General features: G+C 46.2%; 2 protein-coding genes and 1 long non-coding RNA gene across 5 annotated transcripts in view; 1 reads left to right on the forward strand and 2 right to left on the reverse strand.

Moving 5' to 3' along the window:
- Positions 1 to 5,988: 5,988 nt before the first annotated feature.
- Positions 5,989 to 39,997, reverse strand: LOC132240224 (uncharacterized). The gene is made up of 3 exons (XR_009454229.1): positions 39,879 to 39,997; positions 8,266 to 8,508; positions 5,989 to 6,437 (listed from the first exon to the last, which is right to left on the reverse strand). It is a non-coding gene; the product is annotated as an uncharacterized LOC132240224 (long non-coding RNA).
- A 2,181-nt stretch (positions 39,998 to 42,178) lies between these two features.
- Positions 42,179 to 50,101, reverse strand: PFDN4 (prefoldin subunit 4). 3 transcript variants are annotated; one of them, XM_059705259.1, is made up of 5 exons: positions 49,926 to 50,101; positions 45,684 to 45,791; positions 44,608 to 44,748; positions 42,856 to 42,971; positions 42,385 to 42,574 (listed from the first exon to the last, which is right to left on the reverse strand). In XM_059705259.1, coding segments are annotated over exons 1-5 (390 nt in total). In that variant the 5' UTR covers positions 49,950 to 50,101; the 3' UTR covers positions 42,385 to 42,573. The 3 variants fall into 3 exon arrangements, with proteins under 3 accessions (XP_059561240.1, XP_059561241.1, XP_059561242.1); XM_059705257.1 differs by lacking the exon at positions 42,856 to 42,971 and having other exon boundaries at positions 42,179 to 42,574; positions 49,926 to 50,099; XM_059705258.1 differs by lacking the exons at positions 42,856 to 42,971; positions 49,926 to 50,101 and adding an exon at positions 45,920 to 45,958 and having other exon boundaries at positions 42,179 to 42,574.
- A 17,706-nt stretch (positions 50,102 to 67,807) lies between these two features.
- Positions 67,808 to 71,695, forward strand: part of LOC132239226 (1,25-dihydroxyvitamin D(3) 24-hydroxylase, mitochondrial) — a 17,617-nt gene continuing 13,729 nt past the window's right edge. The window contains exons 1-3 of the mRNA XM_059705261.1: positions 67,808 to 68,684; positions 68,889 to 69,079; positions 70,280 to 70,373. Of these exons, the coding sequence (XP_059561244.1) occupies positions 68,427 to 68,684; positions 68,889 to 69,079; positions 70,280 to 70,373 (543 nt within the window). The 5' untranslated portion in view covers positions 67,808 to 68,426. The remainder of the gene's footprint in view (positions 68,685 to 68,888; positions 69,080 to 70,279; positions 70,374 to 71,695) is intronic.

The following is a 71,695-nucleotide window of genomic DNA, read 5'->3' on the forward strand; positions in this document are numbered from 1 at the left end:
GAGAGCAGTTAGGAGCGATCAGGCTGGTAGGGGAGCAGTTGGGAGTGATCAGGCAGGCAGGCAGAGGTGGTTAGGGGCGATCAGGCAGGCAGGCAAACGGTTAGGAGCCAGCGGTCCCAGATTATGAGAGGCAATCAAACATCCCTTGAGGGGTCCTGGATTGGAGATGGTGCAGGCCGGGCTTAGGGACTGCCCCCCCCCCCATGCATGAAATTTGTGCACCAGGCTTCTAGTAACTGTAATAAAAACAAGCAGCAAAATAAAATTCCCACAATTCATACAAATATAATATATAAGTATATATGTATAAACACACACACACACACACACATATATATATATATATATATATCAACACTAATAAAAGAGAAAAATGGTAATTGGCGTACGACGATACCCTTTTCATTGGCTAATCAGGGCTATATGCAAATTAACTGCCAAGATTGGCAGTTAACTGCCAACTAAGATTGGCAGTTAACTGTCAACAAGATGGCGGTTAATTTGCATATGTAGGCACAATGCAGGGAGGCGAAAGGGAAAGCAGGAAGAAGCCCCCTGCCACTGACAGTGATCGGAAACCCAGGGGGGAGCTAAGAGCTGGGGGGCAGGGCAAAGGCGGCCCTGGGGCCGCCTTTGCCCTGCCCCCCAGCCATGATCGGAGAATCAGGTGCCTTTTCCGCCCTGGCCAGTGATAGCAGAAAGTAGGGGTGGAGCCAGCGATGGGAGCTGGGCACGGTCGAAGCTGGCAGTCCCAGGAGCTAGGGGCCCCTTGCCTGGGCCTAAAGCGAAGCCCACGATCGCGGGGCCACTGCAGCTGTGGGTCCCCGCTGCCCGGGCCGGACGCCTCAGCCAGAGGCATCCTGCAGGGGCAGGGGCGGAGCCCGTGCGATCACGGCGCCCCCCACTGCCACTGCAGGTCCCCGCTGCCCGGGCCGGACGCCTAGGCCAGAGGCGTCAGGCCTGGGCAAGGGGCCGATCCTGTGATTGGAGGGTGATGGGGGGTCAACGCCTGAGGGCTCCCAGTATGTGAGAGGGGGCAGGCTGGGCTGAGGGACACTCCCCCCCACACACACCCAGTGCACAAATTTCGTGCACCGGGCCCCTAGTATATATATAATCAGCAAAAACTCAAGGAGGTGAATCAAGATATTAGAATTCCCTAGAAATGTTAAAACTCCTCCAATAGTAATTTCCAATTAAAAAGGCTCAAGCTAAAAAGAATCAATCTCGTAATTCATTGTGAAAGAAGAGATATGAAACCTCGTGGCCTTTTTAAAGAACACTTTTTGGGCAACAAGTAAAATTCTAAGGATCTTATCAATGGTCAATTATTCTTGTTGAGGGTTAAACCTGCCTTTCTAAGCAGTGGGCTGGGCACGGTGCCCACATCAGGTAATTGATTTGATTGTGAAATTGATCTGGACGCCATGTGGCAAGAAGGCACATAAAATGGGCACAAGCATGGAGACATCTTATTTCTAGTCTTTCCTGATACCTCTCCATAAGTCCCTCTCAGCTCCGCTCAGTTCCACCATCTCTGACTCATGAGAGAACCAATCACTGAGAGATGAATCATTTTCTTAACACAACACCCATTGTACATTCGATGTTGATGCAACAAAGGCTGCAAATAAATGAGCAGTTTCAAGCTCAGGAAGCAACTTTTTCTTTAAATCATTTTTTAGAAGTTACCAATTAAAGATCCAAGTCCTGTCCATGCAAAGACAGCAAGAGAGCCCTGGATGCACCAGGAAGGCGGTGCCAGGAGCCACATGTCTCTGGACATCACTGATGTCACAGCCCTTGCCCTGACCCTGTGAGACACTGAGACGTGGGCGGTGAAATTAGGGTGGTGTAAGCCTGTTGCCTGAGAGAGCTGGCTTCAATTCCGGTCCAGCCATTTACTAGCTGTGAGCAGCTTCAGTAAATGACTACAGTTCTCTTTGATTTGGTGTCTTTAGATGTAAAACAGTATCAATATAAACTACCTTACGGGCTATTTGTGAGGATTAGAAAAAAGAGAAAAAGACAGACAGACCATAGAATATGCTCCATGAAGGCAGTCATGGTCATGGTCCCATAACCATCAGCATCTCACATTTGGATACTCATCATACCAGTATATCGCTCAGTGTACCAAGCCTGGGCCAGGCAACAAGCTAGATGGTGGGGACAGTGAACAAGGCAGATAACAACTTATGTTCCAGGTGGAATGAAGCTGATAGACGAGTAAGAGAGCCTTTCCGTCCTGGAACAGATTTATCAACTGGAGTCCCTTGTCCTCAGCCACCTAAGCTAGTAAAACTGCTTTTTTAAAATCAAAAGAATAACAAGCCCCCAAAATCCGGATGGCAAATAAAGTAGGCAAAGGAAAAGAGAACAAAAGAGAAACCTACAAGGAGTTTCATGATACAGGCTGTACTATACTTCTTAAGTGGGATGGCAAGGTCAAGGTTGTCCATTTTATTATTATGCTTCATAATTCAAGTATACTTTGCATATATGTTATCTTGTGTATTGTGAGGGCTGACTGGCAGACCCTGAGTGAGGGATGAATAGATTACTCTGACACATGTTTCTGTGAAAGAGAGGCTAAGGGGCTGTTTTGCTTTAGGATCTAAAAGCCCTGTTTGCCTGCCTCCTTAGGCTTTTATTGTCACAACAAGTTGAACTAAAATTAACCTCTAGATACAATCAGCAGGGTAAGCATCCTTGAGAAAGCACCTGCGTCTGTGGTGTCTTTCAAACAAGGACGTTTTGAAGTCTAAACATAAAGATTCTAGTAAAACACCCGGGGAGGGGGGGTCAGACTTGTTTGGAAAAGTCAAGGCAAGGACTGCCACCTTCAGTGAGGTCCCCCAGAGGCCTCTGACCTTTCAGAGATTCCTCCTTACAGACCTTCCAACCAAGTCCCGTGCTTCCCCACAGTGTACTGGATCAAAGAGACACTTGGCAGACTTCCTGGCACATATTGACAGCCAATTAATGACACCCCACGGTGGAGAGGTAAACAGTCTTTACATATGTACAGCATTTTACGATTTATGGTGGAATCAACTCTTTAAAGGGGCTATAAACAGGAAACTATTTTCTCCCACAATCGCTCTTTTCCTCTGAATCACTGAAACCATCCTTCTGAGTCTCTTAACACTTTTTCAAAGATTCAAAAACTCTTGGTCACTTTGGCTACTAAAATATAGTCCATTACAATTTAAAACCTCAATCTCATATTCAATTCCATGTTCACTTTTCTGAGTACATGCTAAACTTATGAATAGTAGTGCAATCTCATTTACTACATGTCAGTGTTCACGTTGAACTTGGGAAGTGGAAGCAGAACTAGATAAAATGAAAAAGGAGAATAACAATAAAAAAGAAGGTAAATAAAAGCTGAGGTAAACATAGTAGAAGGAAAGGAAAAAGAGGTTTGTTGGGATGATCTTGCCATTCGTTGGGTTGGAGACCTCACTTCTAAGCATGCCTGAAGTGTTCTACCACATAATACTAGTGAATTCATTTCAATTGATTGAAAACAAGGAGAGAAAACACTTTGTGAACCTCTACTTAAGATGCCCACGTGCAGGGATTGTTCGGCAACTGGTTAAATAAATTAAATGAGGTGAAATGAAAACCCATGTGTCACTTTTTATCCTAAAAGCAATCTTTCCCTTTTAGCAAAACAGCATATTCAATTACCTCACTCAATAGACAAAAATGATTTCCACCTTGAAAATAAATATTTGCTTCTTAAGATCCTATTACTGAAAATCAAATTACACGCCCGTTTTTATTATTAACAAGAAGTTCCAAAGCCCTTTATGCATTGCACCTGTCACTCTCCATATCCAACAATCAAATTTCCCCTTAAATCTCATCCCATAACTCTCAAAGTCATTGAAGAGGCAATAAACGAGGTTATGACACAGTGTCCACAGAAAGCTAAATGTCTTTCATATATCTTTAAGTGGTTATTAATTTCAGAATTCGTTTAGAATACATTAACCTTCAAGGTAAATTAGATCAATCAGGAAAATGACTCACAGGGACAGGACTGTCTTTTTTGATGTTGTTTTCCCATCCAGCTTCTGGGCCATGAAGCTGAGGCCATGGTCCCATCAGCCACCATCAACTACAGAGGCTCCAGTCCTGGTGGGGAGGATTGTTTCTCCCTGGAAGGCCGTCTCCCAGACAAGCAGACAAAATGAGCAGACATGAACGTAACTCATCGCCTTAGTCTAGGCAAGATGGCCTGACCACTGCCAGGGGGGACAGCTTGTCTAGTCCCCTGGGACCTTTGCTACTGCCATTTTAGAGTCCTCTGCCCAATAAGTATAGGAGGAAAGGAACCAAGAAGTGATACCTTTACAAAACCTCAAAGTAATTGCTCTTTATAAGTCCTGAAGCAAGTGAACCTGAAATCTTCACTCCTCTGGGAGGGAGGGAGGGAGGGAGGGAGGGAGGGAGGGAGAGAGAGAGAGAGAGAGAGAGAGAGAGAGAGAGAGAGAGATTCTCCAGAAAGTAATCAGGTTGGTGGAAAATAGTAGAAATGTGTGACAATTACTTTCTCTACAATAGGAGCCTAATGACAGTGATAATCATGTTAATAATCACTCAGTCTTGAGTTGATAGGGTTGGTGCTTTGGCTCATCCAGAATTCTCAATTGCATTGTTCAGTGAATAAAAACTATATAGAAAGCGGAACCAGGGCAGGTTTGCAGCTGCCTAAATGATACATTTTGGAGCCCAGGAGCCCAGTACTGGGGATCTTGCCTGACATCTTGCTGGCGGTGGGCCCCTCCAGGGGTCCTGGAGCCACATAGCATTTTGATTCAGAGTAGATTTAGCCTGAACAAATACTGCCAGGTGGATTTAGCTATTGTATCAGCACCAAACATCTTTTCAAATATATATTGAAAAGAAAACCACAATGTACTTTCCAAAGACCTTTTTTCTCTGAAATCCCCATAGAGAAAAATAAAATATCAAAGAGAAAAAAAAAGCTGCTGGAAAACTATTTGTGGATGATATTCAGGACAGAAAAAAACCCTCTTTGGTCCATGCTTCAAAGGATCCTATGCAGCAATCCACTAATCCTTCCAAAAGATACAGAATGCTAGCAACATAAGCTTAAGGTTTGTTAAGTTGCATACATTTTTGAAAACTTAAATTTTTGCAAAGGTGACTATGACGATATATGCGATGGACCGACCAATAAGCACTGTTACTGAAATTAATTTACAGCCATGCAAAGAAAGACATTTTTAAAAGAAAACAAGAGAATCACAGTTCCATGAAAGAAGTTCTAGAGATATTTGGGAGACCTGGTGCTCCCTTCACGCTACACTGATCAGTCTGAAAGCCCGTATAATTACAACATCCAATACAGAAAGAGGCGTGAGATAAATCTTACGTGGGAAGATCGTGAAGCGGGGCCTTTTAGTAATCTTTTCATGAAATGCTTCTTTTTCTTTTGTAAAAATGAAACAGTAGTTCACAAAAATGAGAGAGCAATTCGAGTCGCCATATTTTAGATAAACCTCCACTTTTTAGAAGATTAAAATACCCTGTATTCATTCTTTTATTTTCTTCTACTTCCTCTAAAATTAGAGGGAATTGTGAGTTGGGGGCCTGGCCTTGTTTAACAATGTATAAGACAAATAATCTTTTCATAGACTTGTTTCCAATACAAATACAGTGACTAACAGAGTATACTGTAATTAAAAGCAAATAGGACATTTACTTGAAGTAAATCATATTTTAATTTGCGTTTTAATGGAAGGAATGCTAAAGATAATGACAGGATATTATTCCAGATCATATCTTTAAGCAACATTTCATGCTACTCTTTGTTGTTTGTTTTAATATTTGAACCAACTGAAGATGTTTTTACATTTGTTTTTATTCAGAAATAACTGTCAGCATTTCCCATTCAAAATGGAGGTATGTATTGAGTAATATGAGTAAGCCAGTCTCACCAAATTCTTTCCTGCATCTGCTGAGTTTCCTGAGTTTCTGCCCAGCTTTTGTTCCAGACTACCTTCCCAAGGATGCTTGTATAGCAAGAGGTCTTTGAAGACAGAGACCGTCGCTCCCGGGGCAGAGGGCTGATGTGTTTCCTGACCAGTATACTCAACATAATCTCTCCCTCCAGGCAAAGGTGGGCTAGATTTGCTAGCAGCCCCCTTTAAAAGATCGGGGTTTCCCAAGCACAGGATTGGTTCCTCAGCTGAAATGCAAATCCCCAAATGAGCAGCATCCACCTGTCCTCCTTCCCGTCATGCCCATGGAACTCGTGGCAAGGAGACTGAGGTGAACGTGGCTCATGTTAGGAATCAATTCCTTGGTCTCTGACCCAGGAGTCTCACGTCTTCTGTCAGCATCCAAGAACATGTGGTAGACTAAGTTGTTAGCTTGTGAACAGGATAGAATCTTGCAAACTGAATAAAACAGAATTTTTAGAGTTCTTGACACAAAATGATAGACTTCTATAGAAAATGAAAGTTGGGGGGGGGGCAGGGGAACAGTGTTGGTTAACCTACAAATGCTACTATATCAAAATCCAATCTTAGGAGTGAAGAGCTAGGTTTCTTCAAGGCAGGCAAAAGTTATAGGAGTGAATATAATTGTGTGTCTTTCCTGTTTCTTTTTCTGATATCTGCAGAGCACTCATCCTAATTCAGAACTCTCACGCTATACACGATGGTGAAAAGGGCTGTTCTTGGGAGATGAAACTCTTGACATTCCAAATGGATGGACACTATATTCCTATTTAGAAACACACTGGCCAAGAGCAAGATGCTCATCCATTATATACCAATTCTTTCGCCCACACTCTGAAAATTAGCTTGGAGGACATCAGTAGCTGAGATTGCAAGGTTGAGTGAGGAAGCTGCAAACAAGTGGGACGCGCAAATGAACTGATTGCTTTTTCCTGCAGCCTGGAGAGCATAGGGGAGAGGCATGGCCTGGTTTCCCACTCAGGGAAGGAGATTCCATGGGCTATATCTCGGCTCGGAATGTCATATCTATTTATCAGTGCACTGGATGCTCGCTGAGACCATTTTCCAGATTGATGTGCCTCAAGGTCAGGGACTGCTCAGCTCTGAGAGTGATTCCACTAATGAGTTTCCTCTCACTGCACGTCTCCACCCTTCCTCCCAAACACATAAATTCCACAGATGGTCAATGGAAATGCATGCAGGGAGAGACAGGGCGTTTCTCTTGGCAAACCTTGACCAAGTTACAGGAACATGCTTCACCCTGGGGACTGGATCTTGATTCTGGAAGAAACAAACCGTCTCAAGGGTTCCTTTAGGGTCCTCTAAAACCCAGGCAGCCTGAGCAGTAGCTCCCTGGTACCCCAAGCCAGCAAATGAGTCCCAGAACTTCAAAGACCTTGCCCTAGGACAGTGTGAGCAGGTGCACAAGGCAGCGCCTGGAGCTTTGCATTTCTGCCCGTGCCCAGGTGGAAGCATGGCTCGAGACAAACACATCTCCACCAAGGGAGTCAAGTCACAGGGGCTTAACCAGAGAGGAGTTTCTTATTGAAGCTCTCATGGGAGGTGAGGAGGGGGACTTACTGCACCCAGCACTTGTTGGAAATTTGATCGAATTTATCTGTCATCCCGACTCCCAAGGTCCCTACAATCCCACTGCCAGGCACATCACATCTTCTCCTTCTCCTTGCCACAATCTCTGAAAATGGCCTACTCTTGTCCTTAAAAGTTAGCCCTGTTCCTCAGCTTGTATATAGAGCACAAGCACAAATAGAGTCTGGCACAAAACTACACAGCGACAACTCAGAGTCACCGCTAAGCACGTGAGCGCTAGAGCCACCAGGTGGCTTTGCCCTGATGCTGTCACTAAAGTAACAAAATCCCTCAGAATCTCAGCTTCCTCCAGGAGCAGAGGCAGCCGAGAGCAGGCCTGCCTCACAGCCCCAGAGGCTCTGGTGCACGGAGGGCTCAGCATGAGCTGGGCTCCTGAAAACACTTGATAAATGGTCTCATATCTGACTCAAGCAGATGGGGGAGGGGAGCAGGAGAATGCACTCACTTTTCCCGCCAAGGAAACCAAACCCTTACTTTGCCCTCACACCTGATTTTAAGGCCAGATTAAGCCATCGTGCACCTGAGGATATGAAGCCCTTTCTTTTGTTTCTAAATAAGAAGTAATAGGGCACCTTCCATTGAGCCTCCTCTTTGTTGAAAAGTGTCTGTGATCCATTAGGAGTGAACCTGCAGCTCAAATAAATTGAATGCAAACCTACAGTCTGCAGCTGTAGCTGCTTGTTGGCCACCGCCTCTCCCCAGCACGCGATACTTCATGCCTCTGTGATTAAGAAACCCACTAATTATAGCGTGTGTCTGAGAGGAAAATTGCTGCGTTGCATGAAGGGAATTCAACTCCGTTGGCATGTAGAACAATGTAGACCCTGCAGGAGCTGACAGGTAGCCTGGCTGGTGCTCCTGGGTTCCGAGCCCCATCGTGCAAGCTGGATCGCCCCAGCTCTCTGTAGAGGCAGCGAATGGGTTATCGATGTAAAATGCAAAGAGATTAAAGACTTCTTTCTTTTGGAGAATAAACACTTGGGAAAGTGGCATTACAATGATACAGCACCAGTGATTGAAATTAGCATTTTTGATTGTGTATACTGTCAATAAGAAAAATCTAAGCATGCACCCCCAATACAAGGCTATTTGTACTTATAATTTATATACATGTTTTATAATACTAACATATTATGTAATTTATAAAACGCACAAATGTGAGATAAAGGGTAAATATTCTTTGGTGAAAGCCACATGTAAATGAGTCGGCTTTCATCTTTTGGAAACTCTTGGCTTTATACTTCATAGAACAATTCCCCCAAGGTCTCATCCTAGGTTTGACTTATTTCACTACTTGGTTTAATGCCTGTCGTGTGTAAAACAATTCCAAACATAAGAAGGGCATTATGGGCTCCACTTAATACATCATGAAGCTGAATTTTCGGTCCCATCTACCAATTGTGCATACATTTTTGTTGAAATATTATTGTGCTTGCATGGGTAGTCTCCTCAATCCATGGTTCTTGGAAGGAATGTCCTTAAGCCACTGGTTCACTTTTTCACGAATTAAAATAGTTTAACTAGATATTTTAATTCCTAAACTCACTTAAGTGGCTCTTGTAAAGGCTTTGTTTGGCTTTCTTCCCTGAGAGATCTCTAGGCTCTAAATCAGCCAGGCAATGAGTAATAATCAGTAAACATTTGTTAAATAAAAGTTTCGTCATGATTACTTTGACCTCTGTATGGAGAATGGGTTTCAACGGAGAAGAAATATAATTCGGGAGAAGAGAAAATAGGCCACCACAGTTGTTCGGCCAAGAAATGATGGGATTTGGACTCTGTAGTTAGGATGGATAAGAACGGAAGCATTCAAGCCATGGTTTGGAAGCGCCAGCAGAAGTGAGGGATGGATTAGGCAACGGGAATGAGGAAGAGGGAGTGGCCAAGGCACTGCCCGATCCTGGCCTCGGGAATGCGGCCGCATTTGCTGAGACCTGGAAGCGTGGGGAATGAGAGGAGAATTTACATGCCATTTATCACAAATCACAATGGTTCTATTTTGAAATTTTACCCAACATCCAGCTATTTCGCCAAAATCTCTGCTGCCAACCTAGATCAAACCACCATTGTATTTCACCTGGTTTATAACTAGCTAGCCAGCAGATGCCTAATTAGTCTTTCTACTTTCAGGCTGGCCCCTCGATAAACTACACAGCACTTATAGAGAGCATTTCTAAAGTCAGGCTTATTGAACTATAATTTACATACAGTAAAATTTACCCCTTCCAGGTATACATTTCTATGCGTTTTGACAAACATACAGTCGTATAATCACTGCCATGGCAATCAAGGGGTAGGATATTACCAGCACTTCACAATATGTCAGAACCAGTATTTTAAACCATCAATCAGATTGAGCCACTAAAAACCCAAAATCTTCTATTGGCTTCCCATCCCTCCAGGAATAAAGTCCATTGCCTGTAAGGCCCTGAGTGCAAAGTCTTGCCTCAAGATATAACTCCGTTCTTCACATCCAGAGCTTTTCTTCATGAAAACTCTGTTTCAGGAAAGTCGGCCTCCCTGTTATTCCTGGACATCTCAAACCTGTTCCTACCTCAGGGCCTTTGCACCACCTCCAATGATCTTTCCCGAGATAACCTTACCTTTTCTTCCAATTTTGACCTGATTTCTGTTGAAATAATGCACATGTGTGCACGCACTACACACACACACACACACACACACACACACTCCTCCATCAGGCTACCCCTTTAGCAGACTTTGTTTTTCTCATCATTTATTCCTACCTGATATATACTTATTTATCTGCTTCTTCATTCTCTCTTCATACCAACTTCCACTAATATGTAAGCACCATTTTATTCCTGAATCTATAGCACCCAAAACAGCACCTGCGACATAGCAGACATTCAATAAAAATTTGAATGAAAACATCGACAGGTGGATAGATGAATGAATGAACAAATAAGCAGACGATGGACAGATGCATGAACTTGCTGGAAGCAACAGAGCAATCATCTACCCTGTTCATTAACATGATAAATAAGCCCCTATTCTTCAATCCAGTGATAAGGTCATACACCCACTTTCAAACTCTTAGGCTGCTGAATAGCAAGTCTTCAATACTATTAAAACACATCGAGGACATAGATGGGTAACATGTTACCTAAACACAGCATCTTCACTGTGAAAAATAATTCACATGTGTCTGCAGTACCAGATATTGTAGCTATGGGGAAAATTATCTTTAACATTGAATGTGCTTACATTTCATTTATCAGCTCTGATGTCACTGTAACCTCTTTGCTTTTGAATCTATCTTCTTTTAATATGGTACTTCCTGGAATTTGCACCTTCAAAACAAGAGGCTCCCTCTCCCAAAACTGCCATAATGTGGCTCATTTTATTGAACATTTTGGAATAGCCCCCATAGTAGTCTGAGTAATTAGGTCCTGTGGTATAGCCCGCATTCTGCACTTCAGGTTATGCCTTTTTATTTTCCCCAGCATTATTTTGTTGAGCTCTTAAGAAAGACATTCTGTTGGCAAAGGGCTATATAATTATAGTTTTCTGACTATAATTACCAAGGCTCCCTACGAAGTGCCCCTCGGAGCAAATCTGTTCAATTTCATGGATATCAACCAGGTTTGTTATAATAAAGTTGGGTAGATTTGCCCTGGCCAGGTGGCTCAGTTGGTTGGAGCATCATCTGGCACACCAAAAGATTTCTGATTCAATTCCAGGTCAGGGCGCATACTTAGGTTTTGGGTCCCACCCCCACTCAGTGCACGTACAGGAGTCAACTGATGGATGTTACTCTTTCACCTCTCTCTCTCTCTCTCTCTCTCTCTCTCTCTCTCTCTCTCTCAAAATCAATAAACCTACCCTTGGATGAGGATTGAAAAAAAAGTTGGGTAGATGTATTATTTACACGAACTGCTCAATGCTCCACTATTTTAAGGAAAAGAAAATAAGTTTTTTTCAATAAAACTTAATATGACTAACAACATCTTAGAAAAATAAAGAGAAGAAATATTTTTACCCACTAACTGTGAGCGGGGGAGAGCCATCTACTAAGCACCCAAGTTGTCCAAGAGGGGAGCACAAAGAGAGGAGAACAAAGCTGGGACTCTGAGGGCGGAAGTCTAAGCCAAGTATTATGCCATTTCAAATCTCTAACCAGAGGCCAGAGCGCTGAGCTCAGTTCCCTTTGGGTTGCATTTCAGATGCTATAGAAACAGAAAGCTGTCTCTTCCCTAGGACTCAAATACATCTCTCCTCCAGAGAAAACTGGAAATGTTCTTATTTCCCCCATTACGGTTGAACATTTCTGGAGAAACCAATAGCCTGAATTGGCTTCCCAGATGATATCAATGCTATATCCAAGAAAAGGCACTGTCTCTAAAAAAACAATTTGGTGATTTACTTGGCATTTTTCTATTGGAGTAGGATGTTGGATTTTTTTTATTTCAGACTGAAATAGAAAAGAGAAGAAAGTGGGGAAAAGAGAAAAACAGTGACCTGTCACTTTGAAATAACATGTGAATCATCTCCAGAGCATCCTTTAAAAATCACCCTCCCCTTCTCACATTGTTGTTGAAAGTTTAAATTTATAAATAGATTTAATTTCTATAGGTGAAGGTGAAGGTAGGCTCCTGTAAAAAATGCACAGTCACACCCTCTTGGATGAATATATTCTACTGCTAAAAATTTATTCTTCAAATACATGCATCCAAATTCCCAAAGATAACCTAGCATGCATATATTCAAAGGTGTCCATTGCAAAATCTTTTTGATGGCAGACCACTACAGAAATGTCTATCAAGAGGAGACTAGAGAAGTAAGTTCTGGAACATTTAAACAAGGCTGAAACCCAGAATGAGATCATCTCTGAGTGCTAATATGAAAACACTAGAGGCCCAGTGCACAAAAATTTGTGCACTTGGGGGCGGGGGGGGGGGTGTCCCTCAGCCCGGCCTGCGCCCATTCACAGCCCAGGTCAGGGATGTCCACCTGTCAACTTAGGCCCACTCCCTGGGGGATCAGGCCTAAGCTTGCAGTCAGACATCCTTCTGGCAGCCAGGGAGCCCTCGGGGGATGTCCAACTAAAGGCTTAGGCCCCCAAGGGATCAGGTCTAAACCATTAGTTGGACATTCTTAGTGCTGCCACGGAGGTGGGAGAAGCTCCTGGCACCACCACTGCGCTGGCCAGCCATGAGCCAGCTTCTGGCTGAGTGGCACTCCCCATATGGAAGTGCACTGACCACCAGGGGGCAGCTCCTGCATTGAGCGTCTGCCCGCTAGTGGCCAGTGCGCATCATAGCAACTGGTCATTCTGCTGTTCAGTCAATGTGCAAATTAGCCTTTTATTATTATTATTTAAAATGTCCTTGTTTCCCCCCTTTTGCCCCCTCTACCCAGCTCTTGCCCCCCACTTCTCTCTGGCCATCACCATACTGTTGTCTGTGTCCATGGGTTGTGCGTATATTTTCTTTGGCTAATCCCTTCTTTAAATTCACTTCTTTAAATTTTTATTTTCAGATAAGTGCTTATAACTGCACTATTATATATTTTCTATTATATCATTTAGAATTAAGATATTTTTTAATTAAAGCCTTGTAAATTTTAGCACAATTTAATAAATTATGCTAGAAGCAATTAGGAGATTTTTCATGTAATGCAGATACATTTCAATTAATATTTTATTAATTTTTAATTTTTTAATATTTTTAAGAGTTGTGCAATAGGCCTTCTTTCCCCTGGCTGCCAGCACCAGTTTTCCTCTGGCACCCGGGACCCAGACCTTCACTCTGGCCACTGCCTTCCATCTTCACTCTGGACACAGTCTTTGCTGAGGATGGAGCCTTCAGTCTTTGCTCCTCCCTCCAGCGGGAGTCTTCAGTCTCCGGCCAGAGCTGCTCCTGTAGCTCCTTATGCCCCCCACTCTCCCCCTCATAGCTTGATCGCTGCTTCACCTCCAGACCTCGTGGAGGGGCTCCTAGGTTCCAAGGGGCCCGACTTTCCGATCGCGATCAAGATCACAGGCCACAGGCAAGGCGGCTCCTGGGTCCGGAGGGGCCGCCTTGCCTGTAGCCCGGCTTTCCGGCAGCTCCTGGGGTTGCACACGGGGGCCTGGATGGCGGCTCCCAGTGTTTCGCCCTGCCTGCAGTATGCAAATTAGCTGCCATCTTTGTTGGTGGTTAATAATTTGCATATCATGCTGATTAGCCAATGGGAGGCGTAGCAAAGGTATGGTCAATTACCATGTTTGTCTATTATTAGATATGATATCCAGAATAGATTATTAAATAAAATCAAGCAAGTTGAAGTTCAGACTGTAAAGTGTGTTACCAGCTTTATATTCTGTAGCCAGACTGGCTTCCAACCCACATCCTCACTTACCAGCTGTGTGATCTTGGGCAAGTGGTTGAATCTGTTTCTAACTTAGCTTCCCCTCTATAAAATGGGGATAATAATATTATTTGGCTCAAAAAGAATTGGTTGGGATGAAATGAGTTATATATGTAAAGCACTTGAACATGGATTCAATAAATGCTAAAGACACTGAAAATAGCTTTCAAAAATAAAGATGAAATAAAGACATTTTCAGACATACAAAAGCAGAAAGAATTCATCACCAGTAGACCCACAATACAAGGCATGTTAAAGGAAACCCCTTCAGGCAGAAGAAAAATGATGCCCAGTGGAAATTTCTGTCTATACAATAGAAACAAAGCACCAGAAGAGTAACTAAATATGTAAGATTTTTTCTTATTTTTTAAACTGGAGGCCTGTTGCACGAAGAGATTCATGCAATAGGCCTTCCTTTCCCCTGGCTGCTGGTACCAGTTTTCCTCCGGCACCCGGCACCCAGGCCTTCACACTGCTCCGGCCCCCGGGCTGTCAGGCTTTGCTCCACTGCTTGGAGCCTACATATGCAGATTAACTGCCATCTTTGTTAGGCTAATTTGCATACTCTCCTGATTGGCTGGTTAGCGTAGCAAAGGTATGGTCAATTTACATGTTTGTCTATTATTAGGTAAGATATCTTTAAAAGAGAATTGACTGCTTAAACAAAAATAAAAACACTATAATATTTATAATATATAGAATGTTTATAACACATATGTAATTAAATATATGATAATACCACAAAGGGCAGGAGTGGAAAGATAGATGTAGACTATTGTAAAGTTCTCATACTACATGTAAAGTGGTACTATGCCATTTGAAAGTAGACTGTTTTAAGTAAAATATGTATGCTATAAATACTATAGCAACCACTAAAATAACAAAACAAAGTACCATATTTTTCCATGTATAAGATGCTATTTTTTTAAATCATTAGACTGAAAATTGAGGGGTGTCTTATGCATGGAAGTCAGCCCAGGAGGGAGCCACGAGGGTGCGTAGTTGCCCATACCTTGTCAAACAGGCTTCCTCCAATTATGAGCCTTATTGTTACTAACATCAGCTGATGCTGTAATTGGAGGTGGAGGTGGAAAGTGTGCAGATGCAACAAGGACCGGAGCATTCTAAGCCCATAAAGATGACAAAAATAAAAAGATAAATACCAGTAAGTGATTGTCTTACTCCACAAAATTCAAACCAAATGTAATCAGCTATGCAAAGAGCATGGAAATAGAGCTGCAGAGAGATAATGTGGACCTCCTTCCACTGAGTGTATGATCAGACACTAGAGAAAACAGGAAGAACAACTCCTTAAGATGCCAAAAAAGAGAAGGCCTTAAGAGGAAAACCAGCAAAATGTTTAAAATATTGATTTCTTAATTTGGGGTTGGAAAGTGGGGGAGGGGCATCTTATACATGGGTGTATCTTATACACAGAAAAATATGGTATATGACTAATAAACAACAAAGGAGATAAAAAGAGGTTATACAAATATTCAATTAATTCAAAAGAAGATAGATAAAGAGGGCAAATGAACAAAAAAAAGATGAGATATATAGAAAAATATATTAAGATGATAGACTTAAACCTAACCATATCAGTAATCAGATTAAATGTGAGTGGTCTAACCCAGCTGGTGTGGCTAAGTGGTTGAGCATTGACCTATGAACCAGGAGATCATGGTTTGATTCCCAATCAGGGCACATGCCCAGGTTGCAGGCACCATTCCCAGTGTGGGGCATGCAGGAGGCAGCCGATCAATGATTCTCTCTCATCATTGGTGTTTCTATTTTTCTCTCCCTCTCCCTTCCTGTTTGAAATCAATTAAAAAATATATTTTAATAAATAAATAAATAAATACATTTTTAAATATGTCAGTGGTCTAAATACTCCCTTTAAAAGGCAGAGATTGTCAGATTGGACATAAAAACAATTCCCAAGTATATTCTGCTTACAAGAAATGAACTCTAAATATAATGACACAAAATGATTAAATGTCAATGGATAGAAAATATGAACTATACCATTAGTCAAAAGAATGCTTAAGTGGCTAAGTTAATATAAGAAAAAGTGAATTTCATAGTAAAGAATATTACCAGGTATAAAGAAGGCATTTCAAAATAATAAAGGAGTCAATTCATCAATAGGACATAACAGTGAAGATATTGTTATGGCATATGTCTGAAATTTTGCTGCCTGTGGATTCCGCTAAAATTTTTGTGGTTTCCCGTCTTACATTTAAGTCCTTTATCCATTTTCAGTTTGTTTTTGTGTATGGTGTAAGTTGGTGGTCTAGTTTCATTTTTTTGCATGTATCTGTCCAATTTTCCCAACACCATTTATTGAAGAGACTGTCTTGACTCCATTGTATGTTTTTGCCTCCTTTGCCAAATATTAATAGAGCATAGTTTGGGTTGATTTCTGGGTTCTCTATTCTATTCCATTGGTCTATATGTCTGTTCTTGTGCCAGTACCAGTTTGTAGAACAGTGGCTTTATAATACAGTTTGATATCTGGTATTGAGATCCCTCCTACTTTGTTCTTCTTTCTCAGGATTGCTGCACCTATTCGGGGTCTTTTTTTATTCCAGATGAATTTTTGGAGAGTTTGTTCAAGGTCTGTGAAATATGCCATTTGGTATTTTAATGGGGAGTGCATTGAATCTATAGATTGTTTTGGGTGGTATGGACATGTTTAATGATGTTGATTCTACCAATCCATGAACACAGTATGTTCTTCCATCTGTTTATGTCTTCCTCTATCTCTTTTTTCAGTGTCCTGTTCAGGTCTGTTTTCCAAGTTCAGGTCTTTTACCTCCTTAGCTAAGTTTATTCCTAGGTATCTTAATTGTTTTGGTGCGATGGTAAATGGGATTTTTTTTTAATCTCTCTTTCTGTAAGTTCACTATTGGTGTATGAAAATGCCATAGATTTCTTGGTGTTAATTTTGTATCCTGCTACATTGCTGAATTCATTTATTAAGTCTAATAAGTTTTTGATGGAGTCTTTAGGGTTTTCTATGTACAGTATCATGTCATATGCGAATAATGACAGTTTTACATCTTCTTTTTCAATTTTGATACCTTTTATTTCTTCCTCTTGTCTAATTGCTTTGGCTAGCACTTCCAGTACTATGTTGGACAGGAGTGGTGAGAGTGGGCATCCCTGTCTTCTTCCTGTTCTTAGGTGAAATAGTTTTAGTTTTTGCCCATTGAGTATGACGTTGGCTGTACATTTGTCATATTAGGCTTTTATTATGTTGAGGTATGATCCTTCTATTCCATTCCCACTTTGCTGAGGGTTTTTATCGAGAAAGGGTGTTGGATTTTGTCAAATGCTTTTTCTGCATCAATTGATATGACTATGTGATCCAGTGATCCCACTTCTAGGAATATATCCCAAGAAACTAAAAACACCACTCAGAAAGGATATATGCACCCCTGTGTTCATCGCAGCACAATTTACAATAGCTAACATTTGGAAACAGCCTAAGTGCCCATCAGCAGATGAGTGGATTAAAAAACTGTGGTACATCTACACAGTTTTGGAATACACTGCTGTGAAAAGGAAGGAACTCTTACCATTTGCAACAGCATGGATGGACTTGGAGAGCATTATACTAAGCGAAATAATTCAGTCAGAGAAAGACAAATATCACATGAGCTCACTCATTTGTGGAATATAATGAACAACATAAACTGATGAACAAAAACAGATCCAGAGACAGAGAAGCATAGATCAAACCATCAAACCTCAAAGGGAAGGTAGGGGGTAAGGAGGAGAGATCAACCAAAGGACTTGTGTGCATGCATATAAGCATAACCAATGGACACAGACATCAGACATCAGGGGTTGAGGGCATGAGCAGGGGGGTGGGAGGTGAGGGGATAATGGAGGGATAAGGACACTTATGTAATACCTTAATCAATTAAGAAAATTAAAAAATAGGACATAACGATCCTAAACACTTACATACCTAATTAACAGGGTTTCTAAATGCATAAAGCAATGACTGATAGAATTCCAAGAAGAAGTAAAAATCCACAATTACAATCCAGATATCAATACTCCTTTCTTAATAATTGATAGAACAAGTAGACAGAAAATCAGAAAGGATATAGAAATTTTGAACACTATCAATCAACTTGATCTAATTGCTGTTTATGAAATACTCTATCCAACAGAGTACATACTGAACATTTACTAATATAGACCATATTCAAGCTACAAAACAAGCCTCAACAGGTTTAAAAGAATTTAATTCACACAAAATATTTTTTCTGACCACAATATAATTAAATTAGAAATCACTACTAGAAAAACTTCTGGAAAATCCACAAACATTTTGAAATGTAATAACATACCCCCAACATAGCCCAAGGGACAAAGAAAAAAATCAAAAGGGAAATCCAAAAGCATTTTGAACTGAATTAAAATAATACAAAAAATAACATACAAAAAACTACTTGTGAGAAGTGGTTAGAAGAAAATTTATAGCACTGAATGCCTATATTTGAAAAGAAGAGAGGTCTCAAAAAGTTGACCACAACATGGATGGATCTCAAAGTAATTATGCTAAGTGAAAGAAGCCAAACAAAAAAGAATCTATATCTATATCTATGATTCAACTTGTAGAAAATTCTAGAAAATACAAATAGAAAGCAGATCAGTGTAGAAAGAAGCTCCAGCGTTTGGACAGGATCAAGCCTCAGACTGACGAGAGGGTACGGTCCTCTTGTGGCAGAGCCACATACAAGTCCCAGCTTGGAGGGCAAAGCCCTCTCAACACAATTATAGCCAAAAGCTATGGTTGTTTGTAAGCTTGACCTTATCGTCCAACCTTGTAGTCCTAGGTAGCTGAGGGATGTGGGCTGTGGAAGGTACAGCAAGTGCTGCCAAAACAAAGCTTGATAGAGTTCAGAGAATTGCAATAACAGGAAAGAAGATTTGAAACTCTCAAGAACATTGTAACTATCTTGATCACTCCCTTGTTTTGCTTTGTGTGATCTGACTATAAAATAAAGATTCAGCTTACAGGAGGGGTCACTGTGCCCTCATCCAGGTGCAGTGATCCACCTGGCCCCAACTGTATTCTCTTGTCTGTTTTCTTTAATCCTTCACTGCCCCTCCTCAGGTTCACCACTGGCTGTGCTGGACGTGGTTCAGATCAGTGGTTGCTGGGGGCCTGTGAGGGCTGTGGAAAGGGCAGTAGGGATCAGTCACAAAGGAGATGAGGAAAATTTTAGGAGCAATGGATAAGTTCATTATCTTAATTGTGTTGGTGGAGTCACAGGTGTATATATGCCACAATTTACCAAATTTCACGCTTTATACATGTGCAAGTTTATTGTATGTGAATTATACTTTAATACAGCTTGTTTTTCAAGAAATATACAAGTTAATTATTACCCTGGGTTACCTAGGAGTGGGGATGGTGCTGATATGTGAGGATGGAGGACTCCAACAACAAAGGGAAAGAAAAGAGTAAACTGGCATGAAAAGGCATGTATGAAATGCTCTCTTGCATAAATTTATGCAAAACTGTAAATACATAGACATCAGTGAAGAAAAAACATTTTCAATCCATTTTGTTGTAAAAGTGTCCGACCACGTCCCTGGCATCCCATACCCTCCTGCATGACTGGCAGCACAATAATGAAAGCAGCCAACCGAGAGGGCCTTTTATGAAGCAGGCCCTGTGCTGTATCTTTGCACACACATTTCCTCATTGTATCTCCACAGTATGTGAGGCAGGTATTAATATTACCCCCATTCTTTTCAGATGAAGGCAGCTACTAACCAGCCCAGATTTTTCTCAGTCACTGACTTCCTGCTTCCTTCTGCCATCTGTTCAGTACTCACAGAGCATGGCCAATGTTTACAGATGCTAATCCCCGACAGAGACACACCATGGGCCAGGATATGACAGGACCACCTCCCCCGACCCCATCCCCCGAGGAAAGCAGGACTCCATTCCTAGTGAAAAGGGTTAATAGAAAAACATTTGGGCCTAAATGTAAGCTTAAGTATACAGTTGAATCATCTAATGTCTATTCATTCACTATGTTAGCTACATACCTATTTTAAACCATGTATGCCAAATAATAGTCCATTTGAAAGATTTTCCCATTCTCTTATTGCATAAAACAACTCTATTCAAATTCTTGGCACATCAGAGCCATGCTGGGAGTGATCTGACACGTGCTCCTCACATGTCGTCCCAGGGCCGATTTTGGAATCCCCCAGGACCTTGTTAGAAATGCAGGCCCTCAGGCCCCAAGTCCAACTCCCTGAGTCAGAATCTGCATTTTTATAAAATCCCCAGATGCTTTCTGGGCCCATTCAGGTGAGAGAAGCTCCGATCACAGCCTGGGACCCAAAGCGGATGACTGTCATTTTTATCTAAATGAATGCCCTCTCCCTCAAGTAAGCAATCGCACACGCTTAGTGAAGTGACTGTTCTCCTTCACCCGCAGGGAGATCTTCGTGACCACCACACAGGTGCTGCTTGTGGCTCTGTGATATTCAAATGGCGTGTTTACAGCACTCACTGATTACAACTGTGAGCTCCACCCAGAAGGATGACTAAGCCAGGTTCAGTGTCAGGCCTCCTTTCATATTATGATGTGAGGTGCCCTCCACGTGCATGGCCCCTAGCTGATTCCCAAGGTCCGGACAGCAGGGAGGCTCCAACCAGCCCCACTTGGGAAGTGTTAAAACACTATCACCGGTATGCATGCATATGAGCAAAACCAAGGGACACAGACGGGGGTGAGGGCACGTGCAGGGGGGTGGGGCAGCCAGGGAGAGGTCAATGGAAGGAAAAGGAGACCTACGTAATACTTTAAACAATAAAGAATTTAAATTAAAAAAAAAAAACATTATCACTTCCCTGACCCCACCCCCAAATGACCAATCAGTCTCTCTGAGGGTGGAAGTGGTTCTGCTACAACCAGGCTAGAAAGCCAGTTGTCCAGGCCACACCCCAGACTGAATCCAGCAGGTTCTCTAGGGGAGGGCCTGTGCACCCATCATTTAATTACAGAATGAAGCTCTCCAAGCAATTCTAAGCTATAGCTAAGGTGGAAAACAGAAGCCACTTGCTATTCAAAATAAAACACAGATAAAATCATATGGTTCTCAACTTATTCTGTCTGACATACGATGTCACTCATATGTGGGATATAGAACTGAAAGCAACAAATGAATAAATGAGAAACACAAACAAACAAAAACTCATAGACACAGACAACAGTATGGTCGTTACCCAGAGGGAAAGGGGGCAAGGGTAATAGAGGGTAAAGGGTCCAACTCTATGGATCTGAAAGATCATTTGACTTTGGATGGCGATCAAACAATGCAATATACAGATGAGGCATCATAGAAATGTACACTTGAAACCTATATAATCTTATTAACCAATGTCACCCCAATAAATTTAATAGAATAAATAAATGTGAAGTAAGAGGATGAGCTCTCTGAAATATGGGAGACTTTGGAAAGTAAGAGGCCTCCCTGAGGTGAGGGGGACAGAAAAAAATGGCTGGTCTTTGGACATATATGATAGATAGTTGTATGTGCCCAGAAAAATCTCTGGCATCGACAAAGAAGATCTTATTAATTCTCCTTGGGGCATCAGGGAAGTTTGGGTGAAGAAGCCCGCTTGGTGTGGCTCAGTGGTTGAGCGTCAACTCATGAATCAACAGCTTGCTGGTTTGATTCCTGGTCTGGGCCCATGGCCGGATTGCTGGCTTGATCCCCAGTAGGAGGCGTGCAGGAGGCAGCCGATCAATGTCTCTCATCGATGTTTCTATCTTTCTATCCTCTCGCTTCCTCTCTGAAATCAATAAAAATATATTGAAAGAAAGAAAGAAAGAAAGAAAGAAAGAAAGAAAGAAAGAAAGAAAGAAAGAAAGGGAGAGAGGGAGGGAGAGAGAGAGAGAGAGAGAGAGAGAGAGAGAGAGAGAGAGAGAGAGAAAGAAAGGAAAGAATATAGTTCGGGCCCTGGCCAGTGTGCTCAATGGTTAGAGTGTTGGCCTGCACAGCAGGGGTCAGGGGTTCAATTCCCAGTCAAGCGCATGTACCTGGGTTGCAGGTTTGATCCCCACTCCCCACCCCCTAGTTCTCTCACATCAATGTTTCTCTCTCTCTCCCTCTCCCCAATCCCTTCCACTCTCTCTAAAAACCAATGGAAAAAAATATCTTCACTTCTTGGGTGAGGATAAAAAAGGAAAAAGTTTGGAAGTTTCTTATTAAGTTAAACACACACTTACCATAGGACCTGAAATGTGACTCCTGGTATTTCTTCAGGGGAAAATGGAAGTGTATGTCCGCATGAAACTCTGCATGCAAATGTCGATAGCAACTTTACTGATGATTTCCAAACACTGTAAGTTTACCCATCCACTGGTGAATGGATAAGGAAGCTGTGGCCCTTCCACACAAGGGAATAAAAAGCAAAATAATAACAAATCACTGATAAACCCAGGACCATGGATAAATCCCAGAGGCGTTATGTTAAATGAACGAGACCCGGCACAGAATGCCACATACCCCTTTCCATGTGATTCCGTGTATATGAACTACTGGAAAACACGAAGGCCCAGGACAGAAACTGCATCAGGAGGTGCCCATGTAGGTGACGAGGGGGGGGAGAGGGTGGACTGCAAATGGCTGGCAGAAAAGGATTTTTAGAGGCAAGAGAAATATTCTTTATCGTGGCTATGATGGGATTACATGGTCACATGCTCTGTCAAAACTTAGAACTGCAAAGGGTAAATTTTCCTGCTGGCAAATTATACCTCAATAGACCAGACAGAAAATACTTGTAAGAGTAATAATATCTGCTTCTTGTCAAAAATTAAAACACATTATAAAGTAAGAGGCTCGCTGTTAACAGTTTATAGGTGTGTTTAGTCTGGTTTTGCAGTGGTTACACCAACTGCATACATTTGTCAAAATAAATAGGCCCTTGTTTAAAAGGGCGAATTTTGCTGTGTGTATATTATAGCTCAATAAGCCCGACTTTGAAACATAAAAGAATGCCCTATCGAGGACTAAAAAACAAACAAACAAAAAACCCACCAGAAGTCACATCAAGAGATTTAGCCACTGAATGGAAGGTTTGCATTGCATTAAAATCTAGATAACTGTTTATGCACAGAAACTTATGATTTAAACCCCATCCTGCTACCTACAGAGCCATGGAAATCTACAGGTATTTTTTTTTTACTTTGAATACATCATACAGCTTTTTAAGAAACACAGTTTGGCCTAATTGTGTCATCCTTATGCTAGCCTCAGCATTCACTGCACAGGGCTGAACAGCCAAGTGGTGGAAGAGAAAGTGAGTAAAACCAGCCCATCTGTTACTAGGATTATAAAAGAGAAATGCCGTGTGCGGGCGTCAGAGGTGCGTCCGGGGGAGATGACACTTGAGCTGGGTATTGAAAGATAAAGTGTGAATTTAAGTATTTTTAGTTGGTGGAAATTCTTGGCATCTGGTCTGAAATTCACAAAACAAACTATGTATTAGCTATCCACTTTGCGTTCATAATAGGACAGGGTTTTTCAGCTGCACCACAACTGACATTTGGGGCTGGGAAGTTCTCTGTTGGGTTGGGGGACCTGTCCTATGCACTATAGGGTGTTTAGCAGCATCCCCGCCTTTACCCACTAGACACCAATAGCAGCCCACCTTCTGTTGTGACAACCAAAAATGTCTCCAGACGCTGTCCCCTGTTCCTTGAGGAGCAAAATCAACACTCTCACTAGAGTGCCGGGCACTAAAAGATGAGTGAGACTCCCTGGCTAACCAGCTCGATCTCATTGCAGGGAGAAAAAGGTAAAGAGGAATCATTCTGAACTGGTGCATGTTACAGTTTAGTGCGTGCGTGTGTGTGTGTGTGTGTGTGTGTGTGTGTGTGTGTGTGTGTCCATTTTTTAAAAAGGACTGCATGACATGGTGACTAGGTATACAATACAGACTTCCAGGGCTTAAATCTGTGGTCTACCACTTAGAAAATATCTGATTTGGGGGGCGTGTACTCTCCAGTTTCCCTATTTGTAGACTATGGGGCAGAAAACAGAGCCTACGTCTGAGGTTTGCCAAAGGCATTAAATAACTGGAGATTGAAAAGCACAGTCTGAAACATGGGCAGAACCCAATAAACGCATTCAATACATGTTCATTGTGAATTTCTCCCCAGTTATGGCTACAAGCTTCTCAAACGTCTGTAAAAAGTTGCACATAATGTGTTTGAAGTATATAGTAGGTGCCTCATAAATACCTGAGGGCCACGGGGAGGGGCTGCATAAGTAAAATATTAGCTGGTTTTAAGTTACTCTCATCTTTAAACTAAGCTTATATATCCACCTCGCAGAATGGTGGTGAGAATGAAATCGCTGAAAACCACCCAGGACCGTGCCTAATCCTAACAAGTGTACAATAGGATTCAGTGGTGGTCAATATCACTGCTGGGATCTTACCCTCAGCCATCAGATCTCAACTGGGAGGTTCTTCTGGAACAGATTTGTAGATTCTGGAACTTTCTTCAGAGATCTTACCTTTCAAAGATGAACCAAAGGTTCCCTGTGGTTAACAGCCAGGGAGCTGGCTATCTGTGATGTCACTAATTTAAGCTGAGAGGGAGGAGAAAGAGGTGGGACCGCTGGTGACTGCTTGGGCATCAAGCTAAAACACGCACCCACTCAGTCCAAGTGTCTGCCTGTGCTCCGGTTCACTGAATGCCATGGTGATGAAGAACACGGTAGGAAGGAAACAAGTCTGGCCACAGACACGTGGAACTGTAACTCTGTATGGAGTGCTGTCATCAACCCAAGCATGCTCCTGACATGAGCAAAGGCCTGGGCTTCCCTACCTGAGGGCAGAGGGAGGCAGGTGCCCAAGTGGGTGGAGAAGGCAGAAGTAGCTACAGTGGTGGGGCACAGGAAGGGAGGCTGGCATCTTTTTGTGTTGCAATTTCTGGGTTTGAGTTGCACATTTGAAGGTCATTGGTCTCAGGGAAAGTCAGAGGAGACCTCCTCCTTGGAAAACTCCCCCTGCGGTCCTCCCCTTCAGGTTCATGAACACTTCCTGTAAGGGCAGGATGTCTGTGTCGTCCCACAACTCACGCACCTAACCCCCAGTGTCATGGTATGTGAAGATGGGACCTTCGGGGAGTCACTGGGGTGGGATGAGGTCCTTAGTGCCCTTAGAAGAAGAGTAACAGCAAGACGGGAGCCTTGTGCAAGCCAGGAAGAGAGCTCTCACCCAAACCAACCACGCCGGCTCGCTGACCTGGGACAGCCGGCCCCGGAGGTGTGAGGAAGTACACTTCTGTTCTGTAACCCACCCCGGCTACAGCATTTGATTACGGCAGCCCTCACTGACTGAGAAACCTCTTCTCTAGCTCAGCAAAGAGCTCATTTTTAAGGATTCTTTTCTTAACCCAACAGATCAGAGTAGGGTCTTTACTATATGCTCTTTCCTTCACATTCTATATGATTTGTGGGACTGTTCCATGGACACCTACCACCACCACCACCACCCCCCCCCACCGCCCGCCCCAACCCCACTGACCTGAAGCCTCCATGAGGATAGGACCACGTGTGTTTGGGATCAAGCCTATGGTACCAGCATCATAGAAGAATATGACATATTTGGTGGGGGCCCGTGGAGGGGCAAAATACTAAATGTATTACACCCTTAAAGGTATTACACTGCTGAGATCTCCAGGCTGGCCTGCCCCTCTCAACTGCTGTATCAGGTGATATTTCTACATTAACTATCACATTCTGGGTCATATTCGCAGTCTTCAGTCTTACTTCTATAGCCCTTGCCTCAACCCATCCATCCTGCTTTGCATATTCCATGTCAACGATGACATTAGAACACAAACCCTGCTCCTTGCTCATGCCACTCCTTGTATCTGACTCAGGCGACTGTCTTCCTGGTTGTCACCTGGAATAGGGCTCTGTGTGGTGAACTGTGCTTCAGCCCAAACAGCTAAAGGTTTATGCTCCTAGTAACAGAGCTTCCAAACACAAGACGCACAACTGATAGGGGTGAAAGGAGAAACAGATGAATCCATCATTATAGTCAGAGGTTTCAACATCCCTCTCTCAAAAATTGATGGAATAAATAGATAGAAAATCAGGAAGGATATTGATGACTTGAGTCAGTTACCAGTCACCTGGCTCTCCTTGATGTCACAGAACAGCAGGAAATGTATTCTTTTCAAGGGCACATGGAAGTTCTCACAGGAAAGGGGACTGTCACGAGGTCCAAACTTGAGCCATCACCTACATTTGTGGTTTCTACAGTCCATATAAGCTCACTTCAAATCTCCCCAGGGTGAGGCCAGCAGTGATTAATAAAGCAGTGACTTCCTCCCGTAAAATAAACAACAGATAAGGATGAAGGTTTTAAAAAGAGATAAAAATGCAGTCAGTGGGGAACTGAGCCAGGAAGCTCATTATCAATTCCAAAAGGAGGCAGAGAAACCCACTCATGATAATTACAAACAACTTTTAGCTTTCCCTGAATGCATGCATTCTTCAAACAGTAATGGCATTCCTAGATACCCAGTTAGACAAATGATGCTATGAAGCATCTTAGAACCCTTTCAAGGTTTGGAGTGCGACAGAAAACTCTGTGTAAACATCCACCGAGAAGATGGTACATTTGTGCCCATAATTCTTGGCTCATCTTACTTGTTAATAGCTCTGCGTTTCTTGTTTGTTTTACAGATGGGCTCAGCCCAGCGGCACAGATACAGCTTCTTTGCATGGATGTGTGTATCTGAATTCTGTTCCTTGAATGATGATAGCCATTCGAGGGAAATAAAACTTAAAGATCATAAATTAAATCTCAGAAATAGATGTTTATGTGCAGATCACTTTTCATGTATTTTTTTCCTTTCTCTCCTTTTCAATTTCCTCTCTCATCAGCTCACCTTTGCCCTCTAAAGATACGATCAATTACTGCCTTTTGTCTTAAATCAATATGTCTCACACAGACGCAAAAAAAGGGTAGTAATTGGTTTTTCTTATGGATGCTAAATCAATCACATTAAGCTGTGTAATACAAAGCATTCGTGTTCTGTTTAAATGTGGTGTTTAAAAGATTCTGTTATAGTTGAATCTTGAATAACTAGAAAATATAATAAAATACGATGGCATTTTATGAGCTTGAGCCAATGATTTCTTGATGTACAATAAAATCATTCTGCCTTTTTCCTTCCTCTTGGTCATCTCTCCTTCTTAGACAATTCTCTTCCTACCATTGGAGACATTGTAAAGAAATGGACATTTAAATGCTTTAAGAGGATGATGGATCACTGTGCCTTTGGACTTTCTGTCCATTTCTGTGGCTGTTTTGAATGCATCTTGTGAACAGTGATGATATGGAAAACTAAGTGCTCAACTATGGCTTCCTGTTCCTTTCTGCTTCTCGCTATCCTATCCCGCTTCTGAGCACGGTCTGCCTTCTTCTTCTTTTTTTTTAAAATTCACATTTAGCTGGTAGTGACTTTTGATTTCCTAAGCTCGTTTTTGACATTTTAAGCTCTGTTAAGGGTTTTCCTAAAATTTTAATGCATTTCATTAGGAGGATAAAATAAAGCAATCCCACCGTCCTATATGAATGATTAGTGACTTAGAAATAAGCCTGGAGGTCAGTAAAAAATTCACTGTAAGGTAGAAATAATAAAAATACAATAATGCATAACTTCAATGCACTTTAAAAAAATCATCATAGACTAATAATGTGGTATCTCAAAGGAACACATCAAACTGACGGGAAAATTACTTTTCAGGAAACAAAGTAGTTATGACATTTATAGCAACCTTTATAAAGGTTTGTAGCATAAGAGATGGAGGACATTTAATTCCTGTATTTCCACATGCCTTATAAGTAACATCAATCAAAAGGAAAATGCAGTAATGCTCACACACACACACACACACACACACACACACACACCCTTTTAGAAAGAGGAACACATTTTCTTACTCTTAAGCCGAAAGACGAATGAATGACTTTTTTTTTTTTTTTAGCTATTACTCCTTTTTCAAGAAAAATCAGACTTTGAATAGAATCCAAACCATGTTAACCTGTCACAATGAAAAATAGAGTTCCCATGTATTGGTTCATTTATACAGTATTTTTTTTTTATCTCTATAACCCTACTTTCTATAAAACCAAACACAACAGTGTTTTCTTAAGTTGCATAGCCTTGGTTAATTCAGACATTTCCAAGTTGCTTCCTTTCCATTTTCTTCAAGATGCTTTATTTGTACAAAGCTATCAAGTGATCTTCTGAAACTGAAAGTAGGGTAAGAATCACTCAGATTTATTCCTGATGCCATCACCTGTGCTGGCTTGACTCTAAGACCTCAGGCCACAGCTTCTCCCAGCCACGCTCTCTGTCGTTATGGAGAGATTGCTTTAATTTTAGGTGACATTAAATTTGAAAATGTAACTGTCTTAAGATCCAGCAATTCCATGTCTGGGTATATATCCAAAGAAACCAGAAACAGTAATTTGAAAGAATATAAGCACCGCTACGTTCATTGCAGTGTTATTTACAATAGCCAAGATATGGAAGCAGCCCAAATGCCCATCAATAGATGAGTGGATTAAAAAAACCTGTGGTACATAAATGCAATGCAATATTACTCAGTCATAAAAAAAAATGAAATCTTATCATTTGTGATAGTATGCATGGACCTAGAGGGTATTATGCTAAGTGAAATAAGTCAGTCAGAAAAAAAGACAAATACCTTATGATTTCACTTACATGTGGAATCTAAAGAATGAAATAAACAAACAAAATAGAAGCAGACTCATAGATACAGGGAACAGACTGATGGTTGTCAGAGGGGAGGTGGCGTGGGGGACTGAATGAAAAGGTGAAGGGATTAAGAAGTACAAATGATAGTTATAAAATAGCCGTGGAGTGTAAAGCACAGCATAGCTAATACAGTCAACAATATTGTAATAATTACGTGTGGTGCCAGGTGGGTACTGGAAATATTGGGAAAACACTCTGTAAAGTATATGATTATCTAACCAGTAGGCGGTTCACCTGAAACGAATATAAAATAATGATTGTAAACTGTAATTGAAAAAACAAAATTTGGATGGAAAAGTAGGTGAACTCACAGTACGGTGTTTCTTTTTTCTATTCCCAAAGTATAAGCAGAAGTTGCTAAATATTTAAAAAGTAGTCAACTCTTATTTTGCAGGTATATCAAAAAGGAACTTGCTACAATAACTTATTGTAAAAGTACAGTTATGTAAGATGCTGGCTGTTGAAAATAATGATCAAAAGATGTATTCAGGACAAAAGCAAAAATCAAAATGATGCAAGGTTCATAAATTTACCCTCTATGTAAAGTGAATTGACTGTTGAATATGCAGGTACCTCAGGGTGTCATCAGCTTGCTCCCTGACACCAATCCCACTTCTTTGGCTAGTATCCCTTTCGCTGCTCTCAGTTCCTGGGTGTGGGTGTGGCTCTGCCTACAGCCTGAGGATAGGGCACATGACCCAGTTTTAACCAAGCAAACCACCATACCTGTGTGATATGGGTCAGAGCCCGTCCCATCAGAACGGATCTCTGTTTTCGTGTAGGTGCTATTGAGCAGGCATTCATTCTCATGTGGCTTAAACCTGGAAAAATATTATGATCCAGCCACCAAAGTCATCTCTCCATGACGACAGAGAGCGTGGCTGGGAGAAGCCGGGCCCCGTGGCCTGTGGTCTTAGAGTCAAGCCAGCATAGGTGATGGCATCAGGAATAAATCCCAGTGACGCTGTGTGAGCCCTGAATCCAGCCTGCCCTAAGCCAGTCCTGCCGCAGAGCGTTCAGTTATTACGCACCAATAAGTTTCCTTTGGCTTAAACCAGTTAGAGGAAAATAATTTTGCTGTTTATTTGTTTGGATTTATTTAGATCACATTGAATAGAAAGTATCTTAATACCTTCAGGCCCAAATATTTTTTAAAGTAACAGCCTTTTTCACTTGATGGATAGCCTAAAGCAGCAGTTCTCAACCTGTGGGTCGTGACTCCTTTGGCGGTCGAACGACCCTTTCACAGGGGCCGCCTAAGACCATCCTGCATATCAGATATTTACATTACGATTCATAACAGTAGCAACATTACAGTTATGAGGTAGCAACGAAAATAATTTTATGGTTGGTCACAAGATGAGGAACTGTATTTAAAGGGCCAGAAGGTTGAGAACCACTGGCCTAAAGGGTTTCGTGCTTTGGGTCTGCTTCATCAAAACCTCTTTCTATCATAAAATCCTGTATGTACAGGATCTTCTGCCTCCAGCCAGTGCAACAGTGAAAGTATATCTTTTATAACGAGCGATTATCATCATCATAGCGGCCACAGGTTGAGCACTTACTAAGTATTGGGTACTGTGCTAAGCACTTTACATATGTTATCCTATTATTCTTAATTTTTCTAGAAACAGCTGTTGAAATACAGACTCTATAACCCAAATACACCCTATTTCAACCTGCCAATTTCTACCAGTGTGACCTTATTTAAAATTGCTGTGCCACAGTTTCCTTGACTATAAAAATGGGAGCCATGCTACTGTTTCTGATAAAGTTGTGAAGATTGCATGAGTTGATCTCCACAAAGTGCTTAGCTCGGTGCTTGGCGCACACAAGGCACTGCTTCTGTGAACCTCCTTTTTCCTACAATAGTCCGAAAATGTAGGACGGTCATGTTCATTTTTCCCAACAAAGAAACTGGTCTGTATTGGTCTGTACAGAAGGCTTTGTATATCCCACCAAGATGGCCATTATAAAAATTAGTTCTGTTAGTTCTAAGCAAAATTCTGTGAGAATAAAAACTCTGCCACTCTCATCTTTGTATCCTGGACATTACCTAGTACAGGGTCCTGCCTGTGATTATTACTAGGATAAAGACATTGAAAAAAAATACAGAAAGAATATAAAGGCAGCCACTGGACAAAGAGCAGTGGCCTGAGTCAGGAGCCCAGGGACATTGTATTTCGTTATCTAGTGCTGCGTAACAAATTTCCCCAAACTTAGCAGCTGACAATAGCATGGAGATCACCTCCCAGTTTCTGTGGGTCAGGGATTCAGCACAAAGTGGGTGCCTCTGGCTCAGGGTCTCCCAGGAAGCTGCCAAGTGTTGGCCAGGGATGTGTCTCATCTGAAGGATCGAATTCTAGGCCCCACCATGTCAGCAGATTTTGTCCATCCAGAGCCTCGGTTCCTGACTGGCTGTTGGGGGGTGGCCTCCCTCCTTGCTTTGTCACAGGGGCCTCTCCACCTGGCTTTATCAGAGCAAACATGTGAGAAGAGCCAGAGGTAGAGAAAGAGATGGAGACAGAGACAGAGAGAGAGAGAGAGAAGGGAGAGAAAGAGAGATGTTCAGTGAGAAAGAGGGCAAGCGAGATGGCAGCCAGTCTTTTGTAACCCACACGGAAGTGACGTTCCATCACTCCTGCCGTATTCTAGTCATTAGAAGCAAGCAACGGGGTCCGGCCCACATTTAAAAGGAGAGGAATACAAAGGCGTGACTACCAGGAGGTGGGGTCACTGGAGTCGATTACAAGGCTGCCTACCACCGACATGGAACTGAAGCTGATTTTGTGTTGCTCTTTGACCCTGACTGAGCCAGCCATTCTGCACCTCGATTCTCCTCTCCATAAAATCTGTATTATAATTCTCCAAGATCCCTTCCAACTCCAACCTATGGTTCTAGGAGGCCTGAGTGGAACAGGAAGCACAGCTTAAAGCCATGTTTCATTTCCAAGTGGCTCTACGAGTCAATAGCAGAAATGAAGAGTTCTAGCCTTCCCACTTTTGTTGACACCATCTTGTAGCCTTCTGTGTTAAGGCATACAGTGATGAAAACACTAAAGATCTTGAGGAAAAAATGAGGTTGCCGCGGTTGTATGCCCATTTGCAGCGTTTGAGGAAGAGGGAACATGGATTTCCAAGATGTAATTGAAATGGAGTGTTTCATTCGTTTACCCTGAAGTGTCAATAAGAAATGGTGCACGGCAGATAGTTGTCTTGTGATTCCCACCAGCAGCTCTGTCTTGAGGTTAATAACTCTTTGGCTTATTGACTTACTGGCAAACCCTCTCTGGCGGTATTTAAGTTTGTTTAGATGTTTTCTTGACCATTATTTTTTAAAATCTCTGTCCACTACTGTTTTTCCATCTACTGAAGAAACTTCATGCTCCGTTCATTTTGAGCAATGTACTGAAATCTCATTTAACAGACTCATGGATACAGAGAACAGACGGACAGAGGAGAGGGGAAGCTGGTAAAATAGGTGAAGGTATTAAGCAAAAAGAAAAACAACAACTCAGACACAGACAACAGTACAGTGGTTGCTAGTGGGAAAGGGGTGGGCAGGTGGAAGAGGGTAAACGGGGCATAGATTATGCTGGAAGGAGATTAGACTGAATGGTAAACACACAATACAATATACAGATGATGTACCATAGAATTGTACACTTGAAACCTATCTGATTTTATTAACCAATATCACCCCCAATAAATTCAATTAAAACATAAATCTCTTCTAACCCATCATAGCAACTGAGTAAGGCATTGACTAAAACCACCTGAAAGCAATTCATTGATATTGTAAAAAAACACACACATTAGAATAGTGTTAACAAATGACTCGCAGCCCCTCTTCTCGCAACCCCTGAAAAATTTGAAAACATTTATTTGCAATGATATATGCACACCTATGTTCATTGTAGCATTATTCATGGTGACCAAGACAGGGAAACAACTGATGCATCCTTCGATAGATGATTAGATAAAAAAAGATGTGGAATGCTACTCGGCCATAAAGAAAGGTGAACTAGTGCCATTCGTGACAACATGAATGGACCCTGAGAATATCATGCTCAGCAAACTAAGGTAGACAGAAAAAGCAAAAAAAAAAAAAAAAACCCCACAAAACTCCATGTGATTTCACTCACATCCTATATAATAAAAGAGAAACATGCAAATTAACTGCCCCTCCACTATGTTCAAGCCACGCCCACAAGCCATGCCCACCAGCCAATTAGGAGTGAGTATGCAAATTAACCCAACTAAGATAGAGGCAGCCACAGAGCTGGAGCAAGCAGGAGGCTTGGGTTGCTCCCGGCAATGGAGGAAGCCAAGCTTCCTGCCTGCCCTGGCCAGCCCTCAGCTCTGCTCAAGGCTACAAAGTTTCAATTATAGAAGATAAATATAAATCCCAGAAGAAAAAAAAAGACAAAAAGGAGAGGCTGGGAGCTTGGGTCACTGGGGTGGATGGCCAGTCTGAAAACGGCCATCAGCCCCTCACCCAGGCTGGCAAGGCACCCCAGCGGGACCCCCCCACACCCTGAAGGGGATGTGGGCAGCCTGAAAACGTCCTTCAGCCCCTGACCCAGGCTGGCCACACCCCCATGGGGTGAGGGTCCCCACTGGGGGGCTTGACCAGCCTGCAAATAGCCCTCAGCGCCTCACCCACACTGGCCAGTCACCCCAGTGGGGACCCCCACGCTGGAAAGGGTGTGGAAAGCCTGAAAACAGCCCTCAACTCCTCACCGAGGCTGGCCAGGCACCCCAGCGGGACCCCCACCCTGATCTGGGACACCCTTCAGGGCAAACCAGCCGGCCCCCACCCATGCACCATGCCTCTATCCTATATAATAAAAGGGTAATATGCAAATTGACCCTAACAGCAGAACGACTGGGAATCACTGGTCACTATGACACACACTGACCACCAGGGGGAAGACACTCAATGCAGGAGCTGCCCCCTGGTGGTCAGTGTGCTCCCACAGGGGGAGCTCTGCTCAGCCACAAGCCAGGCTGACGGCTGCCAGTACAGTGGTGGTGGTGGGAGTCTCTCCCGCTTCCTCAGCAGCACTAAGGATGTCCGACTGCAGCTTAGACCTGCTCCCTGCTGGCAAGTGGACATCCCCTTAGGGCTCCCAGGCTGCCAGAGGGATGTCTGCCAGCTGAGGCCCGGTCCCCTGGGGAGCGGGCCTAAGCCAGTAGGTGGACATCTCCCGAGGGGTCCCAGACTGAGAGAGGGCACAGGCCGGGCTGAGGGACCTCCCCCAACCCCAAGTGCACAAATTTTTGTGTACCGGGCCTCTAGTGTGAAATATAAAACTGAAAGTAACATATGAAAAAAACAAGAAAAAGAAACAAAAGCTCACAGACCTAGACAACAGTATGATGGCTACCAGAAGGAGGGAGGGGGTTGCAAAGGGGATCAAATATATGGTGATGGAAGAAGATCTGGCTGCAGGTGGTGGTCACACAACGCAATATACAGACGATGTACCATAGAATTGAACACTTGAAATCTATATAATCTTATTCACCAATGCCACTCCAATAAATTTAATTTTAAAATATCCCTGCTATACATGTATTCATCTTTCCTTCGAGTTGAAGATAGGGAATCCATTGTTGCAGAGTGTTGTTGGTTAAAACTCAAGCGCCAAAGGAGATTTTCCTTTTTACTATTAATTAAAAGGCTCTGATCTCCTGATGTTTATATTCCCCTATGAACTGGCCAGGAGCTGGTGGCCTGGGCACTGGGATTCGCCGGTGTTTGCTGTCTGTGCCTTGTTGTTCTGTTCTTCTAATATCTTTTACATCTCCAAATGGCTTGGCGGCATTCAAACACTGGGTGAGTTTACCGTGAGAGAAATTCAGATTTCCGGCTTGCCTTGAACAATGGGAATGGTGGCCAACTCTCACCCACATCCCAGCGTGGAAACACATCCTCTCCTGCCCGGCCTTCTCCCGGCTCCCGGGTGTTCTAACTGTACTATCAGCCTACAAGGAAAGACAACTAGAAATCCCACTTCCATAACAGCCGCAGTGACTTTGTCATTGAGGAAACAATAAGGGCAGATCCAGAGAATCTAGAGCAGTGGTTCTCCACCTTGGCTGCACATTAGCATCACCTGGGAATCTTTTTTAAAATCCTGATTTCTGGGCCCCATCCTCCAGAAATTCTGTTTCTTTGTTACTAGTGTTGTGACCTCACCCCATAACAAAGAAACAGAATTTCCGGAGGATGAGGCCCGGAAATCAGGATTTTAAAAAGATTCCCAGGTGATTCTAATGTGCAGCCAAGGTTGAGAACCACTGATCTAGAGAATGCTGCCGCTGCTGACCAGGGCAGCTGCTGCTCACCCAGCCGGCTTCACTCAGTCATGTGAGCTCCCTGGGCAGGGCGGGAGGCATCTGGGTGAGATCCAGGCATAGTGCTTCTGGCCTGAGCATGAAAATTATCTCATCCATCATGACGCAGGAAAGGCATCAGATAATTGTGTGGTGGCTTAAGCCATTTTCGCTGCATCGACAATGGCTTTGCTGTTGGTTTCACAGTCACCTGTTCTCACATTACTTGGTCCTTCGAGCAATTACACTCAGCACCCTTGACAGAATAGGGAGGTGCTGTGATGCTGAAATTAACCCATATTTTACACTTGCCCGCTGTCCTGCGTGGCACACGGCTGCCGTGAAGTGCACAGAACGAAGACAGGTGCCCACGTGCTGTGTCTTGTGTGCAATTCAGGGCCTGCTCGGCCGCTGCTGCAGTTCCCAGCTCCTCGGTGCTTGTTTGCCCTTCCAGGCCTCCGCGAAAGGTTGCAAACACCAGCTACGCGCTCAGAGCTACTAAATCCCACAGACAAATACCAGCTAAGCTGCTGGAGGGGTTTTTCCCTCAGTCCTTTTTCAAAGGCCGAAAATGGGTCAGCCGCAAGGCAAATAGTAATTTTAAACTTCCGGGGCAGCATGGATTCTATGCGATGTGATCAGTTTCTCCATATTTAGATCGGCTCCAACAGATTGCTATTTAACTTGAGACCCGATCGGTGTGTTTTGAAAGCCTAAAAGCACGATTCATTCTTTCCATCGGGGCCCCTATAAACACGCGAGTGTTGGGGCATTTCATCAATTCCTTCTCCCCACCCCATTCCAAGTCAGATAAAAAGACACAAAACACCACTTCCATGAATCACAGTCTCCTTTTCTGGGCTGTGTTCTGCTTTTTCATTAAGTCTAAAGGTCTTCACTATCATTTGGGCTCAAATGGCATTTCGTGCTGCTGGCTGAATCATTTCTGGTGACTGTGGCAATTTAAAAATTACAAGAAGTAGAATCTGTTTCCATCAAAAAATAACTCTGTCTTCAGTTGTATTTTTCAACCACGGGTTTGCCCCACTTCCCCAAAGAAACCCACCATCTTCATGGGCAGCACCTGGTCACCCCACCTGCGTCCAGCCGAGCCCACTTCCCCATGGGGCCTGGTGGGCACGGTGCCCAGGGCTCATGGTGCCTTCAGGACCCACGAACAGGTTCTCATTTCTTTAGTCAGCACAAACAATGAATATAAAGCAACCTGGTTTACATTTGCCTTTATGCCAAGGCAGTCATAACATCTACTTTTTAATATTTGACTTAGGGCGGGAGGGGGTCAGAAAGGCAGATGTACTCAGTGCCCACGATAAGCACATCGGGGGCTACATTCAGGGTAGGGATGGAAGTCACTCGGAATCAATCCACACATTGGTCTGCAGTCACAGCTCCACAAACGCGACATTATGCCTTAGCTCTACGGCCTTGAGCACCCACTCAGAGCCCCCACTGTTGCTCAGGACTAATCCTGACAGACAGTGGCCGTCTCACTGGGTCCCAGGCTTCGGGGGGAATGTGTAGTTTGTGTTGCTGTGCCATTTGTGGGCCTAGCAGCCCAGGCAATGGTTCTCGTGCAGCTGCAAGATGTGTAAGTGTCAGGACACAATGAGATCGGGAGTGAGCCCCTCTCTGAACTTACCAGCAGTGTAGCCTTGGGCAAAGCATTGCCCCTCTCAGAGCCCGAGTTTCCTTATCTGACCAATGGGGATCATGAATGGTAGTTACTACTGTTCTTCCCTAACAGGGGACCTTCCCCTGCCTTCCCTCCACTGTTCCTAAACTTCATACAAATGGAATCATGTTCTTTTGTGTCTGGCTTCTTTCACTTAACCTTGTGTGTCAGCGATTCATTGCTTTTCTTGCATGTCATAGGAATTCATTCTTTTTTACGGCTGCATAGTATTCCACTGTATGAATAGACCACAATGTATTGATCGATTCTCCAGCTGATGGAAATGGGGTTGTTTCCAGGTTTGTATATCAAGAATAATGCTCCTATGGGCATTCTTGGATATGTCTTTTGATGGACACAAATCCTCTTGCCTATTGGATACAGACATAGGAGGGTGACTATGGGATCATAATAAACATTAAGTATCATGTTGTGCTAGACTTCAGGGCAGGTAAGGGGAGAAAATATAAGATAGAGCAAAATAATAACATGGTCCTCGATTTAAGTCTAATGAAGCAGACATATCAATAATTTGTACAGATAAATAAAATATAATGGCCGCACAAGCTTTGAAAAAGAGGTACCTGGGTGCTGTGAAAACATATGGCGAGGGGCGTTGATCAGGGGAGGGCACAGGTCCTCTGACCACAGGGAACATGACAAACTTCAGAAACTCGAGCAAAGTCGGTATGTCAGCACAGAGAGGCCAGGGGACATGGAGAAGCAGGCAGGGTTCAGGTCTTGCCCAGTACTCTCACCGAGGGGAAGACATTCATTTTTTGAGCGGGAGGGAAGGGTTTGGGGAGAGAGTAAGCTAATCAGATTTATAGTCTGAAAAAAAATTATCTGGCTACTGGGTAAAAAAAAGGATTGAAGGAAGTGTGTGTAGCAAGTAGAGGCAGGAAAACTCATTCAAAGACATGAGCAATCATGGCCATTAAAAGACATTTGGACTCAAAGTGTGGGGATGAAGATGAAGAGATCGGACCAAATGAAATGTCATCTTAGATACACGTCTCATCCTATTTCTCGGCTAGTTTAATTTAATCATGGTTCCTGGCCCCCGCCAGCTACTGTCATTTGGACTTCATAAGTGTACCTGAATGATTTAAAACAATAATCAATAGCTTATGAATTAAATCCAAGTCCTCTTCAGGCCAATTGTTTTCCATTGCAATCACGTACTGAGGAAGATCTCACTCATTTCCTACTACATCTGCTCACCCAACATCTGTGGTATCAGGGTTTTATTGAGGTTGATCAGACAAATTCTACCAATGATTCAAATGTGACTCCCAGTTGCAGTACAATTGTGAATGTCGGCGTTATCATTACAAACCAGGAATTGTGACGCGTGTCCACTGTCCCTTTCCAATAGAAATGACCCTGCCCCCTCTACCCACTATTACTTGTGCCCTTGAACTTGGTCCTAGGCCAAGTTCAAGATTCCCGATGCTCTGTTGGCATAACCAGACACTGTCCCTCAGCCCACAGGATAAACTGAAATGGGTTCCCAGCGAGAAGGGTCTTTAACGTGGCTCCTAGGCCACTCTCTGCTCTCTAATTTCCACCCCTAAGGGAAATCCTGAATCTGAAGCTACTATGAGCTCTCCTTGCATCTCGGGGGATTGCTAGAAGATTCTACACTTGCACATCAGTATTGCCATGGAGCGGTGGGTGCACAGACACGAAGCCCCGGGCCCGGGTTTGAGTCTAGACTCCTCTGCCCAAGGGCTGAGGAACTCTGAGCAGGGCCCTAATTCCTCCGGACCTTCATTGCTCATCTGTGAGATGGAAATGGTGGTAACAGCAGCCTGTGCCTTACAGGGCTGCGAGGACTGGATTAGCCGCAGGGATCTGCTGGTTACCAGCAGCCTGTCGGCGTCACTGCCATGGATCGAGGTGAACTGTTAAGTCGCTGTGAATTGGTCACCTGCGTCTGCCTTTGCCTGTAGCAGTTCTGGGGTTAAGATCTATTACTCACAGTCAATGCCCAATGGGAGAAACTTTATTTCAGGGTTTAATCTTCTGAAAAACAATTTTTTTCTCCTGAGATGCCCGTGCATTCCATGCTTTCTAACGTGGTATTACTCGTCAGTTTTCCTTCTCTGCCTTAGCTACCCAGAAGCTCAGAGCATGCTAACATAACGTGTGGACTCTGGCTGGTTTCTTTTCCCTTTTTTACTCATTGCTATTCCTTTTCTTTCCTCCATGTTATATTCATGTTTTGTGTGTATTTGAGAAGCTATCTGAAATTCCTTTTGGGTAAGTAAATGGACACAAAGAAAATCACCAACAAAATCAATTTCCCAGCCTGTGCATTCACGAACAGCGCGTTTGCTCAGCAAGCTGAAAGGCTGGGGCAAGTTATCTCACCTCTGCAGCCTCTCTCCCCGTTGGTACAATGAGCGCCCACAATAGAATCTCCTTTAAAGGGCTGTTGTAAGGAAGGAAGGAATTAACTCATAAAAAGCATTCAGGGCGGTGCAGCGTACAATAAGGACTCATGCTAGTTCTTGGGGCTGAAATCATTAGAATTATTCCAGGTTTCAGTCTGGTGGCTTTTCCAGAGAACCAGCTGCTGGGAACACACACACACACACACACACACACACACACACGCGCGCGCCCTAATTGCTCTTCTCCAAATGTTTTATACCAAATCTGGAAGCCAACCTTTAAATTCTGCCCAGTACATTAATGCGGTGTGTGTGTGTTGGGGGGGGGGGTAATCTTGGATAAAGAATTGTGTTGGGGTATTGCTGTTTTCCTGCCTCTAAAAATGGAGCCATATGATGCCATTTTATGTCAAATGATACACATGTTAAAAGTGATGCAGCAAAATATCAGTAACCCCTCACCACAGGCACTGTTTGCCCGGCTTGCACTGGTGCCGCAATGACAGAGCGTAATAAACACTTGTTACTGTGAATGACATCACACTCCAAAGGCCCTTGTTGAACGTCACGCATTGGCTGTACATAGCGCTGCGCCCATGACCGGCACCTGCCGTTGCCTCCCCCATCACACCTCCTTCCCTCCAGAGCGGATGACAGTTCTTTCTTCTGAAGCTTTGAGCCAGGCTAGTTCTTTAGCTGAACCAGAATCACCTGGTGGGCTTGTTAAAACTCCAGTCTCTACTACGCGGAGCGAAATAAGCCCGTCAGAGAAAGACAAATAGTACCATGATTTCTTATATGTGGAATCAAATGAACAAAATACATAACAAAATAGAAGCAGGCTCATACAGAGAAGAGACTGAGCTGTTATCTTATTGAGTTTGGGGGGCTGGGTGAGAAGACAAAGCAAAAAAAAAGAAAAAACACTCATAGACACAAACAACAGTATGGTGATTGCCAGAGGGAAAGGAGGTGGGGGAGTAGAAGAGAGTAAAGGGGGGGATGAGTGGTTTCCATCACTTGACCTTGGGCGGTGAATGCACGATGCAATATACAGATGATGTACCATAGATTAGTACACCTGCAACTTATATAACTTTATTAACCAATGTCACCCCAGTAAACTCAATAAAAATGAAAAACAAAACCCACCAGTTTCTATGAAATCGTTGTTGAAGGCCATGCCCATCACATGGTCAACATCACGCCCAATTGGGGAAACTTTTTCAGGGTTTAGTCCTGGGGAAGCTGCATGTCTAGTATCTGCAGGTTCTGCTCCCCCACGGGTCTCCCTGTCTCCTCTGCTGGCTGCCAAACTGACATTTTACGTGAGTCACCAGATTTTACTGTAACAAGAAATTAAAAAAATATTTTTTAACTATGAGAACCAAAGAACACGTGTTTTGCAAGGCTGTGTACCGCCTCTGCTCCTCCCTTCACAGCGTCTCGCCCGTCAAGACCTGCATTCACCTTTTAAGTCCCAGCCTCCTTTCCTTTCTCTGCCCATGGACTCCCTGCACCAGGGACAGCAGTGCTATCTGTATCCCTACCTCCACCTCTTTGCAGTAAAACCCACCTACCAACTGCCAAATCACCTTAAAACACTGCTCCAATCATGCGTGTCGCCTTTCTAGTCAAAGCCCTTCTGAGACTCCCTTGGCCCCCAGCTGTCAAAACTCTATTCCAGATGGCCGTCCTCCCCCGCCCCCCCAATCTGGATTTTGGCTGAATGTGGCCCAGGGCAAACACCAGCTGGGTTCTGGAGGGAGGAGGGGTCAGAGGGTCCAATCTCTGGTTCTCTTGCTGCAGGGATGTCACAGGCTGTCCCCCCTGGATGAAGGCAGCCCTTCTCTGGGTGAAGGGTGTGGCTGCTCCCTCCCTGGGCCTCTGAGGGCACAGAACGCTCCACCTTTGTAACCTTGGCCAAAGTTTTCTGAAGTTATTCTAACCTAAGTGATGTACTTCCTGCTACAACCTGGCTGATACATCTCCCCATCCTCACGCCTCTAAGTGAACACTCACCAAAGGCATGCAAGAAAAAATATCCTTCCACCAGGCATTTTCCAGAATTCGAGTATCACTATTTGGAAACATTTTGCAGCAATTTAAAAGTTGCCTTTATATCATGAAGAATTTTAGAATTCTATCTTTAAGCCTAAACTGTTGCTTAACATTAAACCAAAAAATATAGTATGTAATGCTTAGCCTTGAAGGTTAAAAATGACATTTCCTCTTAAAATTATGTATATTGAATCCTAGAAATATCCTCATTTTTGTATTATGATCCTTCCATAGGTATTTTGATATATCAGTGCCATCTGCTGGGAAGTTAATATACCATTAGGTTTCTAAATCCCAAAATATATGTCTTTTGGGGCTGGAGGGGATAAATGTCCTCTTTAAGAAAAAAGCCTTATTTTAAATACACAGCTGCTTAACTTCTACATCATCACCGATGTAAACCCCAATTAATTACAAAGCACTAAAATAAAGTCTGAAACATAATTTTTAAAACACACTAAACATTTCTATTGATACATCTCTTGGTTTCTAGAATATTCTTATGTGGTTCTGCTCTACTTTTGTAGGAAGCTCAACAAGTCTCAGCATGAGCTGGCTCTTTTCCAAAGATCCATGATACTTGTATGTAGAGAAAAGTGAAATATATATGTTTAGATATAATATATATTGCATGTATTTAAATAAAATATATACATATTTTTCAGTACACGACAAAGTTTCAGGTGTGAAGTGAGTAGACAGGTATAAGATTAGATCTTTCTGGAGTTCTTTTGCCAACTCTAAAAAGCAACTGTAACAGACACATATAAACAACATGACACAACTGTTAAATTTTCTGATAAAAATTGCAACAGATGTTGTAAATGATAATATAGAAACATAAAAGATTGCTTAACTGATTTTAATAACATGACACAAAACCCCTACACTTGATAGAATCATTATGCAAAATACATAGATGAATACTGTCTTCTTTTAAAAATATAAAATAAATAAGCAAGACATGTGAAAATAGGCAAGTTTCCATTAAATAAATGAAATCTTTTTTAAAAAAGAAAGTTTTGCTTTCCATATCATTTGAAAAAGGAAAATTATCATTTAAACAATATTCAAGTTTATTAAACAAATTTTAAAGGTAATATAAAATGTTTAGCTTTCATCAGCTTCAAGGTTTATGTTGCTCCCAAATTTTGCATATAACTGAACTTTCAAATCTGCTAACACCCGCTGAATGGATTCCACTCTGGATTCTAAGGCGTCAATTTCTTCTTGCAAATTTTTCTGGAAAAAAAAAAATTGTTTAAGTTAATTCTATTCAATTGGATGATTTCTAGCACCTGTGGCTGAAAAAAATATTTGGGAACACTTTTAGGTCAGAACTTTCTAAACTTGAACAGGCAGCTACATACATAATACTGATCATTAGATCTCAACCAAAAGTCTGAAAATGGGCATTTTTAATTCAGGGCCTATACTGCTTATAAGATAAATCAAACTTGTTTTCTCAGTTTTGGCTGATTTCAAAAACATAAGAGATAAAAGGAAATTAATTTCTAAATTACCATATCTGAATAAACAAAGAACCCTCCATAAACACGTCGGCCACTTCTGCTAAACACTGCGTCACAGGCACGGCTTCTGCCGGAGCCTCTCCAACCGCCCACAGGTAACTATGCAACTAGAGGAAATGACAAAAATTCATGCCACCACGAACAACTAAGATAACAATTCACAGTCAAAACCTGGCAGAAAGTTTTTGAGCCTTTCCATCTAGATTACGTACTCCACGCAGCCAGGGACCAGGGTGTTCTGTTGTCTGTGCACCTAGTAAGTGACAGAAACCCGATAGAGCAGTGGTTCTCAACCTGTGGGTCGCAACCCCTTTGGGGGTCGTACGACCCTTTCACAGAGGTCGCCTAAGACCACCAGAAAACACATACATAATTACATATTGTTTTTGTGATTAATCACTATGCTTTAATTATGTTCAATTTGTAACAATGAAATTGGGGGTCACCACAACATGAGGAACTGTGTTAAAGGGTCGCAGCATTAGGAAGGTTGAGAACCACTGCGATAGAGTATACACTCCATAAATACTTCTGAAATGAATGAATGAATTGCAAAATGAAGGTTCAATATATTTGTGTGGCAGGGATGGGGCTGGGAAGGATGGAGGAATGTTCACAATAGTGACAAAAACTTCTCGTGACATACTTGCAGGAGTATTTTAGGATGGCTAAAAAGAAAACCAGAATTACACAATTTTACTATGAAAGAAAAGACTTCAGCATAGAAGGAGACTCAATATTTCTACACGGAAAGACTCAGGAGTGTTAGTTCTACCTGAGGTTTATTAAATGTGCGTTTAAGTCATGAAAAGTTGTGCTTTTATGACATTTAAAGCAGGAAGACAAACATTTTAAATGACATTCAAGCTAATTAGGCAACTTTCAAGAGAATTAGAAAATATTTAACTGCCATCAGCTTCTCATACACAACGCGACTGCCCTCTCAGGCATAGCTGGAGGACCCGTGAACTGGAAACTAATTTGCTAAGTCTCAAACACGTCAATGAACTTACACTCTGACCCAGTAATTACACTTCACTGATTATTTTCTTAAAGAATTTCTTAAATGTGAGCAAAGATTAAAGTATAAAAATGCTCACTAGAGCATCACTGCAGGAAAACACTGGAAACATTAGGAGGACAGTGAGCTGAGTCAATGTCCACCAACATGGCATTAAGTCATCAAACATGGTGTTTTCACGGACGTGTGCCTGGCCCAGAGCAGGCTCCGAGGGAGCATCTGCTGGGTAAACAATCATTAACGGGAGGAGAAAACACTACCAGGATGTTAACTGGCCAAAAGGTGAAGCGAAAGAAAGAGGAGAGGACATAGGGAAAGGCATGGAGATGCTCATCATGGACGACCACCTCTGGGTAGTGGGATTGCGGGTGGTTTTTCTGTTGCTTTGTAATATCCTGTACTTTGTAAACACTTTTAACTCAGAGCGCAGGCTCAGGAATCGCAAGCTCATTCCCCGTGTCACCTTGAATAAGCGCCGAAAGCTCTCTAAACCTCTATTCTTCAACTCTAACTGGAACTAATGGTACCTGTCCCACAGAGTACTTGTTAGGATGAAATAAACTCACACTTGAAACGCATTCCGAGCACATGTGGGGCACTGTGAGACCCAGGAAGTGTTACCCAGCCTCCATTACGTTCCCTACTCCTCCATGTTCTTTGTAAGCGTACAAATCCCAACGTAAGAGTCAGAGTTCATCACCCAGGGAAAGACTTCAATATACCTTTGCTTCTTCTAACATGTCTTGTGTTTCTTCTTGAGAATGGCTAATGAAAACATCACCAATCTGATAAGGTATCATTAAGCAGTCTTCATCTGTAAGCATGATGTCCTCGCAAGCATCTTCTAAATTCTGGAGTTGTTTCTGCAAATGCAAAAGGGAACAGCAATGAACAATGTATTCCAAATTCCCCGATAGAGCTAGCAGCCCATTTTAATTTGGGGACACCAACTCTCAGAGAGCTCACTAACACGCTGATCTCTAGATACTTCCAGATTGCTACAAGCGTGCTGCGGTGGACAGCGGGAATCTGTGGCCACTCACAATATCTCCTACCTTAACAGTTTCCCATTTTGTAAGCTCTGCCTTCCTGGGGGAGAAGTAAAGCAAAGGCAAACACGAATCTACACTTCTCAGCTGTGCCTGGTGATAGGATGGAAGCAAAGAACTTGAATTCCACCAATCTAATGCACTTGAACTGGACTTCAACGCAGGGAGTTGCACAAGCAGCGGCTGGGCAGAAGGCCTCCAATTTACAGGGGCAGCTGGGTGGCAGCGCAGTGCCCTAGGTCTGAGGGGCAGGCAGCTGGCGTGGAGACAGCAGCAGTGCCATCCCAGCCAAGTGCTCTGAGACATGGTTCTGGGACCTGCTCCTGGAACCTCGGCCTAGAGTCCCACCTCTCCACCATCTGTAAGTTTTCTCACACCCTTAAACAAGGTTTTTCTTCTTAAACTAGAGTAGGTTATGTCATCTGCGACAGAGTCCAGACCAGGGGTGGGCAAACTTTTTGACTCGAGGGCCACAATAGGTTCTTAAACTGGACCGGAGGGCCGGAACAAAAGCATGGATGGAATGAACTAATATAAATTCAAAGTAAACATCATTACATAAAAGGGTACGGTCTTTTTTTTTTTTTTTTAGTTTTATTCATTTCAAACGGGCCGGATCTGGCCCGGGGGCCGTAGTTTGCCCACGGCTGGTCCAGACAGAGATAAGCACAAGTTATCAAATTCAGTTTTTAAGAGCTATTGCATAAAGAACTTTCATTTTTCTAAAATAAGATACATATCTCCAGTACCTTTTTTACATCTATTTCTTCCTTCAGCTCTGTGATTCTACTCGTATTCCGTGCAAATTTGTTTATCTTTTGTTGATCTTCAAAAGTAACATTGACGTCTTCTGCAGCCTGGAAAGAGTTAAATGCCAGACTCTCCTTAGTTTGGCCTCACTTGGTTATAAAGGAGGAAGACAAAGGCGTACCTGGTTTCAGTAAGGGCCCCATAGCCTGGCTCAGTGGCCACACCCTACCCTCACCTGGCCTCTCGTGACCAAAGGCATAAGGTCCGTACACTCCGATTCCTCCAGAGGGCGAAGCACCCTCTTGTCTCAACCAACATGGAGCTCAGCGGTCAGAACAGGACACAGACCCTGAAAGTCGGCCCTCCCATCGCAGGCGCTCATCATCCCGTAAACAGCTTCGCACGCACCAGGCCCATCATCAGACCCAGAGGACATCTTGCAAAAAGTCCTTTACGTCCCCATACATACAGCTTTGAATATTCAACCTTGCACATATTTTCATGAACATGGACACTGGTAAACACTGGCCTGCAGCACAGAAACCAAAGGCAAGTCCTTATGCAGACAATCCTAGCGTTCAAGTTGTTTTACTTCACGATTCCCTAAGCGAATAGGGCACAGAGAACCCCGAGTTCCTGCTCTCCCACAGAGTCCAAGTACTGAGCCCCGAGAACCCATGTCCTTACAGGTGCTCAGTCATCACGAAAGGCTAGGCTTCCCACACACACAACTGGGGCTCAAGGCAGGGCTTCCGAATTTGAACCTGAATCGGGCTCATCAGTCACATGCACACGGTCTCTAAAAAGTTGTAGAGAACTGGGCCCTGCTTCCCACCTGTCCAGACAGGCGCTTCCTGTTGGAGCCCCCACAGCCCTGCACACACCTGCTGCTGGAGAGCACTTCCCTCGCAGTGGCTTTCACTGGGGTTCGGGCTAAAGGGGGCGGGGAGGCACATGGGTGAGCCGCATGCCACCCAGCGAGTGCCGTGTGCAGAAAGGGAGAAGCCGCCCCTTCCCTAACAGCCCTGCCTTCCCTTTTCATCTCACTGATCTAGAACATTCCTACTGCCTGACGCTTCATTTCTGCAGGGAGGGCTTAATTCTTAGTTGGGGGCCCGTGGGCGTTGAGGGGTCCATTCACCCCCTGAAACTATGCAAAATGGCATGAGTGGTATGTGTACTGATCGGGAGGGGTCTTCACAGCTCTCATCAAGATTCTTAAAGGAACCCCCCCCCCCCCCCGTAGGAACTCCTGCTTTAACAAAAGCCAGATGCAGTTACTGCCGCTCACGAAGCCGTAGGATTCATGGAGGAAGGAGTTGTAGTATTTGAGGCAGCAGAGGGGTGGAAACAGAGGATTCACACCCACAAGAGCAGGAACCATGGCAATTCCCCAATTCTCTGGAGCCAGCTGGGTGTGCCATCCTTTAGTGAAGCGGGGAAGCCATGCCCACCCAGAGGTGGCAGCATGGGCACCAGCAGAGGGCCTGCGGGTGGTCACCTCCCGCCGAGGGCCAGCTAGTGCTCTACTTCCAGACTGTTCACCAACAGCCATCACACAGGAAGGACACCCAGAAGGTGCGAGGTGAAAACCAAATCCCTGCACCCCGGACGGCCCTTTCCGTGACTCAGTCTCCCACCGGCTCTGGGAGGAAACAGAAGCAGTGGCCGCCTCACACTGGGCGTGGGTGTGACCAGCAGGCCTCTCGCTGCTCCAAAGGCCTGGGAGAAGGAAATGCCGGCCAATGTCAGACTGCTTCTATTTCTGCCTTTTAACGGCACCTGCTAAGTCTCTGAGACACAGCTATGCCCTATGTTCACGCACCTTCCGTGCACACACTCGCTAACAGTTACTCAGTGTCTCCCTGTGCCAGGCACAGTGAGAGGGGAGCCGCCGTCCTGCCCTGGCGAACACCGAGCTCCCGGCTGGTGGAGGAGACGGGCAGGACACAGGTTTTCTGCTGGAAGGTGACAGGTGGTGGGACAGGGTGAGTGCTGGGGGATGAAGGGAGTGACGGGAGGTCGAAGGCTCCTGCGGAGGGAGCTCCCTGCGGAGGGACGTGCACAGGTACCCACTGGAGCCCCTGCATGGCCACCAGCCGGTCTTAGGATGCAGAGGGGAGAGGTGGGGACGGGACCTTCTCGGGAACATTCTCCCGGATCGGCCCGGCCCGGCCCGGCAAGCAGGTGCTACAACCCGGAAGGCCTCCGACCAAAACCAACGCAAAGGGCTCCCCGTGACACCCACCGTCTCGGCCCAGGGGTTCCCCGGGGGGCAGAGGGGAGTCTGTGCAGCCGCCTCCCGGGCTGTTCCCAGCAGTGGGGACACTAGGAGAGGCGGCCGCACCACCAGCGGGCTCACTAAGAGAAGAAGAGCCCAGCTTTGGGCCACACCTACCGTTTTCCTACACTCAGGGTTCAAGCTCTCCGCCCATCCCGGCCTTTCCCACTTTCCATCTGTTCCAGGCACCGGGTCTCGAGGAGAAACTCCCTCCCTGGGGTGCCTGCCCCCTTCCCTCCCGCGTTCCTGTCCCTCCTTCCTAATCAGCGGCCCACACCTGACCCCACACAGCCGCGCTCTGGACACTCCTGTGTGACCCTCGATGCCTGGCCTCCCTCGGGGCTGGGGTCTGCACGGCCAGGGGACCGAGGGGATAAAACCAGGGCCCTCCCCATCCCACCCCAGCAGCCTGCGCCATGCGACACGCGCCCGAAGCTCGCTGAACGCAAGAAGGAAGAAATGCTGGTGATGAAAAACGGGGCGAAATCCTGGATCCAAATCCTTCTCCTCCCGGTTCCCCAACATGGACTCCTCTCCTCACTTCAGCTCCCACACCTGCAGGAGGGGTGAACCCCAACCAGCCCCCCCACCCCCCACGGCGCCAAGGCCACACCTGACCCCGGCCCGTCAAACACAAACCCGGGGCGAAGAGGGTGCACCGGGCCGCTGGCAGGGCGGCCTGGGCCCCCTCGGCGCTCGGTAAGAGGGTGATGGAGGGAGACCTCGGCCTGGGTGCCCGGGGCCCCACGTGGGCAGCGCACCCTCCAGCTCGGCCTCCGAGGGCGCCGGCCACCCCCTCGGCACAGGCGGGGAGCGGGGGAGCCAGGGGGAGCGGGAGCGGGGCCTCACCGCTGGGACGGGGAGCCTCCCCCGGGCAGGGCCTGGCCTCGGCACCCGGGCTCCACTCCTGGCTCTGCCCCGCTCGGCGCCTCCCCGGGAAATCGGGGTGCACAGGCTCTGCCCCACTCGGCGCCTCCCCGGGAAATCGGGGTGCACAGGCCCTGCCCCGCTCGGCGCCTCCCCGGGAAATCGGGGTGCACAGGCCCTGCCCCGCTCGGCGCCTCCCCGGGAAATCGGGGTGCACAGGCCCTGCCCCGCTCGGCGCCTCCCCGGGAAATCGGGGTGCACAGGCTCTGCCCCGCTCGGTGCCTCCCGGGGAAATCGGGGTGCACAGGCTCTGCCCGCAGGATGAGGGGGCGTCACGTGTGCGGGCTCCGGGCCCCCCGGCGCGCGGGGAAGCCTCCCCCACCCGCGGCTGCCATTAGCGCCTCGCCCCCCCCCCCCCCATTTTATTTTCCTTCCACCTCTAAGCACCTGGGAGACTGACTGGAGGGCAGACCCTAGCGAGGCGTTCAGCGGGTTTGGGAAAATGAAAAATAAGGGAACAAGTCAAAACCGCGCTGGAACCAGCCGAGCCCCGAGCTGAGTCACCGCCAGGCCCCCCGGGGCTCGGGCTCCGCTCGCACCTGTACGCGGGACCTGCCTCGCCGACGTGCGGGGAGGTCGGGGGGGTCGGAGCGTGGCCGCCGGGGCCTCGGGGCGGCGGGGCCCGGGCTCGGGGCCGGACTCCAGGGCGCGGGGTCCGCTCTGCTCCCGCAGCGGCGCCCCCGGGGCAGGTGCCTCCCGACCGGGGCCGCGGCCTCCTCACCTGCCCAGGGCGGTGCAGGCGCTGCCGACCCGCGTGCCCGGTGCGGGTCAGACGTGACAACGCGGCAGAGCGCCCGGCGTGGTGGCCGGCGGACCCCGGCTCCCCACGCCCCGTGACGCGCCAGGGCCGCGGGACCCCCGTGCTCGGGGCGCCGGGTGCGGGCCGGCCTCGCCGCGGGGCCGCCCTCAGGCTCGGGCGCTCGGCCCCGGGCCCCACGCCGGCCTCGGCGATGAGCACCCCAGAGCCGCCCGCCCGGCTCCTCGGCGGCCCAGAGCCCGCCGCCCGAGCACCCGCCCGCGAGCGCCCACTCACCGCCTTCTTCATGGTGGCCGCCATCTTGGGACTGGACCACGGCGCGCGGAGGGGAGGGCTGAGTCCGCGCGGTCCTCCCCGGCCCCCGCTCACTAACTGTGGGCCCACAACTCTCGCAAAACACACCACCGGCTCCACATTCCCTCCTCTTGGGTCTGCGACCGAGGAGGGCGAACGCCTGGAACCCAGGGAGGAGATGGGCTCTGGAAGGACTTGGTACGTGCCAGTTAAAGGGACGGGCACCGCCGTGTGCGCCGACAGAAACGGGGGGGTGTGGCGAACGGCCGCAGCTCCGGCGGCGGCCAGCAGGGGGCGCACAGCGCGGGGGCGGGGCCGGGCCGGGGCGGGGCGGGGCCTGGAGGGGATGGCAGGGAAATTCCTTTTCGTCAATCCCACAAATGTATGGAGAAACTGACCTGCCTTTCAAAAGGCTAATAACGAATGGCCCTGGCAATAGTACGTGATATTGATGTGCCCGGCAATTCAGACGGTGTAGAGGAGGAAGCACTCCCATTCACCAACCTGTTCAACAACATTGTGGAGCGATTACGGTACCACTGACACGGTGCCTTCCGGTTCCTTTTGGGGCTCAGAATCCCCGCTTGGACCAGCAAGAGGAAGAGGCCTGGGGCACAAATGAAAACAACTGGAGAAAGGAAACTCACCAACAAGCACTGGAAAATGCTAACCCCGCGAGGGGTGGGCGTTGGAATTGCCACAGGGAAGGTGGTTTAACACATTCCCTTACACCAGGCTGAACCCTGGCCTCCCACTGCCTGCATCCTAGGTGTGAAAATTGCATGTCACTCGACAATATCAAAGCAATACTTTGTTTCGCTTGAGCTTGTAAAATCAGAGTCCTGGTGGCCTTGAGCCTACGTTTTGGCCATAGCAGTGGCTGGTGCCGGTGCTGGTGCTGGTGCTGGTGGTGGTCAGGCATGGCCCATTTAGATAACAGGTCCTCTCCAGGGCCCCGACAGATCCCTGCCTCACCCCAAGCTTACCTGTCAGGCCCTACAGGTGTATGAACTTGCACCCCAGACTTCTGTTCTAATGCATCTAAATGAGGAGTTTGGGGTGTGCATTTGTTTGTGTGAAATCGGCACCATGTTAGACGCTATTTCAAAAAGGAAGATGAGCCCTAACCGGTTTGGCTCAGTGGATAGGGTGTCGGCCTGCGGACTGAAAGGGCCCAGGTTCGATTCAGGTCAAGGGCATGTACCTTGGTTGTGGCCACATCCCCAGTGAGGAGTGTGCAGGAGGCAGCTGATCAATGTTTCTCTCTCATCGATGTTTCTATCTCTCTATCCCTATCTCTTCCTCTCTGTAAAGAAATCAATAAAGTATATTTTAAAAAAAAAAAAGGAAGATGATTTGGACATGGTACCTTACTGTTGGTACACGTGTATCCCCACAAGTCACAGCACCTTCAGCTGCAGCCCTAGGACAACTCCTGAGAGGGGTGTGTGTGTGGTGGGGGGGTGGGGGGGTGAGGGGGTAGGGGGGTAGGGGGGAGTGGGGGGGTGGGGGGTGGGGGGGTGGGGGGTGGGGGGTGGGGGGGACGGGCAGAGACTGGAGCAGAGGGCAGTGGGACTACAGAACAGAAAAAAAATAGACAAAATGCCTTGTCCTCATGCAGCGTACATTCTAGTGACGGGAGACGTACCATGGTCAAAACATGGAAGTGAATTATACAGTATGTTAGATGGTGAGTGTCATCACTATGTTACTAATAACAAGAACACATACAGTAGCATAAAAGACGGTAATTACCAGCGTGAAAACTCTGTGTGGACGATGCAAGGAATCAAATACTATGTTGATTGAAAAACTGAGTGGAACAAAAACTCTGTCTGAATTGACATGCAGGCTACAAAATTGTCCAGACGTGTCCCAGCTTCATTTAGAGGCTGTCACAAGCGAGAATGGACCGGGAGATTTCATAGCCCTACCTACAGGAGTCTCCCCCAAACTGGCAATGTCTGCGCCAGACGCCAGCTCCCAAGGTGCAGGGGCGCCTGCAGGGGGCGCCCAAGGACCGTGGCAGTGTCCCCAGGCAGACCCCCCCCTGAGGCCACCTGGGTAAGTATTTCAAAGTATCAACACAATGATTATTTTCTGATTTTTTAAAATCTGTTTTAAAAACGTAGACTAAATATATTTTAAAATGTAAAATCTCTGACTTAAGGGGAAACCAATTTCACTTGTTACAGGAACAGATCTTAAGGGGTTTAAATAAATTGCCAATCCCTGCCAGACGAATTTGTGTTTCAGCTGCGATTTGATCAGAGTGGAAGGTAACAGGTAATGGGGTGGGGGTGGGGCATGACCAGGTGCTGCCCCCCTCCCCCCTCCCTCCCTCCATCCCCAGTGAGTGCCTCCTGGCTTTCATGGCACCTCCCATTTCCTCCACCCCAGTCCCAGCCCCAGAGGGAGGGAGGGAAGTGTGGAGGGAACCTTTAATATCAAATAAAGATAGATGGCCATGGTGTATTTAAAGAAATTGGAGGGAAGGCAGAAAAGAAAAGAGAAGGTAGAGAAGGGCGAGAGATGAAGCTGGAGAGAACATGGTCCTCCGCCCGCCTCCCACTGTGGCTGTGGGGAGAGGAGGGGGCGGGTGGACAGCAGGTTCCCAGGCCGGCAGGCCAAGGCCAGGTGTGAATGCGAGAGGGACAGGAGGGACTGTGCTCCCTCTCACTCCACATCCAGCTCCTCACCTCCAGCCAATTGTTGTCACGAGGCAACGGGGACCCAAGACAGATGGAAATTCCCCATTTTCCTAGAGCCAGTCCTCTGGATCTTTTTAAGTCTTGTGATTTTGAAAGGACTCAAATTCATTTCCAAATAAGTCCTAAATCTATGCATGACCAATAGCGGAGAGCACAGGCCACCCATCCATCTGTGACCTCCCCAGGTGCACAGCTTCTGGAACGTTCTTAAAACCCACTGTCTTGTTCCTAAATAAAACGGGGGATCCCCTGGGTTTTCTTAAGCAAGTCTATGCGAGTCAGGGACTTTCTAACTGCTGCGAATCAGGGACTGCGTGCCTGGAAGACGTCCTTCCTAAGCTACTTATTCTGGCCTGTACTTGCCTCCTTCCGTCTTGTTCCAGGGTCACCAGAGTTTCCTCTGCATCCCCTCAATATTTAATCCACCCTGGAATGCCTTGCCTGGCGATCGCTAACCTCTTCCACCTTTAAATTCTGCCCTTGTTTCGTAGTTGGCACTTTTCTAAGCTCCCATTCTATATGCCTGACCGTCTCTATCTAGTAGTTTTTTGAGTCTTATTGTGCCGGGTAATAGAAACTGTGTCCGTGTGTATTTGATTCAACAGTTTTGTAAATTGCTTTATCATGGCCCTGTTTGAAATCCTTCCCTGTCTTCCCATAGCACGTGGGTATAATCTGAATTCCTTACCAAAGTCTAGCCCCCTCTCTGACCTGACTTCTCACCACCTTTCCCCTCACTCGCTGTGCTCCCTTCTCTGGTGACGCCGTTCCGTGAGTGCTGCCTGATTCCTTCTGCCCCAGGGCCTTTGCACGTCTCACTCTGCAGCCCTTGATGTCCTTTCTCCAGTTAATTCACGTGGGTAAATTCTACTCATCCTCAACACTCATCCTGTATGTCTCTCCATCAAGAAAGCTTTCCCGAAATGTATGCACCACCCACAGACAGCAGCACCCCCCTTCAACATCCTTGCAGCCCTTCCCAACACATTTATTTTTTAACTCTGTCTGCCCTGTGATACTGGAACCCCAAGGGAAACATGCCTGTTTCATCCTCTCTGTAATTGCAGCACCAATAGGAAGGGAGATAGATGCTTGACAAATATTAGCTAAGGAATGAATAAATACGTGAACGAATGAGACTGTGTATTTAGGGATTAACACGATTATATATATATATATATATATATATATATATATATATATATATATATATATATATAAAATACAGTGTTGCTGCTGGTGAATTCACTCAGTAACAATGTGCGAGTCCACGGGGTAGTGTTTCCATTCACTTTTTATTTTTTTTCCTAGATCTGGCACTACACGCCTCACACAAATTGTGATGAACGGTGGGCTCCTTGCGGGAGTAGCCCCTCCTTCTTCCACCAGGTGGCGCTGTACTCCAGACTGACGGTTTCCTTTCCTCTTTGCCGCCCCGCAGGACCTGTCTGTGCTCTTGTCTACACTCGGGGAAGCAAGAGGGCACCACATCAGGGAAACCTCTCTCTCTTTGGACCAAAGCATCACCATCTTTTTCAAGCCTGAATTCTTACCATAATGTTTAAAGGCAGAGCATTGTCCAGAGCCCTCGATGTATGCACTGATTCTAGGCCTTTATAAAACAGGTCGTGAACTCACCTGTTTATTTCAAGGTACATGCTACAGCAATTTTGATATTGAGAATGAGTCAGAACGGTTGCAAGGAGCACTCGAATCATATCTTTGGATCAAAATGCACATTTTGTAGCGTGACTCACTCAACAAGGATTTACTCAGAACCTCGGATGCACCTGCCTCAAGCCAGGCCGCCCCTCGCACAGATGCCGCTCGGAAAAGGACCGAAGAAGTGGGTGTCTTATGTCCAGGGTGTCCCCAAAAACTGTAGACACACTTGAACAGCGGATAGCCCAATTTTGAAAATGAAATGTATTTGAATAAACACTGCCTTTATTACTCCAAGTGTGTGTATACATTTTGGGGAGACACCCTACATTTGTGCTCACCTGATATCCCTCCAAGTTTTTCTCCACTTGGAAATTTCCAGGTCGTGAGCATTAATTACCCTTCCATTCTAGAAGTCAGAACTCAATTTCCTGGCATCCTTTAAGCTAGGGTGCAGACCTGCGGCTCTAGGTCCAGCCAATCAGATTCACCAGCGGGAGACTTTGAACTAAGGGCACAAAGAGGGAGGTGGCAGGTGCGGGGGGGGGGGGGGGGGGAGGGAAGGGCAGTAGTGGGAGGACCCAGTCCTGTGCTGAGGGCAGTCTGGCAGAGGGAGCTTGAGTCCCTGAAGCAGCAGGAAGAGAGGTCCTCAGGGGAGGCCCTGGCCTCAGTGACTCAGATCCGGAGGTGCCGAGACCCCAGCAGTGAGCAGGCCTGCAAGGTCATTCAATGTCGCCCCCAGAGGTTTGCCTCTAGAGCAGATAACCCAACCCTCACTAAGGGCCTGTGCACATCCCAACCCCCTCACCAAATCCTGCTGCTGCTGCCCCTCGCTACAGGGGGTTATGTTGTTTGACACAAAGAGCCCTAAAAAGATGTTATTTTTAGGGAAAAAAGTAAGTTATTTCTTTTAGAATAACTTTTTTTTTTTAGAGAAAGTCATTCAGCCAAGACAACCAGGAAATTCTATCTGCAGAGGTGAACTTCTATCTGAACAAAAAAATCATCCTTACTACGTTGCCACCTCACACACCACTGCCACCATGGACGGAGCGTATTTCCAACGCTTTCTATTTTATAGGTCACGTACTCAAGTAACCTGGAGGCTGCGTCGCGGTCAAATTGACACTGAGCTTAATGAAGACATGTAGGCTGACGGTGCGTCAAAATCACAACGAAGCCACAACACCCCCAAAACAGCCCGGCCCCCACCAGAGGGGAAGCAGCCAGCAAGGGAGGACACGAGCGGATGGAAAGGACAGGCATCAGAAGAGAGAAGGGACCGCACCTCGCTGCTGCCGGCTGCTGGCAACGCCTCAAGGGGCACCAGGGCTCCTCTCTTGGGAGACGCCTGGTTTGTTTCTGGTGCTGAGCGAAGGCTGAGATCGAAGATGCACGGGGACCCTAGTCGGCCATCACTGCTGGTCCTGTGGGCTTTCTCTGAGCAGAACACCGCGCAGGCACCCAGGGCGAAGGGGGGTTAAAGGAGCAGCCCCGGCCTCGCTCTGTCCCCAGGAAGATGCGTGAAGCTCACGAGGTTTAGAAAGCGGCTTCATCAGATGAATGAACAGTCTTCTTGTTTCCCGACTAATTCTCCTCCTGGCCGCCTGTTCTGAAGAAACAGGTCTAAATCCAGAAATGAGCTATTTATACAGGAGTCATTCAAGCGGGGTTTATAGAGACGGAGCATTTGAACTACTCGAAGGGCTCAGAGGCCAGGTTCAGGGCCCAGAGGCTCCGTTACCACATGCCAGTCCGGAGGAGTGGTGACGTGAGGAAAGATGCTGAAAAACAGTAGGATGCAAAATCCCAGTGTCCATTTTGTTCTTAAAAAGCATCTCTATACAGGGAGGGCAAAGGTAGGGTTGCAGTTGTTCATAAGGAAAATAATTATCAATAATACTGGTAATACAATAAACTCTGTTTCGTGTACTCATAACTGTAAACCTACTTTTGCCCACCCTGTAGAGATAGATGGATATACCTAGGAAAATACAGGAAGGAAATATAGAAAAATGTTAATATATAACAGTGATTTTATATCTAGGTGTCAGGAATTAAAGGTGAATTTTTACTTCCATCTTTATAGTTTTCTACGTTTTTTTAAAGTGAGCATGGATTACTGTTTTATTCATGTAGAAAGGAATATTAATGTTAACTTATATGCAGACATGCAAGATGTAATGGTAAGTGATAAAGCAAGCTATGAAGTAGACACACCGTGATTCTAAATAGAATTTTAAAATTGACCCATAAGCTATATAGGAAAAACTATATACAAAACTATTCTTAGTGGTTGTCACTGAGGGGCAGGAAATGCAATTATTTTTTTCTTTTCTGTACTTCCTCACATTCCCTTTCATGATTAGGCATTACTTTACTAGAATCTGGGAAACTTCAAGACATGGCTATGCTACCACCCTTCTCAGTGAGGAGAAAGTTAGATAGTTCTCACATCCCACCAACTGCAGGAGCTCACCCATCGGAAGCAAAGGGCTTAAGTCTACATAGTTTCCCAGAATTACTGTCCTAAGACTCAGAGAAGAAACACAAAGCTGCCTGAGGTATTAACAGTTAACTGCAATTTTTTCAAATTTCTGTAAATTTAATCTTTAATGTGATGACACACATCTCATAAAATATGATTTCTCTGAGAAAACACATTGATTTACTTAATCTGCAAATATGGGTGTTGTAGAAATTATAACACCCACTTAACCTGTCACTAAATGTATGTACTTTTTAAATAAGGAACATATTCTATAGAGTGATGTAGAGATATGTATATAGAGATAGATAGATAGATAGATAGATAGATAGATAGATAGATGATAGATAGATATTCTCTTGTTTATAAAAAAAGTTTCAGACTCACTGAGTCTTGTTTGTTCCAATACCTGCTCAGAATGAAGGGTGCCTCTGGCAGATTCAAATCCCACACAGAACAAAGCTTCGCTCTCCCACGCACCGAAGTTTAGAGGGAGCTGCTTTTGTAGGTGTGCATGTAAATGAAAGCACATCGTTCAAGTGTCTTGTTCATATACTTTTTAAGTTACCAAGGAAGACCAGAGAAGTACTACAGTACTAAGTTTGGGACAGAGTGTAGCTCGGGTAAATTCTGCGTTGGTGAAGATTGAAAAAAGAAGAAAGGTCGAGACTATAATAGAGGGTGTCCCCCAAAAATGTATACACACACTTTGAATAATAAGAGCGGTGTTTATTAAAATACATTTCGTTTTCAAAATTGAGCTGTGAGCTTAAAGTGCATATGCATTATTTGGGGGACACCCTGTTTGAGCACCAGTTAAGGACCTCAGACTGAGGGAGGGGTGAGCCGTTCCCCGTGGAGCCAGGTTGTGGAGGGCTTAGAAGCCACAGGAGCCAATTTGTACTTCATTATTCAGACAAAAGGGGTAAGTTGCCGGTTTGGAGGAAGAAAGTGACCTGGGCACAGGAAACCCTGGGACCCTGGGGAAGATCAGCACCGGCCCTGAGGAACCATTCATGACTCAGGTGTCTGGGCCAGGACCTCCTGGACCCGCCCCGCCCCGGGAAGCCTGCGGACAGCACAGGAGTCTGTGTCTCCTGTCGCAGGGTTATCTGAGCAGCTCTTATCACATCTTATCTGTCAGCACTTTCACTGTAGCTTATGTTGTGATGGGTTCAAGTTAATGATTGAAATCCTGGGGCTCCATCGCTGAAGATCTTAATTCTAAAGGAGCCACCTTCTGCTGGAAACGCTACAAAGCAGTTCTATTTAAAACATAAGACAAGAAAACAATCGAATCCTTAGGCACCTTTTTAAAAAATCTCTAATTCGTACCTAAAGGGACAGCGCTTCCTGTCCAAGTGTACCATGCTGAAGACCACCCATGACTAAGTGAGAGATGTGTTTTTGAATTTCGGAAGGGATTTCCTTTTCTGGTATGTACATAATATTCGATCACATTTTTCTCTTTAAAACAATTCTATTGCTTGTCTCTGGGTGGTATGATCACAGGTGGGTTTTGTTGGCTTATTTTAAGTTTTGTTGCATTTCCTAACTGCCAGGCCTGAGCTGTGACCGCTTCAGTTCTTTCTCTGAGTCCCAGGTAAGCCTTCCTCCAAAATCGGTGACTGCTTGATGGGGGTCCGATAATCCAATCGCCACCCACCGGCTGTCCCAAGGGTTACCCGGGCGGGGCAGGTCCAGGAAGTCCCGGCCGAGACACCTGAGTCATGAATGGTTCGTCAGGGCCGGTGCTGATCTTCCCCAGGGTCCCAGGGTTTCCTGTGCCCAGGTCACTTTCTTCCTCCAAACCATCACCTTACCCCTTTTGTCTCAAGGGCTCTTTAGACCAGAAGGGAGATGCCTACCTGCCCCCACACTGAGATAACAGTGTTCTCCGGAGCAAAATAAACCAAGCAGTTTCAAAACTTCCATGCTGCCTAAAGCCAAGCAAGGACGCTTCGCTGAGATCACTTGAAAGAAAAACGCTTACTCATTGCAAACCCACCTCCATTTAGATACTTCCTCTGACTTCGTCCCTAAGATTTGGAGTAGACGCCTGGGAGGAGAAGTCAGTGAGGTCATTGGTACCCATCCGCGTGCACCATTTATTCTGAATGAGAACCACTATGACTTTTGTAAACAAACTTGCATCTTAAATTCAAATGCCTAAGAGACACCAACGGGTTTATGGTCACTCAGCTGTTTGAGAAGTAAAAATACCTAAGCAATTTGAGTCTTAAGAATTCAGAAGCAAGAATGCAATTCAGGTATCCTTCCGGAGTGTGGTGATGGCCAGAGGAGAGGGGGTGGGGGAGAAGGGGGTCCTAATATATGCTGACAGGAGAAGATTTGACTTTGGGTGGTGGGCACCTGGTGCGATATACAGATCTTGTAACGTAGAAGATTTTGTCCCGTAGAAACCTATATGTTCATGTTGACCAATATCACCCCAATAAGTGTAATGTAAATAAGTAAATAGATAAAATAAAAATCTATAATAATAAAAGGGTAATATGCTAATTAGATCAGACGTCCTTCCGATGACCTTCCGGATGAAGTCAGGCTGCGAGGGAAGCCCAGGCCCCAGGTGCCAGAGGGAAGCCGGTGCTGGCAGCCAGGGGAAGGAAGGCCTACTCTTGCACAGATTTCGTGCATCAGGCCTCCAGTAAATAAATATAAACAAATGTCAGCTGGCATTTGAAGGACGCCAGACTACTGCTGCTCCAGGTGGCAGTGCCTGCGGCCCAGTGGTGGGCTTCTGCTTTGGAACCCCTCCACGTCCCAGTTGGCCACCAGCCCCACTTTTGCAAGCCTCTGCCAAGTGCCAGGTAAATTCCCTTATTGTTGAGGCTAGCCAGGGCCAGTTTCTGTTGCTTACAACCAAAGATTCTAAATTGCCACCAAATCCAAAAGTTCAGTCTCCACCAGACCAGGCCAGGGGCGTGCACATGGGAGGCCTGAGGCCGCCGGGACCTGCTTCATGTCTCCCTCTGCTCTCTGCTCAGCTGCAACCGTCTTCATCTCTGAACACCTCCTTCCTCACGGCTTCAGATGTGGGGGGAAATGGTCTCCCCTAACTTCTGACCAGGAGACCAGTTTATACTGAGTGATTTTTTTCCCTCAAATCCCAAATCCATGCTTCAAAGTAAGACTCACGGGTCAATGTCGACCCTCCTGGCTAAACTATGGCCAGCATCCATAGTCATGTTGTGCCACTGTGCCTGCCAAGGGTCAGGGAGCAAAGCCCTTCCAGACACGGGGACACAGGTGTGCCCTCCACAGGCCGGGCAAACACCGCCAAAGGAGTCTGCTTCATCCAAGATGCTACTGTTACCGTCATCATGATTTTTTTTCTTCTGAGACCTTCCTGGTCTCCAAAATGTAACCCAGATAGCTTCTCTGCCTTTTCACCTCTACCTCCAGATTTTCCCCATTTCCTTCCTGACCTTTAACCTCATAATCAGTGCATACTGAGTCTGTTTCAGCTTTCCTAGAGCTTCCCTAGGTGACATGGTCCCCTTGAAGCACGTCTGCTGCCTCCAACATCTGGCTTTTCACACTCACTCACTTTTTTGTCTTTCATGGGCTTCCTTGAGCCATGACTCTGGCAAGCTCTGCGTCGGCCCTGTGACCACTGCCTGGCGCCAGCCGCACCTCTCTGTGCTTCACAGCCGGCCAGTCAGCAGAGACCATAACGTTCATTGGTCAATAAAATAGTAGCGGGTAGTCGCTTTAGAAACTGGGCGTGTCCTCTGTGCCTTCATTGCATTGTCCTAATTAAAATGTCAGGTTGTCAGTTTCTGACGAATTTCAGCCTTGGGGGGTGGGGGAGGTGGGAAGAGATTAACCAAAGAACTTATATGCATAACCGATGGACACAGACACTAACTAGGTGGTGAAGGCCTGGGTGGGGCAGGGAACAGGTAGAGGGGGACATTGGGGGAGGAGGGGACGAGGACATGTGTAATACTTCCAACAATAAAGATAAGTTTAACAAAACAAACATAAAAAATGGCCTGGTTCATTTTACCTGATCCGGGAGAGAAAAAGAATTGGTCTATTTATATCCCCGGGACCATATTCATTAAAGAATATTGTAGTTGGAGATAAAAGGGAGAATTGCTTGATACTAACACAAGTCGTTCTCAAACATTTGAATTTCACATCCCAGTAAGTATTTAATAACATAGTATCATCAGTTACCAACTTTTTTTTTTTTTTGCCAAGGAAATATATGAAACTGAAGACTAACTCTAATATCAACAGCATAAAAGCAAAGACTTTTCCATTTTTTTAAAAAAAAGGCAGCAACAGGATGAAGGAGCAATCCTCCCCACAGAGCAGCGCCCATAGCCTGGAGGCCCCCTCCTAGAACCCAGGCCCCGCGACAGACAGACGTCCCATCAATCCTTCCCCGCACCCTGCGTTTGGAAGCCACTCCTGGCTCCCAGGTTCCCTTCCTACAGTGAAAACTTAACCAGAGATGACGCCTCTTCATTAGAACGCTCCTTCCCTGCGACCCAGGCTTTCTACAGAGCTGGGGGCCTCCTCTCTCACCCCAGTGCGGGGTCCTCCAGCGCCCTGAAGTTCTAGGCAGAAGCAAAGGCCAGCACCCCACTCAGCTCTTCCACAGCCACGCGTGAGCTTGGCAATATTCTCCTTCTCATCCGTGTGGAAGCCGAGACCGAGAGAGGTAACATCACTCACCCACAGTCACAGAGGCTGGCGGATTCCAGAGCTGGGATTCGAACCCAAGGACATCTGATGCCCTAGTCCAATTTCCAAACCTTTACTTTGCTCTGTTCAACTTCAAACAAGGATTCTGACAACCCACAGACACACCCAGTGCATGTTAGAGAAAAGCGACTTTATGAAACCACTTGTTTTCTTTTAGACTCCAGGCCTGGGGCTCCAGCGAATGTGAATGGCCCTGTGGTGTGAGTCATGGCCGCCACCCTGCTGCAGCGCTAAGCGTCTGAGTCACGTGCCCTTCACCCTTCACGTACAAAAAAAACGCACCAGGAGCTCTATTTGTGACTGAATGGTTTTGAAATCAGGTCACCAGCTCGGGGCGTGCCTAGGAGGAACTTGTTTGTGTTGGCCAGAGGAACCGATTGTTACATAAGTGAGAGGGAATGGGTTGACAGCCCGAGGACACTGTCCATGATGAAAACAGTATGGACTCATTGATCACAAGTTTCAGGACCGGGGGGCCTGCTTGTGGCACTCCATAAAATGGCTATTTATCTCAAGGATGAAAAACAATTTCCCTCCCTCCCCATTTCCGCAGATACCTCTCAACATCTGAGTCTCATTCCCCCGCGTGTATATGCAGCCTTGGCCTTGCGCAACAGAATTCTAGTTGAGTTCAACAGTAGAGCTGGTTCTGCCCCTGAACATACTCTGGACCCTCTCTGAAGGCCTCAAAGCCCTTTACCAAAGACAAAGGGACTCTTCTAGGGTTTTCCTCTTTCAGGGTGGTTTACCTGGCCCATTCCACGAATAGTGACAAAGTACTGCATATCCATTTCCGTTCTTCCAGGGCTTTGCTCCCCGGGACTATGGAAGGGCTTCCCAGCAGCTCCCTGGAGGCGTCAGCTCCTAGGGAGGTGTGCGCTTGGAGGCTGGTATTTAAGCTTTGGCAAAACCCGGTCAGAGCTCAACAGTGCGTCCTCCAAGTCAGCCGTCGTAATAAGATATGCCAAGGCAGGCTCCTGCCTTACAGGAGCAAAACAGAATACCCTTTGGGTTCAACATCATTAGCAATAATAATTCCATCATGGAATTCCCCTGATTTTGCCCCTGATGACTTAGCCAAGTCATATCATGCAGGAAAGCATAGAATAGGGATCCATGTGATGATGTAAGCTAATTATGCAACATACATGGCACCAAAGGAATTTTTCCAAAGCAAAGGAGCTTAACTTGACTTTATATCTTCCAGACTTCTTACGTCAATAATAACAGCTAGTGCTTACTGAGTATCTACTGTATAGCACATACTGTCCAAAATACTCACTCATTTAATTCATGCTCTCCCTTTTCATGTGGAAATACTGTGTTACTTTAAAGGGGGCACATCTTCCCCTTGTAGATCTCTATTTCCCCAGACATTCGGAAGAAAGAAAAAATAAAATGTTCCTTTACATATAAGGTTAGTAATTAAACATCTTTTCCAGGAACTGTGTTTTTGCTACAACCATAGAATCAATCAAGTTGGACTAGTACATCTAGAACAAGTAAGGCCTTTGGTCATCTCTGTTATTTCGCGGCCTATTATTTGGCAAATACTTACTGAGCACCTCAACTGATCCAAGCACAGAGAGAGGGACCGAGAATAAAAACAGCGAGAAGGACAGTGGTCCTCCTGCCTCAGCAAGCTGGCATTCACATTCCCAGATGTTAACTATAAAATGTTATTGTAACTGTGACATTAGAATAATATATGTGTGGCTATGATTATTCCTATTTCATAGATTAAGACAAGGTGAACTGACTTGGTCAGAGTAGAAATGGTAGCAGGATAGATTCTATCTCAGATCTGGCTTAAAATCTGTAAAAAAAAAAAAAAAAAAGGTTTTCTCATATAAAATGAAACATACCTGATAGTATTATTACATGGGGAGAGGTATTAAAATGCCTGGCACACACACAGTAGATCCTCAATAAATTATAATGTGCAGTAACAGTAAAATGACTCATAAACTTGAGTGTACACACTGTGTTTTTCATCTCCTTTAAAGTGGAGCACCTCTTTTAATGAAGAAACTTTTTAAAAGTTCTCTGCATGTCACTGCATTTTCAGAGGATGTAAGATACATTCTTCCATAATAGAACCTTAACTTACCAACAGGGTCGAATTCTACTCAGAAATCAGCAAGCAAGTACAGGAGGCAAACAGATGTTTGCGAAGACGGTGGTGAACTGCGTTCCACCTGATGTTTTCAGTATTCCTCTTAACCTTTCTGAGGAACCCCCAATTTTATGAACAGGGAACCTAGGCTCAGGGAGGTTAAATACCTTACCCACGGACACATAGCTTGCAAGTGGTGGAGCCATGGCTTCAACTCAAGCTGTCGAAGCCCAAACTGATATTTTTGTTGGGTCGAGTTGCTTCCTGTGTATGTGACATGCAAATCACCCTCCAGGATCTGCAACAACTTCTTCCCCAGAAAACAAAGAATGTATTGGCACTGCTCCTTCTCCTTTCACTGGGAATGAGGAAATAATCAATAATCAGTTGGCTATCATTTGCTGTATTGGGTGTTGGCCAAGGTAAACAGCACTAGGAGAGACAGAATTAAGAGACAATGTTTGGAATGTCAAGGAGGTTTTCATCTAATCAATCAGAGGAAGCAAGGCCCATGTAATAGAGATAATGACCTGAGTATTTGAGGGCCCAATTCCTGTAGCTCTTAATAACATGAATGATAACATGTTAGAGCCTCTACTGTCTGCCAGGGACTCCAATGCTCGGTCATCTCAGAAAAACCCTGCTGGGCGGGCACCGCCTTCACCTGCACTTGGAGATGCGGGACCTGAGGCTGGTAGGGAGTCCCCCTGCTTTGTCTGGCTCCTGGGTGGCTGAGCTGGAGAGGGAACCCACCAGCATTTCTTTGCTAACCTGCCTTTGGCTTTATCTAATTACTAGACGCTTGGTGCACGAAAATTCGTGCACGGGGGAGGGGGGAAGGCCCTCAGCCTGGCTGGCCCCTCCTCACAGTCTGGGAGCCCTCATGGGATGTCCTACTGATGGATGTCCCACTGGGAGCTGGCCTAAGCCGCAGTCTGGCCTCCCTCTGCGGGAAGCGACTGGCCGATCAGGTATATAGATACTTTCTGGAGGCAGCACAGACTCCTTCCTTATTTCTGTCCTCTGTGGTTGGAGAATAGGGGACTAAAAGGTGGACACAGAACTGTGGCTGAGCCTGGGCTTTTGTAGGCAGCGGAAAGAAGGAGGGGGCTGGGGAAAGTCTAGACACGTTTCCTTCGATTACCCTCCCTTCCTCCAGGCCCCTCGCTCTGTTCTTTCCTTCTCGTGGTGGGCACTTGGGCCTCGGACCAACCGGAGCCCAGCGACATGCTGTTCAGCCCCCTCACTTCTCAGCTGAACGTATAGCCGCCTTGCATTCCAAGAGAAGCTGTTTTCAAGTGACTAAAGTGCTGGGAATTCACAGCTCTTGGCCTCTCCCCTCTCGGTTTCCTCCTTGGGTCAGTTGCGAAGTTCACCGAGACGCCAAAGCAGCTCTGCGCTGGGGGGGACTCGCGTAGGCAGTGCCACGTCCCAGGTCAGGGACACAGGCAGGCAGCGTCATGTCCCTGGCCAGGGATGCAGGCAGACAGCGTCACCTCAGCACTGGGGCGGGACCTTAGCGCTGGGCAGGCCTGGGCGAGCCTCCGCTGGGTGCGGAAGTCCCACCTCCTGGGAGTGTGCAACCCGTTGACTGGTCGTGACTCGGACACTGTACCGGACAAATGAGCATATTACTTCTTTATTATATAGGATACAGTTTTCTGAGTCAAAATTGCAGTAATAAATTGAACACAAGAAATAGTAATTGACACATCTAAGTTGCTTCTCTTGTATGGAGTTTGCAAAAACCCGGGCCTGCGATGCGGTGACGCTATGGAGTCACATTGACAGAGCACATTGCTGTGTGTGTGTTATTCCCACAGCAACCCCAGGGAGTAGGCTGCTGTTATGACTCCTATTCCCATGAAGCTTGAGCTTTGCTGAGGTGGGTTCCAACACCGCCCCTTCCACAGACGTGGAGAGTAAGTCTCCAAGTTTCCACAACCAGAAAGCGGGTCTAGGACTCACACCCAAGATTCTCCAAAGCTTCAATGCACAGAACTTTATCCCTGTTGGAGCTTTTTGAAACAGTTCTGTGTTTTCAGCCCTTCCACGGGCTCCTCCACCCGCCCTGCCCTCATCACACATGCAAACGCACAGACATTTTGTCACCGGCGGTCACTGGTGTGAGGGCCGGAGTATAATTATCCCTTCAGGTCTTGGTAAGATTTCCCAGAACCAAGCAGGGCCTGGGACCGTCTCAGTAATGATGGCGGGCACTTCTGAGACACTGGGGATCTCTCATCAGTAATTCCCAGCAGGATCCCTAGCGGTGACTCACAGAGCCTAAGTAGTGAGCCAGGGGAGCCGCCAAGTGAGGGAGAGTGAGGGCTGGGGCTGGGCTCCGAGTCGTCATTTTGAATTTAGCTGCACCTCCTCAAGGGTGGGTGTGTGTCGATGTCAACGAAGCTTCAAAGAACCGGCCTTGCTGCCCTCTGCGATCCAGTGTAAAGTCAGTGGGGACTTCCTCCGCTGGACATGAGAAACCAATTTCCCTGAAACGGGGATGTTCGTGCCACTGAGACTAATGATTGCCTGCCTTTCCAAGCATCTGCTTGGCGTTTATAAAGCAGCACATCTCAGCTCATGTGAAAAACCAGCAAGTATGAAAATATGTTCCTTTCTCCCTGAGCTTCCCTGGGAGAGAAGAAGAAAGAAAAGAACACAGAGGGGTGATGACTCAGCAGCTGGCAGGCAAGAGGAGGGATGCTTTACTGAGCATGTACTATGTGCCAACCCGCTGCCAGAAGCAAGGCACGCAGTGGTGAGCTACACAGATCTTCTGTTTGGGGCCCTTCTCTTTTACTACCATTAGCACATAAACAACATTTCCATCTCAGCCCCACACATACTGACCCCGCCCACCTCGGAGAGATAGTCCCATTTAAGGAATAATTCCAATATTCTGAGATATTCCTGGCTTAAGGAAAGGTGATGTGCTATAGCTCTGGGTGTATGGGGGTGTATATTAAGGGCCTAGGCTAGAATTTAAAATCTGGGTCTGAATCCCATATGAGCCAAAAGTAAGGTCTGCGACATTAGGCAAATTACTTAACTCTCTAAACTTCATTTTATTTATTCATTGATTTTTTTGTTGTTGGGCTGAACTAAATGGGAAAATTTAGGTAAAATGTCTGGCTTAGTGGCTGGTTTATCATAAGCCCTAGAAAGCTTTCATTGGTATACTATATAACATGTTATGCAACATAGAGTGTATGTTGCATATACAGGGGGTGGGCAAAAGTAAGTTTACAGTTGTTTATATGGAAAATGATATAATAATTAATAAATAATACAAGAATAAACTTGTTTCACATACTCAGAGCCATAAACCTACTTTTGCCCACTCCTGTAGTATATCTTTAGCATATGCTATATAATATGTACTACATAGTTTGTATATATATGTATGTATCTACATAAGTAGATATAGCACATATCTAAAGTGTATAATATAAGCTATTATTTTAATTCACATTAACAGTCATTAACCTCCTAGGACAAATCTGAAAGGACAGTATTCAAGCTCAAGTAGGGATGGGCGGGGATGGCATGGCGGGGACTGTGGTGTGAGGCTGCAGGTGCCTATCCTTGGCCCAGGGCGTCCCAAAAAGGGTGGGGAGGGACGTGAAAAAGGTAGGTCAGCCTCAGTTGCCACGCTCTCAGGCGCATTTCCCAGTGGCCTAAAGAGGTAGCAACTATGTGGAGGGCTGGCCATGGACAATGGAGTCGCTTTATTTGCATTGATTCATGAAATCTTCATGGCAACCAAAGTGAAACAGCAGGTGGAACTTCTGCAAACTCAGCTGGCCCTCCGTGCCCAAGACCCAAAGGTGAAATCCCCTCTGTAGATGCTGGGCCTCCCGATCTCCCCGCGGAAAGATGCCGTCCAGGGTGGCATGAACCCGCGCCCCGGAGGCGCACGGGCTCTTGGCCCCGACAGGCGCCGGCAGCCTTCCGGGGCCCGCACTCGGAGACCTCGCCGCCCGCCCGCCAGCCCAGCAGCGCGATTGTGCAAGCGCGGGGCTGCCACTACCAGTCCGCCCGCCGGGGAGGGCGGGGAGGCGGCCGGCGCACACCCGGTGACCTCCCGGCTCAGCGCCTCCGGGGTTATCTCCGGGGTGGAGTCCGCGCGCTCCGCCCGGAGAGCAGTGCACCGGTCACCCGAGGCGCGGGCGCCCTCGCTCACCTCGCTGACTCCATCCTGTTTCCAGCCTCGCCGGCCCGCCCTCCCCCGGGTCCCGCGTCCCTCCGGGCCAGGCAAGCCAGGGCCCACTCCGCCCCACTCGGCGTGCTCATTGGCCACCCGGGGCCTGCCTGTCTCCATAAATACTTGGTCCCCGGGCATGGGTCGTGGAGAGGGCCAGGGAAAATCGCAGAGCCCGAGGCGTCTCCGCTACCTTCCCTGACATCTCCAATTCGCGGCTCCGGACCCGGAAGTCAGACTTGCAGACCCACAGGCAGACCCACATCCCTTCCCTCCGTCTTCCAAGAGGCACCGACCCGGCTGCCCTCCTCCAGCCTCTGCGGCCGCGCTGGGCAGTCACCTGCGCCCCGAGGCTGCAGCACAGCGCAGCGCAGAGCATCCTCGCCCAGGTCCCTTCTGTCCCTCTCCCGCCCCCTCCATCGCACCTGCTGGTCCTCCTTGTCCCTTTCCCAGAACCGCCACGCTCCCGAACCCAGCGGGCGCCACTTTACCAGCCTCGCCCTCCTCGGTCCCCGCGTGGTCCCCCGCGTGGTCCCCCGCGTCCCGTCTCCCTGCGGCCATGAGCTCCCCCATCAGCAAGAGTCGCTCCCTGGTCGCCTTCCTACAGCAGCTGCGCAGCCTTGGGCAGCCCCCCAGACCCGTGACATCCACGGCGTGCGCGCCCCCTCGGCCGCGGGAGATGCCCCTCTGCCCGCTGATGGAGCGTGGGGAGGCGCAGAACGCGGCCGCCCTTCCGGGCCCCACCAACTGGCCGCTGCTGGGCAGCCTGCTGGAGATTCTCTGGAAAGGGGGGCTCAAGAAACAGCACGACACTCTGGTAAATGCCTCGTCGCGCCCCAATTCCCTCTCCCTTCCCCGACGGGCGCTCCAAACCCTCCCGGAGGCGCGCGGCCCGGCCCGAGCGCACGGTGCACTCCGGTGCCTCGGCTTCCCCGGGAGGAGGAAGGCGGGAGCGGGGAGTAGCGCGCTCGGGACTGTCAGGGATGCGCGCTGACTTGGCGCTGTGCCCGGCCCGCTGCAGGCGGAGTTCCACAAGAAGTACGGCAAGATTTTCCGCATGAAGTTGGGCTCCTTTGACTCGGTGCACCTGGGCTCGCCTTGCCTGCTGGAAGCGCTGTACCGCACGGAGAGCGCGTACCCCCAGCGGCTGGAGATCAAACCCTGGAAGGCCTATCGCGACTACCGCCAGGAGGGCTATGGGCTGCTCATCCTGTGAGTCTGCGGGCGGGGAGGGGGGCAGGGTGGGGCCATGGGGCTGGCAACTGCGCCTAATGCGCTTGGAAACTGGGAAGAGCTTGTTCCCGGGAGGTGGACCCGTCTTAGGCAGAGGACACGAAAGCCGCTACCCAGTAGTCTCATCCTCCTGGTAGACCTGAGTGGGTTGAGGGACAGCTGTACTGCGCACCCGCTTAACACCTGTTCTCTCTGGCAACCGGGCAGGGCCAAAGCTTTCCGTCAGACAAATGCCAAAAGGCGTTATACAAATTGTAGCGGGATGGGGTTCTGAAGTCAGCGTGCCAAGCAAACGTGTTATACAAACTACACTATCCCTTGAAGTTCTCTGTAACCCCCTCTGGGAAGCTCACATGCCAGAAATTAACTTTCTCCGCTTTTGACCGTGACCTTTTTCCCCGGAGGGGAGTGGAGGTGATGACCTAGGTGTAGGTGAAAGGTGGGGTGAGCAGGGGTGTCAAGGTTGCGTTCTCGATAGATAAATGCTATAATGTGATGTGATTCCTTTGCTTTTTCATTGTTACCATCTAACAAGTTAGCACTTCTTTGCCCCCAAATTTAATGTCTAATAGTTATATTTTGGGGAGATAATCACTGGAATTAAAAAGCATAGTGACGCTCGGTGCACCACAGGCTGTGTCACCAGCTGTGGGCAAGTGCGAAAGGGCGCCTGATGGAACAGGCTTTTTCCAAAGCCTGCGGCTCTCTGGCTGTCTGGCATTATGTGCAGGCAATGGCAAGATTCTAAATCTGAGGTGTTACGTAAGTGTGACTTGCAACCCAAGTCAATGGGTTGAAAGAAGACAAGATCTTTCCTCAAACAGACCTGGGTTTCAGTGGGGGCGGGGGGGGGAGTCTTCAGGTACCCACTCTCAGTACTGGGAATTGAGGTGCCTGGCCTCCCAGCTGAAACCCAGTAAGGACACCTCCACAGCCCTGACCCCAAATTATCTGGATGTCACCTTTCTGGTGCTTTCCTTGGCCGGGAGGAAAGGTACTTTCTCATTCTATGATAAGCCAGCCCCCGTACTCCAGTGCGAACAGAACCCGGGCACTTCCTGGCTGATGCTCAGTGTTGACCTGATGACACAGTCATGCAGTAGCAGAGTTGGGGTGGGCGGGATCTCTGCCTCTTCCTTCTGGCCTTTGCAACTTGCTCTGAACAGATTTCTCTCCCAGGGAAGGAGCAGACTGGCAGAGGGTCCGGAGTGCCTTTCAGAAGAAACTAATGAGACCAGTGGAGATTATGAAGCTGGACAGCAAAGTCAATGAGGTTTGCCGGCTGGGGCCAGCTTTCCAGGGTCTCTTGGGGAGGGAGGGGTGTTTGTAAGTCACAGCTACAAAGTGCAGAAGGCAAAGCAGGCACTTTGGATGACTCGGGGCCTTCACGTTCTCCTCATTCCTCTTCCTGTTTTCCTCCCCCAAAGCCTTTATTCCCCCCTTCTCTCCCCTTTCTTTAAAATGCCACATTAAGGGAGTAGTTACAAGCACAGACTTTTGTATCCCACAGTCTTGGATTTGAGCATCAGCCATCCACCCCATGTAACCTGACCATTAACTTCCCTGAGCCTCAGTTTCCCAGTCTATACAATGGGAGTGGCAGTTCTCACTCCATAGGCTTGCTGTGATGACTGAAGGAGAGAATGCTTATGAAGTTCCCTGGTAGTGACATTTGAGCTGGGTTTTGCAGGATGAGTAGGAGTCTACAAGCCAGAGAAGGTGGAGAAAGGCATTCTGGCAGAAGGAATAGCCTGATGCAAATATGGAGCCAGGGCATGGCATAGCATGGAGTGCTGAGAGAATAGTGCATTCAGCATGGGCCTTTTCTGAAATGATGCTGGACAGAAGGCAGGTCTGTGCCGTGCTAAGGTATTTGGACATATCATTTAGCCAACAGGGGCTGAAAGGGAAGGGATTTAAACATAATAATCTCTTTTTCTTCTTGTTCACTCTGGGTGTTCATTTTGAACTGAGCGTGGACCCACATAGATTGTGTGGGTGAAAGATGGCAGGTTCAGAAGCTTCCAGGGGCCACGTAATTAATATAAACGCATAGGGCAGGCCCTGCAGGGGTTTCAGCCACCAGAATAGCGCGTGCCCTTCCTGGAGGTGACAGCTGTCCCAGTTCCAGCAAATGACTGCCCCGTGGGAATGCTGACACGGTGCCGCCAGACCCTGTAATTACTTATTCTTATTATTGTTATTGACAAGTAGTGGAAAATCCATATGTCCATGCGAAATCTCTAAATTTTATGGTAACTAATTCGAATACATTTGAATACACTATGTGAGCAAACTAAACATCCTTGTTTCCACAGTGGGCTGGGTAGGCACACAGGCTTTGTTCCAGGCCCAGCACAGGTGCTTCTCAGCTCTGTGTCCAGGGGCCGGTGCCTTCGCGTCTCTCTACGCCTCTGTTTTCTCACCTGGGAAATGGGAGAAATGACAGGACGTTCTCCCTCACGAGATTGTAAGGATCAGCTAAGAAAACATCCCTTTGTACAGCGCATGGTTCTATGGAAGCCTCGGGAAATGAGAGGCTTTAGTCATCCAAAGCTCTGATTTTGGAAACTGGCATCTAATGGCCTTACATAA

This window comes from Myotis daubentonii, chromosome 8 (genome assembly GCF_963259705.1).
Source record: "Myotis daubentonii chromosome 8, mMyoDau2.1, whole genome shotgun sequence".
Classification (NCBI taxonomy): domain Eukaryota; kingdom Metazoa; phylum Chordata; class Mammalia; order Chiroptera; family Vespertilionidae; genus Myotis; species Myotis daubentonii.

Bases quoted from the DNA above. Each gene is read 5' to 3' on its own strand.
- PFDN4 (XM_059705257.1), bottom strand. From the start codon at position 49,949: ATGGCGGCCACCATGAAGAAGGCG. The intron at 45,792-49,925 runs GTGAGTGGGCGC...AACTCTTTCCAG, and splicing joins CGGCCACCATGAAGAAGGCG to GCTGCAGAAGACGTCAATGT. The intron at 42,575-44,607 runs GTATATTGAAGT...TTTTTTTTCCAG, and splicing joins ACATGTTAGAAGAAGCAAAG to AAAAATTTGCAAGAAGAAAT.